A 53,844-nucleotide genomic window follows, 5' to 3' on the forward strand; every position below is an offset into this window, starting at 1 on the left:
ATGGCTTTCCCCAAAGAATCATGGGAACTGTAGTTCGTTAAGGGTGCCAAGAGTTGGGATACCCAGAGTTCCCTGGGAAAGAGGCATTGATTGTGAAAACAACTCTGGGAACAGACCAACAACTAGGGTGGCCTTAAAACAGGATTAGGCCAATTCACGGAGGAGGAGGAGGAGGCTACCAATGGCCATGACGACTATGTTCTGCCTCCAGGACCAGAGGCAGCAATGCTTCTGAATGCCAGCTGCTGGAAACCACTGGAGGGGAGAGAGGGCTCTTGTGCTTGGGTTTCCCATTGGGGCATCTGGTTGGCCAATGGGGTGCTAGACTAGATGGGCCATTGGCCTGATCCAGCACACTCTGTGTTCATATGACTTCCAACATTCATGGCTGACCCTTCCCCCTCCTTCAAAAAAACAAACTCAAAATTCCCATTGGTGAACGTTCTGTGACTCCAAAACAGGTCAGCCAATCTATGGCGTGGGGTCACGATTAAAAGATGGCAAACCACTTCATAATAAATCTTTAACAGTCTTTATGTATGCCACAACAGCAGCAAGAATCTTACTAGCTAAAAACTGGAAGACAGAGGAACTACCAACGACCGAAGAATGGCAGATGAAAATGGCGGACTATATGGAGCTTGCTGAACTGACCGGGAAACTCCGAGACCAGATGGATGAAACGGTGGAGAAAGACTGGAATAAATTTAAAGTATATTTAAAGAGTTGTGCTAAGATTTGTATTTATAACAAGCAGGAAGAAATAGATAGGCAGCAGATATGGAAGTTAGATAAGACGTAGTTATAGATGAAGTAATGTTAAGGCGCTAAAAATAAAGAGAAAGTTGTTTTTTATATTAACAATTAGAATATAAAAAGGTAAATAAATTACTAAAGATGATTTACAAGGAAAGCAGACGGAGAGGGCGTGAGGAAGTCAATATACAATGTTATTAAAGAGGGTTAGATAGATTTAATTAATTAATTGTTTCCATAAGTCTTTTTTGTTGTGTATTTTGTTGTAATGTTTCTTGTTGTTTGTTTGTGTTTTCTTAAAAATGAATAAAAAAAATTGGGGGGGAATAAAAGATGGCAAACTATTTTTGCTTTTTGATATTTACAAGGTGGATCAGTTGTCTTACTGTCCTCCTAGCAGAGCAAGAATTCTGGTGGGTTTTTAGGGTTTTTTTTTTTTTAACCTTTCTTTGGTGCAGAAGGCTTGATGAAGTACGGCAGGTTCTTCATAGCACCCCTCAGTTCTTGCTTCAGGGCCAACATGTATTCAACCTCCTCTCCCGTTTGCAGTGGAACAGGTTTATACTCCAAGGGCTGTACGGGAAGAGGCAAAGAGACACAGTAAGGTAACCCACCTCACAGGGTCGTTGCGGGGATTAAACGAGGTCTAGGATCTCAGAGGAACCCGAGTTCACATCTCCACTCAAGCCATGAAGTTCCTTGGGTGACCTCAGACCAGACACTGCCTATCGCAGCCTAACCTACCTCACAGGGTCGTTGCGGGGATGAAACGGGGAGGGGAGAGAACCATGTGCGCCACCTTGAGCTCCTTATAAATGCAATAAATAAATACAGATAAATTTATTGGATAAATTAATATGTCTGATTTTTCTAGCCTCACATTGGAAGGCAACACCCCCCACCCCCCAGGCAAGATCAAATTAAGAAAAATTGTAAAATGGATTACAGTACAGTACATATATAAATATCACCACCCGGCCACTCCATGAACGGTATTTCAGGATTACGTTTATTTAAAGCACAATGTATTCTACTGGTAGGATTAAAAATATTCTGTTTAGCATAATATTTGATTTACTATAATATTCAATACTACAGTTTCCTTTAGAGCATTCATTGTTTTCTATAACCTATTTTATTTATGCTTTAAATCAACATTGCTTTGGTAATACAGGTTTGATATGGAACGTAAATAAATACTGTATAACAAAGGGGGGGGGGAGAAATTAAGAAAAAGCAATCCACTCACAGGAAACAGTGGGGATGGCTGGAGGGTGGGTGGGGGCAGAGCCTCCCCCTTTCCGATGCCCACAGCTTCAACGTTGAAGGTCATGTGACCACCGCGGCCCCTCCCTCTGCCGCCTCTTCCAGCCATGATTGGTCCTCTGGGCAGAAATAGGTACTGATGGTCTTAGGACAGGTGTTGTCAGGAGGCAAAATCTGTCACACAATAAAGTGAGAGATATAAATTACTTTTTATATCTTGCTTTTTCGCCAGAGCAAGTCTCAGTTAAAACAACACAGATAAAATACCAGGGAGTAGGCCCCAGAATAATTTTTTTCTGAGGGGAAAAGCAAAGGATATAATTTTGGGGAAATGAGCACTTGTTGCAGAAATAGTCCTAAGTTTATCTCATTAATATGAGATATATGAGAATTTAATTTATTTAATTTATGCTGGATTAGACAGATCTTTGGCCTGCACGACAGTTATGAAGCTCAGTTGTGGTTACAGCATTGCCGTGTAACGTAGCACAACAGCATGTGGCCAGATACACACAGCCGAATGAGGAAGTAGAGTCATGGGGCAAAGGTGAAACAGAGAACAGGACCCTTGCACCTCCAGTACTTGTGTAAGGTGAAGAAGTAAAGTCAGTGGTGATAAAATGGGCACAAGATATAGGTCATAATATACAATTTGAAGATTGGAGAAAATTATGGAAAATAAAATTGAAATTTACGGATTGTATATTGCTGAGGGAGAATTACATGAAGATGATGTATAGATGGTATATATCACTGGTCAAACTAGCAAAAATGTATAAAAATGAACGGAAGAAGTGCTGGAGATGTGAAGCTGAAGGTACCTTTTATCACATGTGGTGGGACTGTAAGAAATGAAATACAATGAATTGAAAAAAAATGTTGAAAATAACGTTTGTTAAACAACCAGAAGCCTTCCTGTTAGGTATTTTAGGTCAAGACCTGCCAAAAGAGACGAGGACATTATTTATTTATGTATGCTACTACGGCGGCGAGAATTTTGGTAGCACAAAACTGGAAGACTGGAGAAATTCCAACAAAAGAACAATGGCAAGCGAAATTGATGAACTATGCAGATATGGCAAAATTGACAGACTACGAGAAAAGGACAACAGAGATTTTGAAAAAGAGTGGGAACATTTTATAATATATTTGCAGAAATAAAATAAGAACCTGGACTTGATGGCAGGACTTAAATAAACACACACACACACATATATATATATAACATTTAAAACCAAGAAGAAATGATATGGTAGATTGGCTGAAACAGCAGTTTGTTGATAAAAGGGAAACAAACCAGAAACAGGAGTTGGGGGAAGCCCGGGAAGGAAGGAGTAAATATGTGTTATTGATATGAGATGTTTGTCTAAAGAGAAAAAAAAGTCAATTAATTTTTTTAAAAATTAATACTTTTTTATTTTAAAAATAAATAAATTAATTTTTAATACTTGTGTAAGGGTGCAGAAGTCCTCACTTTTGCTTCTCTAGTCTCCCAACCTGAGGTGGTAAAGATGACCGTACCAACGAAGGTGGGAGATCTCTCTCTGCTGTGCCACCTTTCAACTTGTGTTGGAACCCTGCAAGTGGAAAGTTAGCAGATGGGGCAAAAGGGTTCACTTGGCTCCCTTGCTCCTTTTCTATTTGCAGGGAGCTTTTCCTATTTAAGCTGACTTAAAATGCACCCGAAAATCGAACCAGTTCCACATTAGATGTTTACACTCTGGCCTGTGGCATTCGGATAGAGCTGGCCCACCATGGGACACACGCACACAATGTCACCCACGCCACGCTGGGCGACTGCCCTTCGGGATGGCCGGCTGTCCTTCAGAAGCAAGCCGTAGCTGCAACTGCAAAAGGAAAAATGAGCCGTAGCTCAGCGGCGGAGAAGCTGCTTTGCACGCAGAAGGTCCCAAGTTCGATTCCTCAGTGGTAGGGCTGGAAGTGCCCTCTGCCTGAGATCCCGGAGAGCTACAACTGCCAGTCAGTGTAGACAATATTGAGCTAGAAGGGTCGGTGGTGGTCTGACTTGGTGCGAAGCAGCACCTTGGGGGGCTCCCCTTTTCTCCCTTATTACCCCATTAGCCCCCTCTCCTCCACCAAGAGAGGGGCTGGACTCCTTTCCAGGCCTCTCATTGAAGAATAGACCGGACCGGACCAGCTAGTCCATCGATCCAAGACCTCCCCCTCCCCGCCTTTACCTTAGTTTCCCCTTTGCAAGGCCCACGTGGGGGCGGAGAGGGGGTGGGGTAGCGGCTAGAGCTGCTGCCGGGTCCTTCGAAGCCGGATAAGCAACGTTCGAAAGGGGCGGAGCTCCTCGGCGCACGTCCAATAGAGAGGAGGGTAGGGAGGAGGAAGAGGCGTGGCTTAAAAACTTGTGAATGGGGAGGGCGTAAAGTAGGTTTTTGTCAGCTTGGAATCATAATATTTTTTAGAATTGGAAGGAACCCAAATGGTCATTTAGTCTAACCCCCTGCAATGGGGGAGTGGGTGGAGGCTGGTCTCCCTGTATAGATGCAATCAAATCACGCAGTATGTGTTTTGGTTGGAAGTAAGTAAAGAAGCTACCTTCTGTAACCTTACTCAGGAGTAAGATACGTTGGGGACTTACTCCCAGGTAAGCGGATCTAGGCTTGCAGGCTTACACAGAACAAGTCCTTCAAAAAGGTGCCGGCTGCAACCCGTGCCTATGTAACATAGGAGGGGAGGGGACTCCACTGAGCACAGGGGTGCTTACTTCCGAGTAAACGTGCAGGGGATCGGGCCGCACTAATTGTCTCTCCCCCCCCCCCGAAATGGTCAATCGAACTGCAGCCTTGCATCGTGAATTTACCTTGAAACCAGCGATTGGAATTTACTCCTGAGTAGACCTGTCAGCAGCACGCAGTTAATTTATGGGCTGATCCCTCTGTTTTGTCAGCCGTTCCTTTCGTTTTTGCACACATCAGGGATAAGAGTGGGTGCAGGTTTTTTTTTTCTTTTTAAGGAAAATGTTTCTTGGCATTTATCAAGCAATTTGTCTCCGCATTCCAAAGTGCTTCTCTCCTACACCTTTAAACCCTTTACATATTATTTCCCCCCTCTTTCTCATTTTCATTCAGATATAGGACATGATATATTAAATGAAGTGTTTGTGTATGGGTATACATATAAATGTCATTTAAATATATTAAAATTGAAATTTAGTGCAATTCTATACTGTTATTATTATTACCACACACTTCATCGCCCACCCCTCATCCTGAGGTCCTAGGGCAGGTTACAACAATTAAAAACAACAATAATTTTAAAGTTCAGTTTTACACAATATTTAAAACAGTTTTAAACAACTTAAAAATACAAAATAAGGTACATTCCAAAAATATACATCTTAAGAGTCAAAAGCCAGGGTGAAGAGATGTGTCTTCAGCATCTGCCAAAAGCTGCATAGTTAAGGTGCTCAAGGCACCTACATGGGGCAAGGAGTTAGACAATTATGGGGCCCTGTCCTAGGTCACCACCACCCCAAACTTCTGAGGGCGGAAGAACAACCAAGAGTGCCCCCTCTGCAGATCTCAGCACCTGAGAGGGTCTGTAGGGAAGGCGGTCATCTTTCAGGTGTTTGAGGCCTGTGTCATTAACCTCAAATAGTTCAGTCGGTTGGAGCATGATACTTTTAATCTCAGGGTCGTGGGTTTGAGCCCCACGTTGGGCAAAAGATTCCTGCATTGCAGGGGGTTGGACTAGATGACCCTTGTCCCTCTCAACTCTACAATTCTATGATTCCATCTGAGAACTCTGTAAGGTAGGCTGGCCCAAAGCCACCCAGTTTGTTTCATGGTTGAGTGGGGGTTTGAACCTTTAAGTACATGCCAACTCACCATCACCATCAAGTAAAGTTCCTCTGAGCATGCGCAAAGGTGCATTTCCCTCTCTACTGATTATTTGGTTTCAGATATAATGGTTTCAAGGTAGGTAATGGCTTAAGCTGATCTGGGCCTGGTCAGTGCCTGGATGGGTGGCCCACCCGGGACCCCGTGAATGCCACATTGGGTTCTCGGATGCACAAAATGTGGGGTGTGTATATGTAAGAAAATAAATGCCTACATTAATAAATAGGTACACACACATCTGCTAAGGTGAAGGGAGGCATGGAGCTATTTTAGGATTAGCCACAATCCCCGTGATCAAGCGCTGTTTCTGATCCCAGGCCCCTCTGATTTCCTAAGTCGTCCCCCCCCCCCCAAAAAATCTCTCCCTGGAGATGTTAAGGTGATTCATCCCCCTCCTCCCTCCCCTGCTCACAGAGCGGCCTTAAAATTGCACAGACATAAAAATAAACCGTTTTCTTGATTTGCGCATCATATTAATAGCAGAGCCACTAGCACGTGGGCTGATGCCATGGGGGGGGGGAGCAGGAGCCAGAGACATATTGATATTAGATTTTCTCCTCCTTCTTCTTTTCTCCATCCGCTAAGGCATCTCAGCAGCCCATCACCCTGGGATGCCTGTGTGTTGCCCAGCCGGTGGTTGCCATAGCAACAGAGCGTGGGGTGGGGGGAGATGCAGGAGAAGATGGAGGGGGAGAAAGAAGCAGAAATGGACATGGAGAGAGAAAAAGGGGGGCAGGGAGCAGCAATCTACATTTTAAAAATATGCATTTAATTATGATTCAGTTTGTGCAATCTCTTATTTCTAATACACAGGTGTCTTTTCTGAACCAGAGGTGGGGGACATGTGGTCCTCCAGATGTAGCTGGATTCTCCCATCATCCCTGACTGCTGGCCATGCTGGCTGGGATGACCCTTCATTCTAGCATGTGTGTGATGGGGGGATGATTCACTTTGCACATGCTCTGATGCACTCTTGTTGTGTTTTTTCCTGCACAGAGCTTCTACATCTTAGTATCCAGATAGACTGAGCTAGGAAGCAGGAAATCTACATTAAGACAGATAGGCATTCAGGGTTGTCTTCATTGTTAGTCGTCCTACTCAGAGCAGACCCACTGAAAATAACAGTGAGGACTAACTTAGGCCCATTAATTTCCTTGTGTTTACTCTGAGTGTGACTTAGCTGAAAAGCACCCAAGTACGCTTGCCTGCTTTTATCCTGACAATAAAGCAGTGGATTTGCGGTGGGGAGGGCTGCCTGCACATTTCCTCCGATGAACTTCATGGCAAGCAGAGAGTTACTACCTTGTGAGTAGACCCTATGGATTTCAATGAGTTACAATTTCACCAGCTAGATAATTGTCGCTCAGCTCTGCATCAGTAATAGAGGGAGAGTAATTTCATCCCAGAGTAGAGAGCCACTTAGGTGTTACAGAGATAATGTGTTTGAAATATCATTTGACACTGCAAAAATATGGCAAGTGCTGTTATGATTACCGCTACTTCACAGGTTTCCGGGCTAATGTTGACATTATATTCTGGTGCTGAGCCCTCCCGTTCAGATTATTCGCTCAGAGGTCAACGGACTCGCCCCTCTGCCACCTGCCAAACACACAAGTCCTCATTTCCCATGCCTAAGGTATGTCGTGGGACACGGGTGGTGCTGTGGTCTAAACTACAGAGCCTAGGGCTTGCCGATCAGAAGGTCAGCGGTTCGAATCCCTGCGACGGGGTGAGCTCCCGTTGCTCAGTCCCAGCTCCTGCCAACCTAGCAGTTCAAAAGGACGGCGTGCAAGTAAATAAATAGGTACTGCTCTGGCGGGAAGGTAAACGGCGTTTCCGTGTGCTGCTCTGCTTTTGCCAGAAGCAGCTTAGTCATGCTGGCCACATGACCCGGAAGCTGTACACTGGCTCCCTCGGCCAGTAAAGCGAGATGAGCACCGCAACCCCAGAGTCGTCCGCAAGTGGACCTAAAGGTCAGGGGTCCCTTTACCTTTAAGGTATGCCATAAGAACATTAAAACATAAGGTGGGCCTGCTGGATCAGGCCAAAGGAGGCCCATATATTCCGGGATCCTGTGCTCACAGTGGCCAACCAGATGCCCCAATGGGAAACCTGCAAGCAGGATTCGAACGCAAGAGCAACTCTCCCCTCCTGCGTTTTCAAGAAACTGGTATTCAAAAGCATGGCTGCTTCTGATTGTGGAGGCAGAGCATAGCCATCCTGGCTAGTAGCCATCAATAGCCCTCTCCTCCATGAATTTTGATAATGATGACGACGACAACAACAACAACAACAACAACAACAACAAATTTATACCCCACCCATTTGGCTGGGTTTCCAACAGAACATTAAAAATACAATAAAACATCAAACATTAAAAACTTCCCTAAACAGGGCTGCCTTCAAATGTCTTCTAAAAGTCGGATACCTGTTTATTTCCTTGATATCTGATGGGAGGGCGTTCCACAAGGCGGGCGCCACTAGCATTGTGAAGTTGGAAGGGATTCTCAAGGTAAGGTTACCAGATTTTTTTCAATGAATCCGGGGACACTTTTCAACTTCAATAGATTTTGTATGGGGACTGATTTGTAAATCTGGGGACTGTCCCCGGGAAACGGGGACGTCTGGTAACCTTATCTCAAGGGTCATCAACCCTCTCAACACACAGAAATTCTGATGCTGCAGAAACAGGTGTGTGGTCCAGAAAGGCTGGCATCCAAACAGAGCTTGATGCTGTGGGTTTACATTCCCCTGGTGGATGGGACTCTGCCACACCTGCTCTGCTCAGTAGTTTTAAGAAGAGAGGGAAAGATCCCCTCAATAATCGAAGCAGACATTGCCGGTGGAAGGGAAATTATATCTGCTGGGTATGCGGGGGAATGTAGCACTTATAAAGACTCGCCTTATTGCTGCAATTTTTATTTGCTTTTAGTACAGTATTATATAATATTGTGCTTCAAATATTGTGTGCTTTAATTCTTAAGGAAGGCAGCAGAGAATGTTTTGCCCAAGGTTTCTGGCAAAGGCACAATGGTTTTAGCGGGTGGCAGCCTGAGAAGGGGTCCAGGCCCAAATCTCAGCCATAAAGTCCTTAGGCTGACCGCCCTTTCTCAGCTGAGCTGTCCTCACAGGGTTGTTGTGAAAAAGAAAGAGAGGACCATATCCACTGCTCTCTCTCTCTCTCGCTCTCTTTAAAGGAAACTACAGCACCAGGAACTACAGTGCACGGAGAAGTAAAAACAAAAATTATTCATACCTAAACCTTGAACAGATAGAAGGCTGCAATTTCTTCAGGTCATGTAACACCAACCATTTGGCTTTCTGGGTTGGCTTGCTATCCTTTTCCCCCTGCCCCCCATTTTCCTTTTTTGTTGTGGCTTTTTAGAGGTTAGGACAGAGTCTGTGTTGTTTTCATTGTGAGGTCCTCTGGGAGCTTTTGCAAGGTTATAAATGTTTTCGATCAATAATAAATGTAAAGGGTGAGACTCTGGGAGGCAGCAGAGGGGACAGGAAAGAAAGGGAGATGCAAGGGATGAATCTGAGCAAATCCAGTTAAGTTTTACACTTTATTTATTAGGTTATATCTTGTTTTATCCCTTGGGTTCAAAGCAGCTTACAGTAGTTTTCCAGTTTGTTCTTTTGTGTTTGTCCCCACCCCCATGGACTTACAATCTAAGGGTAGATCCACACCAATGCATTTAAAGCATGTCCAATGCACATTTAAAGTTCATGGGTTTCCCCAAAGAATACTGGGAACTGTGATTTGTTCAGGGTGCTGGGAACTCCAACTCTGTTAGAGTGAAACTACATTTCCCAGGATTCTTGAGGGGGTATTGTGTGCTTTAAATGTGCATTGGATGCACTTTAAATGTAGGGCATGGTTTTGCCCTAAGTCTGTGCAGTTTTATTGTTATTTCAACCATCCCATACAATATTAAAGAACAGCATTAAAATATATATTTACATTAAAACATCACACACACACACACACGCTTAAAATAATTAAAAAGTTAAAAGAACCAATGCATTAAAATCATCCAATTTTTTTTATTTTTATTTTTTTGCAAATCACCATATTGACCTCAGTAAAATTTCTCCTTGGCTTTCAGGCAGCCACTGCAAATGTCACAACTTTGCCTGTCATGAATTTGTCAGAATCAAGTGTGATTTTCACTTGATTGTCGCCATCAGATATCTTACTTAACAAATTCAGAATAAACTTTACCCTCTGTTCAGAATACAAAAAGATCTTCCCTAAGTCAATAAAGAGGGGGTTTTTTTTGTGGGGGGAGACAGAAGGAGACAGAAGGAAAGAAATACATGGCATGTTGCAGTCATTAAAAAAAAATTATAGTGTACTTTCAGATTTGTGGGAAAAGAGACCTTATTTTTCTATTTTGCATTTTTAAATGTTCTTGCATTTATATCCCACCTCAAGGTGGTCCTCCTCCTCCTCCTCATTTAACCCTCATAACAACAACCCTGCAAGGCAGGCTTGGCTGAGAGGCAGCAACTGACCCACCCCAGGTCACACCCAGTGAACTTCATGGCTGACAATTCAAACCCCGGTCCCTCCCAGACCCTAGCAGTCCAACACTCTAACCACTACACCACACTGCCTCTGTGATTATTATAATTAATTTCCCAGTGCCAACATGAAAGACCCGACAGTCAAGACTACAAAGAAAGAAATGACCTGCTCTTTTATTGCAGAAATAATGCCACCTGGCCTAAACCTGTACTGTACTATGACTCACCAACAACGTGCAAAAAGATCTTGGGGAGAAAACGCCCCAAAATTACTGTAAGGGGTGGGGTGGAGGGACACTAACCCTGGCAAACAGAACAAAATTTGTAAGTGTTGGCTAGCAGCGAACGTTTAAGAGACGATCTTCTCCCCCCCCCCAAAAAAAGAGAAATGTGATGCAGCGTATATTTTAATTGGGGCGAGGGGTCTTCTCCCTTGCTTTTGATAGGTAAGGGGGCTAAAAATAGCAGAATCCGCCATCCAGCCTTGTTGGTAGGATAGATGGATGGAGAGATAGGCGCCTCCGCCGCGCGCCCCCCCCCCCTCCCCGCCTCCCCAAATCTTAAAGGAACTGGATGATCTTTGGAGATGGCTTGGTAACGATTGGCCCTTTCGCTCCATCCCTGAAGCAGCAGAGAGGGGGGTTAGCATCATTCCCAGGCACCAAAATAACACAGCGCCAGAGAGCAGCAGCAGCAGCAGCAGCAGCAGGACACGTGTTCGGCGTGCAGAGGAGACGGGCGAGATCGCCAGAGCCCCCCTGCTCCGTGGCTCCCCCCTCTTCCTCCTCTCGAGAGCGCAGCAAAAGCATGCAGCCCGGGTGAGGAGCCTCGTTTCGCCAGCCCCCGCCAGGGTGGTGGTGGTGGACCACAGAAGACCCCCCCCCCGGAGGATGCAGCCAGGTACCTTTTCCAGCAGAGCTGTTTGGGTTCCATGCAGGTGTGCAGCGCTGCCTGCCTGCGTTCCCCTGGGCTGTGGGATGCAAACTTTGATCCTCGTTTTTTTTTTTTAACCAAATGAAATAGGATTTTAATTTTAAATGCCTTTCTTCAACCAGGTGGCCATCTGTTGGGGAGGGGGAGGGTAGGGCAGGTAGGGAGTTTGGGGGTTCGTGAGCATTAAGAGAGTCGGGGTGGGGTGGGGGAAACTGCCCAGTGTTATTTTGCACCAGGGCTGAAAGTGTGAGAAAATCATGTAATTTTTGCATCCGGGTCGAAAGTGTGACAAAAGCATGTTGCTTTTCCATCAGGGTCGAAAGTGTGACAAAACCAGAATATCTTTTTTGGGGTGGGGTGGGGGCTTCCTTTAATTTAGGAGGTGTGGGGGGGACCTCAGACCCAGCAGGCTGCTGGATATTTGAAGGAACCAGGTCCCTGGTTTCCTTGAAGAAAATCCCTACCAAAATCAGGGGGGGTGATTCCCTCCTTTCCCCCACCCATCCCGGATCTCCGAATGCTAAAAACACGGGGGTCTAGAAGACACGGAAAGAAAAGGAGGGACCCTAGTAGCATCAGATTCTCCCACCTTCTTCCCTGCAGGTTTAACAGACTCTAAATTTGCCAGTGACATCCTGGAGCAAAATGCACCCTCGATTTGCATGTGGACTTAGCAAGGTTCAAAGCTACCTCCTGATTTCCCAGTTCAGAAGTGAGGATATTTCTAAAAGTATTCCAGTCCAGTCATGCCTTACGCCTCCTTTCATTTCACATCACCCCCACAACACCTGTTCAGGAAAACTGGGGGTGGGGTGGGAGATTATGGATATCTTGGCTATATGCAAAGGCACCCTTTTCTGCTGCCTTGCTTCTGAAAACCACAACGAATCCATTCTGCTCATTAAAGGCTGGCTTTGGGCTCACTTCCCCACTGACTGTTATGTAACCAAAGTGGAAGCAACCCCCCCCCCCCACAACTCACACTAATTTTGAGCAATCTCTTTTGTCTTCACATCCCCAAACACCCAGGCCTGAAATTCCAAACAGAAACAGCAACCTCCCCGCACCTGTCTCTACACAGAAGGGTTTATCTTGCTGAGGGACCCTGGGCAAAGGGGTAGATATTACCCCTCTATCAGTCTGCCAAATAAATGCCACCTCCTTGCCCTTTATATTTAACCCCCTCCTAAGAATCAAGAAGATGCAATGCTAAAAATAAAGTGTGTGTGTGTGTGTGTGTGTGTGTGTGTGAGAGAGAGAGAGAGAGAGAGAGAGAGAGAGAGAGATTATTTCTTCAGTTATTCCAGTTTTTGATCTTTTTAAAATAATAATATTAATTGCAAAAGATGAATCTGCCTCCCACCCACCCACTTGGCATTAATGAAATCTCTCTCTCTCAATAAAGTCAGTTTGCCCAGCAATGGGGATCAAACATTTGCTGTTTTGAGTGGGTCTGAGATTCAAGCAGAGAGCTCGTCTTGAGAGCTTCTCCCAGCTTTGATAAATATGTCCAGGTCTCCGGGGAGGAGGGGAGTCTGGGTGGAGGAAGGCAAGGCGAAGGGCTTTAGTACCAGATTTGTCATTCATTTGGAGCCAGGCTTGTTGAGGATAAATTATGCAGCTTGCTGGGAAACCCAAGATGGAACTGTATGCCTTATTACACCCCCAGCATGACATAAGGATTTTGCTAATATTTGATATATGGCTCTTGTAGATTTCATTCGAGTGCCCCTAGAGGGACTGGAGAAATGATATCGAGAGCAGTGAGCGTGGGGAGGGGGAGAGAGAACTGGGGAATCTGCAAGGACGAGGGTAGCCATTCGTCATTCTGGCAATTCCTGGGAAGTGCAGGTGGTCCCCGGTCACCTTAAATAGCTTGACCTGAGCTTTGCGTTGGGTTTCACCCAGATTGCAATGCAAGAGCTGAGCTTTGGGGTTTGTATATAGGGAAGTTTTATAATGTTTGATGTTTCATTGTGTTTTCATATTTTTGCTGGGGCAATCCCATCAGGTGGGCAGCATAGAAGTAACAAAATAATCATTAAATTCTTATTTAAGGCGCCCAAGGGTTGTATGTCCTGCAAAACAGCGAGGATTGCTTTTCTTTTCTGCGGAAAGCTTTTCCATTTCGTAAGTTCATTGTCAACGCCTCCGCAAGGGGTTGGACTAGATGACCTTCCGATTCTATGATTATATGATTCTGTGAGCAAATGTATGCTGGCCTCAGATACGCTATCAGGCAAGCTTGGCCATGTTGACATTTTTAGATTTGATTGCTAAATGCAAGCAAAACAAACAGGTCGAAATTAGATCACCCTCCAGGGTGACAGAAAAATTTCCAGTGTAAATTAGCTGCATTTGTGTGTATGACATTCAAATGCTTTCCAGAAACCCTCGCATGGCTGGCTGCAAGAGGAAATGTCTCTCTTAGTACCAACATGAACCACAGCTCTGGGGCACTGGCTGGGCAACCCTCTCTACTTTAAATACCGCCCTGAACCAGGTCCTGCTACAGGATCAGCAAGCAGTTAGTTCCCCACCCATCAGCCCAGGTGCCCTCCTTGTGGCTCCCTAAAATTATTCCATGACCTGGAGTTAGTGAACAATCTCGTGAGCAAAGGTCTTCCTAGGAAGTGAGGCGAGGGCCGGGTGGGCCTGTTGGGTCACACTTTAAAAGACAAAAGCAAAAGGTTGGGGTGCCTGAGAACAAAGGAATTTTGTGTGTCCCCTGACCTCAACCTTCAGGATGTGCTGTTGCCAACTTTTCAGCCCCCCATCCCACCCAGCTTGCTACTGTGGCCTTAGCTGTGGCTTGTGTCAAATGTCCTGACGCACTCATCACTGCAGAATATACTGCGGTTAAAGGCACAGAAACACTGGTCATTTGAACAGTTGGCAACTCTCCGTGGAGGTACTAATCCCCACTCTGCAGGATAATTATAATTGTTTTATTTATATCCTGCCTTTTCCCCCAGAACCAGGACTCACAAACACCGGAAAAACCCAGAAATCTAAAAGCATATGAAGTATAATACAGTACTTGAAAAGCAATTAAGGTATAGTAGAATTAAAATAGTAAAAAACAGCACAGCACTGCTGTAAGTTTTTTCCTTAAAAAAGAAGAAGAGTGGTCAGTTTCCGAAGGCTTGTCAGAATAAAATAGCCTTCGCCGGCCAGCGGCCGGCCTGGCCTCTCTAAGGAGGGAGTTGCAAATAGTATTAAGAAATTGGCCGGGCGCATTTTACGACTGGCACGGGTCCAGTTGTGACCAATGTGGAGATCTCTGGGGGACTCCTATGCTCGGGTCCCATTTGTGGGGTTTCCCTTCAGGGCCTCTAGTTAGCTGCTGTGCGAACAGGACTGATCCAGCCGGCTCTTCTTATGTTCTTATTTAATTATTTAATTATAGCGGCCTCCGGTAGCACAAGGGGGTCAGTGTGTCTAGCTGTTAACCAGAAGGTTGGTGGTTTGAGCCCACTGCCAGTTGCCAAGCTAGCATCCGGAGTCTGTGGAAACAGGAGTACAGCCACGGATAGTCTCCGTGAATTTGTCTGACTCTCTTTTAAAGCCATCTAGGGAGGTGAGCGAGTTCCATATTCACGGGAGTGAGTTCCGTGGTTTGACTCTGCACTGAATTTTCTCTGTCCTGAATCTTCCCATGTTCAGCTCCACTGGATAGCCAGGAGTTCTAGTGCTATGAGAGAGAGGGAGGAAAACTTTCCCCTATCTACTTTATCCATGCCTTGCAAAACTGGATATACTTCTACCATCCCGCTCACCTTTTCTAAAAAGTCCCAAACGCTGCAACCTTTCCTCATAGGAGAGTGTTTTGTTCTGTTTTTATTTTTATTTTTTAGGGAATGGGCCATTGCTTAGCTCTGGAGCCCCTGCTTTGCATTCCAAAGGTCTCGTGTTCGATCCCTGGCATCTCCAAGTAGGGCTGGTGTTTTCCTGAGACTGTGAACGATGCAGTATCTTAAGTTCCTAGTTCATCGGCCGGGCTCATTCCAAGCCTTCCTATTCAATCAGTCCTAACTAACTCTGGGGGTTAACTGGTGTCGCTGTGCATGGCCTTCCATGATTTGTGGGCAGGAGGCGATTTGCCTGCCACACTAAATTAGCCACGGCCGGTAGTCAGAAGTGGGATTTATGAGCCAGAGTGCGGATTTGCTCAGCCATCCAGAAGCCACTTGCTCCAATGCAAAGTCTCATGGAAGCGGCTTTTGTTTTTTTAAAGCAAGCGCAGAAGGATTCTAAATTAGTGAGCTGGCCTCAAAACAACCCGGCCACCTTGCCCCACCCTCCTTCCAAGAGACACGGGACATGGAGGGGTGGCAGTTCCATACTGCTGAGGACTTGCTGAGGCCTCCTCCTGGTTTCCCCTGCGCAAGAAGAAATTGCAGGCTAAAAAAGATAAATGGGGAAAGAGCCAAAATTCTGCCAAGTGACTCCCCTAAGTGGAAACGTTGCAGCTTTTGAGACTTTTTTTTTTAGCTGAGAGAAAAGGTAACATAATAGGAGATTCTAAAATTATTCATGGCAGGGAGAAAGTGGCTAGTGAGAAGTTTTTCTCCCCCTCTTGTAACACCAGAACTTGTGGACATTCCATGAAGCTGAAGGTTGGAAGATTCAGGACAGATAAAGTTCTTCATGTGGCACAGAGTTAAACTGTAGCACTCCCTCCCACAGGAACCAGTAATGGCCACCAACTGGGAAGGCTTTAAAACAGGGCTGGACAAATTCACAGAAGGTATATTATCTGTGAGGGCTATGTTCCGTCCCAAACAGCTGCAGGGGGCCATGTTTACAAAGGCTGGCTTAGAGAACATGACATATTGAGGGATGCATAGATTCATTACTCAATCATTAAATCAACAAAGCCGGCAGAAAACTAGAGGGTCGAGCATGGATCCGAGGGCAAAAGTTGCCTTCAGGAAGAACCTAATTAGCTCACACAAATAACCTGGTTTGCACAAGGGAAACAAGACACTGCCCAAGTGACGCTTCGCGCAGAGTCAACTAACCTTTGCAAAAGCTGCCCTGAGTTTCCTAGCGTTTAAAGGCATGGGCAGCAAATCTCAAGAATGAGAATTAATTACCCTTTTCCCTTCTGGCTCCTGCGGAAGGGTTTCTGAGTCACAGCAGGCTGTTTTGGATGCTGCGCCCAGAAGGACCGGCCAATTGTGCCCGTCTGTGTCTTTAACAGCATGTGGATTGATCGCTCCTCCTGCCAAACGCTGGCAGGGGCCTCGCCTCAGCGGGGGCTGCAAAATTGGCACAGCCTGCCTAAGATACAGGAGGTCCTTCCCCCATTTGGCTTACCACTGGCCGCCTCTAGAAAAGTCCCAGAGATGCTGGGAAGCATCCAAAAGAAGAATCGGCTGCTGAACCTACGGTACCTTGGACCTTAAGGCTTCAAGCTGTCTCCTTGCAAGGTTTGACACCTGAGCTACCTAAACGTGCATGGAATCGCCAGAGTTCCCCTGACAGAAACTTGCAAAGGAGCAGTAAGTGGTCTTCTTGCAAGGTTGTCAGAGGAGCTGAGACGCTTGCAAAGTGTTGAGGTTTGACCCAGCAAATTCAGACCCCAAGAAAGCTGCTATTAATTTCAACCGGCAGAAGCTTGCAAAGGAGCAGAGGGGACGCTAGCAAGGTTGTCGGAGGAGCTTGCAAAGCGCTGTGTTTTGATCCAGCAAATTCAGATTTTGATCCAGCAAATTCCTGGGAAAGCTGTCCTTAATTGTCAGGAACACGGTCCCCGCTCAGGCCTAACTTCTCTCCCACTCTCTCTTTCCGTTCCTGAACCACACTCCTCATTTCCTATCCCTACTCTTCCCTAGTGCTATTTCCCCCCCCCGACCCCACCTCTTCCTTTCCCTGGGTCTATTCATGCTCTTCCTCCTCCCCTGGTTTCTTTCTGTTGCAGACCCTCCAAGCGTCCCTATTTTTCAGGGGACAGTCCAGGATTTACAGCAGCCGTTCTGGTTTCTGTTTTGATCCCAGAATGTCCTGCTTTTCCTTAGGACGTTCCTATTTTCATTGGAGAAATGTTGGAGCATGTGAAGTCATGCAACCCCCGAGCCAAGGAGATAAGTAACGATACAACCTTTAGAAGACGTCTGAAGGCAGCTCTGTACTGTATAAGGACGTTTTTCAATGTTTCAGTATGTTTTTATATATGTTGGTGGCTGGGGCAACCCAGTCAGATGGGCAAGGTATAAATATTATTACAGTGGTACCTCAGTTGTCGAATGTAATCCATTCCGAAAGACCTCTCAACTTCTGAAACGTTCGACAACCGAGGCACAAAGGGCTGTCAGCAAAGTCAGTGGAGAAAATTGAAAAACATGCAGCGGAAGCCGTTCGACTTCTGAGGCACGTTTGAAAACGGAAGCATTTACTTCCGGGTTTTCGGCATTTGAAAACCGAAACGTTTGGCTTCCGAGATGTTCAAAAACCGAGGTACCACTGTATTATTATTATTATTGAATAGGAAGCCCCATATTTCATCAGAGAAAGGTTGGAGGGAATGCTTTTGGACAAACCTTCAGAAACCCATAATATTGCTCCACAATAGAGTAGGCCTCACACTCTGGTTTCCCTCCCTTTGTCTCTCGTTCCAGGTCACGGCATGCCCTGAGATGTCCTCCTCCACCTCGTGAACTCCTTGCCTCTGCCCAATGCCTGCGGAACCGCCTGCCACCACCATGGTCCACCCCGAGGGGAGTGCCCTGCTGAAGGCCGTCTGGCAGGGCAAGTTCCGCCTCACCCGCCTGCTGCTAGAGGGTGGGGCCTACATCAATGAGGGCAACACCCAGGGGGAGACCCCCCTCATTGCAGCCTGCGTGGCCCCCTACGAGGACCCTCAGAACAAGGCCCGCATGGTGAGGTACCTCCTGGAGAACGGTGCTGACCCCAACATCCCTGACAAGATGGGCAAGTCCGCCCTGATGCATGCCTGCGCCGACGGGGCTGGGGCTGAGGTGGCTTCCATTTTGTTGGCGCACGGGGCAGAGCCCAGCGCCAAGGATTACTCCGGGTCGTCGGCTTTGGTGTACGCCATCAACAAGGGGGACCGGGGGACCTTGCAGGTTCTCCTGGATGCTTGCAAGGCCCAAGGGAAGGAGGTCATCATCATCACCACAGACACGTCCCCCTCAGGGACCAAGAAAACCAAGCAGTACCTGAACTCGCCACCGTCGCCAGGTGTGGAGGACAGCCGTTCGCCCGCTCTGTGCATGTCCCCCTCGGACATCGAGGTGAGGACCTCCCAGTCCCCCGGCAGCAGCGAGAAGGAAGAGGAGCGCGACGTTTTCAACTTCACCATGGCCACCCGGCTCAGCTGCTCCCCACTCCCGCACGGCAAAGGGAAGGAGACTGAGGAGAAAGCCCCGGCGCTCCCGCCCAAAGGCCGGCCCAAGCAGCTGAAGAGGTTGAACTCGGAGCCGTGGGGCCTGGTGGCGCCCTCTGTCCTAGCTGCCTCCCACCAGGAAAAGGCCAGGACCCCAGAAGAGAGGATGACGGCTGAGATGAATGGCCTGAGCTTCTCCAAGAGGCCTCCGTTGTCCCGGAGACACAGCATGGAGGGCCAGGAGTCGTCCTGCCTCAAAATGGCGGCTCACCAGACCTCAGGGGAAGAGCTGCACAGCCTGGAAGCCGCATGGGCAGAGAAAGTCCATTTCAGCCACCTGCACCAGACTCTCGCCCGACGCAACACGGCGCCCGAAACCCAAGACGGAGGCCCGAGTCCTGGCTCCCGGGCTCTGGTCCACCCCAAGCTGAATTGCTTGGACCACTATGAGTTCGATTCCCTTTGCCCTGAGTCCATCCCCGGCTCCCCAGATTCGGGCCGCGTTTCTGTAGAGAGGAGGAAGTACAATGCCTCCCCGTTGACCCTGCCGGCCAGCTCGTCCCGAGAGAGTTTGGAAAGCATCCCCAACGCTGTCTCCCCCATCACGATACGACGCCGGGCCCCGGGTCTCCTCGAGAGGAGGGGCTCTGGGACGCTGCTGCTGGACCACATTGCCCACACCCGGCCGGGCTTCCTGCCCCCACTCCACCTCAACCCCCACCCTCCCCTCCGCGACATCCGGGGTAATGGCAAGCCCTCCTCCCCGGCCCACAAGGGCCTGATCCCGGTGGCCCCCACTTCTCCCAAGGGCAAGAGGCTACTCCGGAGGCACTCCATGCAGACGGAGCAGATGAAGCAGCTGGTCAGTTTTCAGAGCCTGATCGCCCAAGGGGACTCAGTGGCTAGTTAAAACATGGCGGAATGGGAACAGGGCAATCTATAGTCTTCTCGTCTTTGCCTCATGGGGACTCGGAGGGCTTCCACAATGCTGTTTTCCTGCTTTCCTCGCCGGCCTCTGAGCCCACCCTGTCTTCGTAGCTGGGTTTCTGCGTCTTCCTCCTTCCTCTCATTTTGGTGTTCCATGTCGTAGCCACCATCTTTATAAACTGGACATACAAAGCATGACGTCGGAGCCGACACCGCGAGGCCAGAGTGAAGGGGAGGGGTCTTTAGAGTGAAGTCACTGATGGCAAGTAGGCGACCCAGGAAGTTTTGCCCATCTGCTTGCGATGAAATTCTTTGGAGTGGGAAGGTTGAGTCGGGTGTGAGCTTCCTTGACTGACCCACCAAAATCTTCATCAGGCGTGCAGGAGACTGTTGGCATCCTTCGCCTCCTGCCCCTACAGACGAGGCCCGGGAACTGCAAAAAGGCAGAGCTATGGAGCCTGATGCTTGACATGGTGACTCCATGGGGTAAACCCCCCAACAACATCTCTGAGATGAAATCTAGAGGGTGAATTCACATTTGGAAAACATATGTTTTGTGGATTGATGTCTGCTTTGAGGGTCCCGTCCTCAGCAAGCAGAGACCCACCCCAGTAGGAAAGAGGACTTTAAGCCCCCAGATGCTCTTCCCTGGGTCACCTTCATCTACATTCCTTTGAATATTTTTTTCCTTTCTTTTGGGTGGGGGGAGATTTCAGTTCTCTTGTTGACACTTGATGTTGGTTGGGTGGGTTATGGGAAGTTGTGTGCCCAATTTCAGGGAGGCGAATCTACGCACATCTGGTTTTTAGACCTGGAAAGCTGAAAACCGAGAGGGCACATGTTCTCTTTGTCACCTCCTGGAGTGGGTGGCACGGGCAAGGGAGAGCTCTAGCTACGGGTTGCCAGGCTCTCTTCATATGGATCAGAGCCCACCTGGGTTCTTTTGGAGGTGGGGTGTGACTTTCCTCAATAGTTCAAATTAGTTTGCTGCAGCTGGGGTAAATGCCAAACCCAATCCAAGCCCCTTTAAACTGGCATCATCCCCCAGCCCCACAAAATGCTGAAGCACCCGAAAAATGCCAAGGCAGCCTTTGCCAACCTGGTTTCAACTAGGAAGTTGTAGTCTAGAGCATATGGGGGCCAAAAAAAATATGTGTTGGCAAAGGCTGCAGTGCAGTAGGGCAAAACTCCCCCAAAATATTTAATGCCCGAGACACAGGGTATCTCTCCCCCCTCCCCCCCAATTAAACTCAGAGAAACTCTTCGTTCTTCCTTACAAGGAGGTGTATCTATTTCCTCCATCAGCTCCCAGAACAATGGTATGTTACTGCTGGGAGTACCTAGTTGTTAACCACTTTTTGTGCACCTCTTCCTCTCCCGTTCCTTGCCAGGGCTCAGGGATGGCAACAGGATTTATCTGGCCAATAGGGGTAATTCTGGGACTCCCACTGCCGCTGCCCCATGCAGCCTGTCAGCTGTAACCCAGCCTGCATCAGGGAACCCAGACACATCTTTGACGCAATCTAAGCTCCCCAAGGGGACACGGGTGGTGCTGTGGGTTAAACCGCAGAGCCTAGGGCTTGTCGATCAGAAGGTTGGCGGTTTGAATCCCCGCGACGGGATGAGCTCCCGTTGCTCGGTCCCTGCTCCTGCCAACCTAGCAGTTCAAAAGCATGTCAAAGTGCAAGTAGATAAATAGGTACTGCTCCGGCAGGAAGGTAAACAGCGTTTCCGTGCGCTGCTCTGGTTTGCCAGAAGCGGCTTAGTCATTCTGGCCACATGACCCGGAAGCTGTACGCTGGCTCCCTCGGCCAATAAAGTGAGATGAGCGTCGCAACCCCAGAGTCGTCCACGACTGGACCTAGCGGTCAGGGGTCCCTTTACCTTTACCTTTAAGCTCCCCAAGGCCTGGCGAGCTCTATAGGGCCCAAGCCTTCAATGCAGTGGTTCAACCGTCTTGCCTCTTGGCACTCAGTTTGCATGCCCTCTGGGCCAAAAGAGAGCACTAGCAAGAAACATTGATTCCATGGCTGTTGGTCCAGTTTGAAATGGATTGTAATGTTCAGTGCAGACCAAGTGCAGGCCTTGACGCTGCACTCATTTGGGCAGTCGAGGAGAGCGAGAGGCTCTCCCGCCTCTCCCCTCTCCCAGCTTTCCACGTGCCTCAGTTTCCTGCCAAATGGGGCTCCCGATACCGACCCACGTCTGTAAAACGACTTCGATAACCGAGGGAGGGAGGCCGTGGCAAAGCCGCCAGGGTTGCCAGCAACAACGAATGTATTCTCTTGTTCCTTCCTGCGGTTTAGTAGTGTCGACAAAGCAATAGTACTTCGGAGTAACACTTGAACTCAGCCCCTTCCATCCTTAAGCGCTGTTCCGGGGCGGTGCTGAAATGACACCCCCCTCTCTCTCAGCAGACACAGGGGGGCTTCAGGAAGGTGGGACCCCCACCACTGCCGGGGTACAGGGAAACCTCAAGGCCTGAGGCCCAATCCAAGCACACTCTCAGCTCTCCTAAAGGAGCACCTGTGCAGCGTTCCCTCTTCCTCGCACTTTTGCTCCCGGCCGCATGGCACACCCTGTGCCCGCTGAGTTGTTGGTTGTTCAGGTGGCATTTGCCACCGCCCTGTGATTTTTTTTCAGCGACAAAAGTCAGTTCAGGTCGGGATATGCATTTCATGTCCCCACCACCAACACCACCACGCCCCCAATTGGACCCCAGCTTCCCCATTTCCCTTGCCTGCCTGCCTTTCTTCCCACGACTGTCCCAGCTCAAGACCAGCCAGCCAGAATAACCTCTTCCTTCTCTCACAGCAGTGAGCACTTAATTTTGCTGGGAGGGACTCTTTGAGAAGGACAGGCTGGGGCCCCACATTAACATTCCCTCGTAAAAACTGGGTTGTTTTTTGTTTTGTTTTTTGCAAACCCTGCTTCCACAATCCTCTTCCACCTTGGTAACTGGGGCAGAGCACAGGCTGGCCTCCTGCGCTGGAATGTTTATGAACATTCCATGACAGCAGAGAAGTTCAGCCAATAGCGACAAGTTTTTTGAATTTCAGTATTCTGAGCTGTGGAGAAGGGCGTCGGTATCCAGGGTACATTTCCTGCTGTGAATCTGCCCCCCCCCCGCCACCGCCACCGCCCCACATGCTTTCTTCTCCCAGTCCCAATAATGCCCTCTGTCTGATAGGCAGCCCTCCATGCTCTAAACCGACGTTGTTTCCTTAATAGCAAATCACAGGTCCCCCCCCCCCCGAATTTCGTTCAATTGCCTTTGCACTCGTCTTTCTCTTCCAATCGTGGTACAAGCACAATGTCGCCTCCTGTGGCCAAACGCACAACTTGTTGGGTGGTGAATGCCAACCGTTAAAGCTTTTCTGTGCTATAAAGTCCTGTATGGACCAATAGAGATAGATAGATAGATATAAAATAATGTACACATAAAACTGAACAAAAGTACTACTGCGTTTGTTTGCTTATTTGTGTGCCAACAATGTGCTCCATGCATCTTGCCTTAAATGCGGCTCAGAGCTTTTTGTGGCACTTCTCTTGTAGGGCCTGTTTTCACCTGGAGGAGAGACAGTGCTGGAGTCTAAGGGTTTATATGTTTGCTTTAGATTTGCGCAGCCTCAGTGTCAGTCCCAAGCAAATTCAGTATATGCTGTCTAGAGTTCCACAAGTTCATAACATATGCCACCCTCATTCTAGCATCTCAAACAACAAGGAATAAAAATACTGACTCAGGAGCTAGGATAGTCAAAAATATTCGATAGCCAGCTTGTACTTTTATCATTTCTTTCTTTCTAATATTAATATCAATATTATACTCATATTTATTTGTCACTTTTCCCCACTGAACAAGTCTTGAAGTGACTTGTACAGGACAAAAATAAAAGTAACAAGAAACGTTTTTAATAAGCAATAAAACAAGACCTGTAAGTTCAAAATACACACCCCTAAAGAACAGGTCCTGGCTGTCCCGCTTAAAGGGCGAGGTCACAAACACAAAACCTTAATTATCCTTCCAATGTAGGGTCAAAGGGTCAATAGAGATGGGAAGGACCCAAAGTGTTGCATCATCTTTCCTCTTAGTTGCTGTTCAGGTCAAGAGCATTTGGAGGCTGACTCCTACCCCACCTAGCTGTGATTCCTTTGTTCCTGCGTCCTGGCATTCCTGGGAGATTAATTTCACCACTTCTTAGTTCATAAAATGATAGATGCCGGAGCTCTTGAGTCAACAGCTGGCAATATCTCTCTGTCCCAAGAGCCCTTCCCAGAGCACACACAGGATTGTTGCAGTTTACGCAATGAGCAGAAAGCACTCTGAACATGCTCAGAGACACTGGTCATTCTAGGATTAAGACCCAAAGGCTTTTTCTCCAGTTAAGAAGCCTCTGGGCCAGGCATGGGCAAACTCCAGCCTTCCAGATGTTTGGGACTACAATTCCCATCATCCCTGACCACTGGTCCTGTTGGCTAAGGAAGATTGGAATTGTAGTCCCAAACACCTGGAGGGACAGAGTTTGCCTATGCCTGCTCTGGGGGATGAATCTGTAGTAATGTCCCTGGCTAGTTTTCTTAGTGGGTGAAACTGCCCACTTGATCTGGATCCATTCTGCAAAACTCCACCTGGCTCCCCTTGGTCCAGATCCACGGTTGCAAAGCTCAGGCAGACTGTGTCAATAAAGGCAGGAGGACAGACAGTGACATTTAAAACAGCTGTTCGGAACAAGCAGGGTTCTTGGGAGGGGAAATGCACACAGGAGTGTTGTGAAGCCAAGCTGGTCGATAGCTGATGGCACAGAAGGAGAAATGGCCGTGGGTGGAGAGCTGAGCAAGAAGCAGGCTGGCACAGTTAAGCGGGGAAGTTGAGAGCAAGGACGATCCCGTCTTCTGCTGCCTCAAAGGAAATGAGAAATCACACCAGCTTTCCGCCTAAGCTTGCCAAACAGTCACTTTCATACTTTTCTGAGCACACATGCCTCTGAGCACGTGCAGAGTGATGCACAGGCAAAGTTTCAAGAGCAAAGGACTTGTGAGCATGGGCAGAGAGTCCTCGTCCCCCCCTCCCCACCCCCCATGTGGAGGAATATGTTTGAAAAGTGATACTTTAAGACACAGTGACACTCTGGGTGGGAAGTGTCTTTTGAAAAAGGTTGAGGCAAGGCAAAAATTCCCTATGGATTCCTGTTTCCCAGCACAGGGCCAGGAGACTGAACTTCCAGCTGCATATTTAAAAATAAATAACAATATGCTGGGTTTTTTTTAACATAGAAGCAAATAAGATATAAACTATATAAAAAGGAAAACAACATTTTGTTACAGCAAGTCAAATTCAAGTTTATTATGGGGCAGGTCCATAATAAATACCGGTACCTCCGTTTAAGTGATATACTTAGGAAAGTACATCAAGTAAATATCTGAATCTATTTTTTTAAGCTTTCCCATTTTCCTGTTTCAGGGTATAAGGATAAGAGATTTAGGCGCACCATAAAGGAGGCATCAACACTGCTGGTGCATTTAATTAGAGTAGGTTAATTAGTGCTGGTCTGTTGGAGCACACCATTGGTATGCAGAAAACCCCAGTTTCCATCCATTCCAACTTCTTAAGTTTAAAAATATCTCAGAAATAAATGCATATGGGTGATAGAATTTCTCTCCTCCTCCTCCCCATTCCATTCCTTTGATGTGTTTTGCTCCTCTTGGATTCCGGTCTAACTAGAAGCATTTCTGGAATGAATTCTGGAATTGGGAAATGTACCGCTTCAGACCATAAGAACAGCCTGGTGGGTCAGGCCAATGGGTCATCTAATACAGTACAGCACCCTGTCCTCACAGAGGCCACCCATGGGACACTTACAAGTCAAGTACATGAGCGCCCTCTGCTCCTGTGGTTTCCAGAAGCTGGTATTTGGAAACATTGTGGAGGCAGAGCACAGCCCTTGTGGCTAATAGCCGCCCCTTTTTCATTTCTCTTCTGGAGAGCCAGTGTGGAGTAGGGGTTAGGGTGTCAGATTAGGACCTGGGAGACCAGGGTTCAAATCCACACTCCGCCATTAAGTTCACTGGGTGACCTTGAAGGCCAATCACTGCCTCTCAGCCTAACCTTCCTCACAGGGTTGTTGTAGGCAGGGCTGTCTTCAGCATATGCGGCGCTAGGGTGCAAAGATCTACCCAGCGCCCGTCCCCCCAAGGTTGCCCAGTCCCAGGCCTGCAGCAGAAGAGCCCACCGCGGTGCTCTGACCAACGGATGCGCTCTTCCCTGGACTCAATTCTTGGGCCCCGGACCCTGAGAGCCCAGCACCCAGGTGCTCCTCACCCCTGGCGCCTATGGGTAAGACGGCCCTGGTTGTAGGGATTGAATGAAGAGGGAGAGGGCCATGTACACCCCTTCCTTGAGCACCACGAAGAAAAAGGTGGGGTTTAAATGCAATCAAGAAAGCAGTAGAAGAATTTGCAGCATCTCCCCGCTTTGCGTTACTGAATGCAGGCGTCTACACTGAGGAGCAGCACACAATGTCAGCCTCTCCCCTTGCAGCAATCTTGATATGATGGTATCTTAGGCCATAGCAAGATGCTTTTTCAGCGTATCAGTAAAGTGTCACAGGAAAAGAATCTTGCTGTAACCATGGACACCTAGTACAATCACTTCAAACTTGCTTTCTCTGTGTGGACCAGCAACACCCCATGTACCCAGGCCCGGGCGCACGGATGCATTAAGAATCTCGGAGCATAATTTTGCCTGGATTGGTGTGCTGAGTTTTTGTTTTGTTTTTTTCCAGTGGAGGGGAGGAGGTATGAAAGGACCTGCATTTGCTCTGCAGAGAATTTGAGTGTGTGTGTGTGTGTGTGTGTGTGTGTAGATTTGCACAACTAGATTCCAGAGGTCTGGTGACTCAAATAATAAATCAACTTTATAATTGCTCCTCACTATATGCATAATGAAGATAGGTCACTCTGCTGCAAAGGATTCCTTTCGTTTTATAACTTGTGCCATTCTAAGTTTATCGGTGAGCTTCCCAGCAAGTGCCAGTTACCTTATTACTAACAATTCTTAGTTCCAGTCAGTCTTGCCGTGAACAGTAGATCCCAAATCATCACCTCAGAGAGCTCATATCAAGTTCTTTATTTGTATTATTTTGTGATATTGTTAACCAATGGGGAAAACAAACAAACTAGTCCTCATGGAAAGAAATGATCGGCCCAGGTGTGTGTGTGTATCCAAAATACAGCAGTGCCCCCTGGTGGCTAAATGTTCCTGCTGCTTTTTCTTGTATTCTGTAACAACTAGCTGCTGAATGATTAGGAGTGTGTGGCCTGGAGAGAGTCCTGGGGGCCAAATAGAGAGCACTGAGAGGCTAAATGTGGCCCTCGGGCCCCCACCGCTGCTTCTGACATCAGCCAAACAGACCCAACTCAGTTCCGCTTGGTCTATTGTTTTCCATCCTATGATGCCCAAGCATCCAACCAGGTGAGGTGGCGAAAGTTTCACCCATTTGTTTCTATGGCAACCTCGTTGGACTTGCAAATAGACATACTTAACTGCTTGGTTAAGGCCATTGCCTTAACAAAAGAACTTGTCTGACCTGTCTCTTCTTCTAGCGCAGCCTTTCTCAGCCTTGGGTCCCCAGATGTTTTTGGCCTACAACTCCCATCATCCCTAGGTAGCAGGACCAATGGTCAGGGATGATGGGAGTTGTAGGCCAAAAACAAGGTTGAGAAAGGCAGTTCTAGCGCCTAAACCTCACTGGATACAGGATTGCAGGCAGGGGTGCCAACTTGAATAAAATATGGGACGGAGGCAGGTAAGCTCTTCCCCACACAATCAATAATAAGATGCTGTACACATGCTATTGGAATGGCAATGCTCATTAACTGGTGGTGGTGGGGTTTCAAATATTTTATTGGGGCCTCCGAAGGGACCTCGGCCCCTAGAGGTTGGCTCCTGTGGTCGCAGGTTTGGAAGGGACCCCTAGGAACCATCTAGACTGACCCTCTGCAACTCTAATAACAAACAAACAAAGAAACAAAGAAACAAACAAACAGGGCAACCAGCCAGGCACATGCATGGTTACAGAGGCTCATTTCATCATTTTGACTTTCCAAAATACCTATTAACCTTTTCTACAACAAAATGGGGCTGGCTATTCCCAAACAAATGTGTTCCAAGTGCCAGGGCGACAAAAGCAAGTATGTTTTTTTTATCCCCGAGGGCCTGATGGTGCCGTGATTTAAAGACATATAAAATGCACACGTGGCTGGCAAACTATCCTTGTTGTTGTTGGCATCTGTTGGTGTCAAGAGATAATGGAGGGCACCACCTATGGAAGTCAAGCCAGTGTGTTAGCACTAAAGTAACCTCCCTGGCGCACAAGCCTGGGCAGTGTGCATGGAGGTCTTGGGCTGCCCAGATGGCAAGACCCCCACCCCTGTCTCAGCCTGGCTGATGTGTCCAAAGGAAAGCAGAGCAATATACGTTTTGGCACCAAGAGTTGCCAGAAGGAGGAATACAGGACACCATCCTTAGGGATTCTGCTCTGGATTTGTGTAGGCTTTACTCCTTAGCCTTTTCTACTCCCGAAGATTTCCTGCAAGGCAGCAGAAGTTCAGGCTGTGGCACCTCCATATTGTACAATGGAAGCAATACTCGTGGCTGCTCAAAGGGGGCGCCATGTGAGACCAGCAAGTTCAGGGTTGAAAATAAGGCGGCTGGCTCCAGCGTCTAAGGCGGCCTTTAATGAATTTGCCATGAGATGCAAGCTGTCACCCATCAGCCCTGACCCGTGGCTCACGACCTTTGCCCGCTGCGCTTCCTCGGTGTCGCTCAGCAGTTCCCAGGATGCCGAAGAAACTTAGAAACTGGCCATTGTCTGTAACAAATTCTCGCTTTTGAACAACATGCCAAAGAGGCCCTTTGCAAAGCAGAGAGTTTTCTCTGCACTGTGTCCTAAAGTGATCGGCTGGCATCTGGTACCCAGTGGGAACAGACTGAAGAGGCTGGGAGAAAAGCCCCCCCCCTTGGGTTCCTGGCCATCTGCGCTGTGTCTGGCTTTGCTGGAGAGGGACGGAGAAAAGAAAAGAAAGTGGCACCTTTAAATAGAAAAGGTGGAGATGGGAGGGAAGGGGGGAGGAGAGGGGGAGAGAGGAGGACACTGAAGGAAGCAGCACTGCTTCTGCAGTGACCTCCACCAAGGCTGTAACATTGGAAATCCACCACGACCACTTGCTATCCCACGAAGGCATCGGGCGCATGGCGCAGCCCCCAGAGCAAACCTCTGGCATCAGAGGCACTAAGGAGATAGAGAGGAACTCAGCAGCCCCCCTGCCTTGTTCTTGGAAGGGTTCCCTCCTCCTCCTCTTCTCCTCCCCCCTCCCCATTCCTCTGCAGCAACAGCAGCCCATGGAACTGCGGAAGGAGCAGAGCAAAGGGATGGTGAGTAAGGCCGAGTGTCCCATCTGGAAGAAGGCCACAGGGATGGCGAGGGCAGTGGCTGTGGTCACCCCACTAGGGAAAAGGGGGGGAATAGATTGGGGCGGGGGAGCATAACCTGAGCCGCTGCCGGCTTTCCAAGGAAAAAGCTCAAAGATGGGCAGGAGGGATGTTGCTGGGTCACGTGTGGGTCGCTTTTGGTTCAAAAACCTCGCACATGGAGGGCTCTGCATGGGTAATATGGTGTGCATGGCTTTTCTGGGCCTTGGGGCAATTCCCGAGCTCCCCAGCTGCCAGGAGGGTTCTGGGGTCCCACGGCCCATCTCCCCCATTTTTTTAAGTTCAGTGTCAGTGGTGCTCCAACCAGATGTACAAAGCACTGGTGAATTATTTATGACCTTCTAGGAGTTCCCTAACATAGTTTTGGTTGTTGTCACAAAGGAATGCCCGTTGCCTGCCACCTTTTGGGCACTCCTGGGTCAAAGACTCGTAGAGACGGAAGGGGCTCCAAGAGGCATCTAGTCTAACCCCCTGCAATGCAGGAATCACAGTCAAAGAATCCCTAACTGAGGGGTCCCCCGCCCCCAAGGTCTTCCATGTTCTTCACCCATAAATATCAGACTCTGGTCTGAGAATCGAGGGTGCAACTGCCTGCTCGGCTCAAAACTGCCCATTTTCCGCTCCACAGATCACAATGAGTCCTGACGTTGTGATGAAAAGATTCCAGAAAGCGGGTTCCCTGAATAGAGAACAAGTGTTCTGTACATGCTCAGAGGCATTTTGCCCTTAGGTCCTGTTTCTAGGTGAAAATACATTGTGCACTCTGCACATGCTTTGGTGATGGTCCGAGGCACCACAGTTTTGAAGGCTGGTGGCCTTTAGTGGGCATGGGAGCTTGGGCTGACTCAGCTTTTTCATTACCTAGAGGGGGTGAAAAAATGGACAGCCCTGTACCATGTACAGTACATTGGTGGACGCTTGTTGCAATTCATATCAAAACAACAGGAGCACAGCAGAACTAAGGGCAGCCAGATCTGTGGGTTTCAATTACTCTCAGCTTTTGTTGCACATTTCTCCTAATATCTTTGCAATAATAATAATAATAATAATAATAATAATAATAATAATAATAATAATGTTATTTTCACTACTATTACTGCCACCACTATTAAATTTATGACCTGCTCTTCACCATAAGTATCCATTGCTGAATATCCACATTTTTTGGCTGGAAAACCCACATTGCAGAATTCAGGAAGTGTGAAATGCTGAAAGGTAGCCGAGTTCTGGATTTGCACATTGTTCCGGAAAGTGCAAATCAGGCAGGCTCACACTAAAACGTGAAACCAACCCAATCCCCCACCATCCCTAAATATAACTAAGTGACCAAGTAATGCTCAGGCCTTTGAGCGCTGCTGCTGCTGCATTCTTCGTCAGGTTAGCTAATTAGACAAAAAGGGGGGGGCAGGTTGGGGAGTAAAAAAATCCGATGGTTTGGGTACAGAGGATGGATAATCTGCAGTCAATGGGAGCCTGAAAGTTGTTTCGGGAAGTTCAAGCTACTGTATTATCTTTTCATACCAGCACCACCCCTTTGGGGCAATTAGGAATATAGAAACCTGTTAGGTATCATTCGTCACAAAACAGGAAAAGGGTGTAGATAACTTGAAGGACATTTTCTGTGAGTTCTGGGTGTGGTTTTCCAGGCTAATTAGGCACAGCTGCGGATGTGTATAAAGAGAGAAGAAGTTGCAGTTTTCAACTGCCTGCAGAAAGAGAACACCCACATGCTTTGTGTTTGTATAGCCATAAAAAAAACTCTTGTTTGAGTATTTTACATCAGTCTTGTGGTTCTGTTGTCTGCCGCCAGGGAAAACTCGCCTCCAATAAAACCTGCCTTAGTCTGAGTCAGACTCTTGGTCCATCCACCTCAGTATGCCTGACACTGACTGGCAGCAGCTTCCAGAGTCTCAGACAGAGGTCCTTCCTACCTGGAAATGCGAGGGACAAATGCAAGGTTCTACACTTAGGAAGGGGATGTGGGTGGCGCTGTGGGTTAAGCCACAGAGCCTAGGGCTTGCCGATCAGAAGGTCGGCGGTTCAAATCCCCACGACGGGGTGAGCTCCCGTTGCTCGGTCCCTGCTCCTGCCAACCTAGCAGTTTGAAAGCATGTCAAAGTGCAAGTAGATAAATACGTACCGCTCTGGTGGGAAGGTAAACGGCGTTTCCATGTGCTGCTCTGGTTCGCCAGAAGCGGCTTAGTCATGCTGGCCACATGACCCGGAAGCTGTACGCTGGCTCGCTCGGCCAATAAAGCGAGATAAGCGCTGCAACCCCAGAGTCGTCCGCGACTGGACCTAACGGTCAAGGGTCCCTTTACCTTTACCTTTACACTTAGGAAGGAAGAACCAGATGCACAAATAGAGGATGGGGGACCCCTGGCTGGACAGCAGAACACATTAAAAGGTCTTAGTAGACCACAAGCTTAACATGCGACAACAGTGTGATGCAGCAGCAAAACATGCTAATCTAATGCCATTCTAGGCTGCATCAACAGAAAAACAGCATCCAAATCAAGGGAAGTCATAGCACTGCTCTGTTCTGCCTTGTGTCAAGCTGTGGGCACCACAGTTTAAGAAGGATATTGACAAGTTGGAGGGTGACCAGGATGATCAAGGGCCCAGAAACCAAGCTTTATGAGAAACAATGAATGTGATTGCAAGGCACTCACAAGTGCCCTGCAGGATGAGGCCCATCTAGTCCAGCATCCTGTTCTCGCAATGGCCATCCAGACCCCCAGGGGAAGCCTGCAAGCAGGACCTGAGCACTGGAGCACAGCTCTCCCTGCCTGTGGCTTCCAGGAACCAGTACTCAGAAGCGTTACTGCCTCCAACCGTGGCAGCAAAGTATAGCCATCATAGCTAGTAGCAATCGATAGCCTTGTCCTCCATGAATCTGTCCCCATCCTCTTTTAAAACAATCCAAGCTGGTGACCGTTACTGGCTCCTGTGGGAGGGAGTTCCACAGTTTAACGATGTGCCACATGAAGGACTTTCCTTTCGGCTGCATTGGATGTTCACCAGATCTAGTGTTATTGGGGGGCACACGACATCTCTCTTCGCTTTCTCCAGGCCATGTATCGTTGCTTGCCTTTCCTCTAAACTAAGGAGTCTCAGATAACTGCAACCTTTCTTCATTGAGGAGTCTCTCTATCCCCTTGATAATTTTGGTTGACTTTTCTGGAACTTTTCCATCTCTCAATCTCTTTTTTCCTTTGAGGTGAAGTGAGCAGAGCAACATGTTGTTGTTGTTGTTGTTGTTGTTGTTGTTGTTGTTGTTGAGTCATTTAGTCGTGTCCAACTCTTTGTGACCCCATGGACCCGAGCTGCCTGCATTTCCCCGCTTCTCTTTGTTGTAAGAAAAAACTGCTCCTTTTTCCTTATGGGGTATCCAAGAGCCCGTATAGAGTCCTTATGTAGGTTTTCTATCGGTAGGAGAAAATAACAGAGGCCAGCCAGAGAATATTGAGAAGCAAAGCAGCTAGTAAGCATGATCCTTATTAAACTGTTGCAACAGGGTTCCCCGTTCACCCCACGCAGGGAGGGAGGAGAGGAACCTCAATCATTGGTGTGCAAGCTCTCATATAGACTTTTGAAATTGCCTACCCTGTAGCTCAAGACAACCCCCCAAAACATCATACATACATCACAGAAAGAGGTGGTCCCCAGCAGAAATTTGAGTGTGTTGCTTCTCTCCTGTCTGCCAGGATACTGAATAATGCCTTATCAGATTGCCTTTTCTGGGTAGCCTGGCCATTCCTTTCAGATGATAAATACTTTAGTTCCTGAATCTCTTACACATATTGATACTTTGCTTGGCTTAGCAGATAACTTGCCAGACTGTACTTGCAGGGAGGTGTAAGTGGCTACAGTCGAAAGACAATTGGAAAGCTTTTCCTATTTCCTTCCCCCTTGCAGAGAAATATTTGAGGTCAATTTGGGAGAGTCAAAATGGCTTCAGGATTGTTCTCCTGTACTATTTCAGACACGTTGTTTATATACTTATGTGTTTTCCTTGTACATTTATGAAGATTCATTATATATATACATATAACCTTAAAGGTAAAGGTACCCCTGACCGTTAGGTCCAGTTGCGGGCGACTCTGGGGTTGCGAGCTCATCTCGCTCTATAGGCTGTGTTTGTCTGCAGACAGCTTCCGGGTCATGGGGCCAGCATGACTAAGCCGCTTCTGGCGAAACCAGAGCAGTGCACGGAAACGCCGTTTACCTTCCCGCCGGAATGGTACGTAGTTATCTACTTGCACTTTGGTGTGCTTTCAAACTGCTAGGTGGGCAGGATTCCTATAACACCTCATTTCAGCCCAGCATTTGATGAGGATTCCCAGCCACTGGAACTCTTCTCAGGAAACTTCCCTGGCAAAGGAGGAGACAGGTGGCCAGGAAAAGAAGTACTGTATCTCCCTTGCATGCTTGGCTACCCACTGGGAGCTGCTGGAAATAGCTCAGGGCCCCTCTCGTTCCTCTTATCTCAGGCTCCTCTCCATTGTTCCTCCGGCTGCACTCAATAAATCAGCGGCTGGCTAGCTAGAAACCACAGCAGCTAAGCTAAAAATAAGTGCCAGTGTGGGCAGGTAGGGTGAAGTGTCTGCGACAAAACCTCAAGGATGGGCGTTGCATTTTAATTGGGAGTCTGGGTAGTTTAGGAACTGGGGAGGACACAAAGAGGTTTCTGATTATTGAACGTAGGAAGGAAGCACCCTTCCAGGAAACCTAGCAACAGATCTCCAGGGCATCAGGCTTTCTTCCCCCTCAGGCTTTGCATGCACAGGGTCCCAGGTTCAATTCCCAATGCCATCTCCCCGACTGAAAACCAAGTGAGATGCTGCCAGTCAGAGTAGGGAGTGCTGAGGCAGACAGACCGACAGTCTGACGTGGCATAAAATCTGATAAATAAAATTGGTAAATAAGAAAATAATTGTTGCCTCCTGTGGCAGCGAGTTCCAAAGTTTAACTATTGCACTGCATATGAAGAAGTGTGTTCTGCTGCCTGTCACAAATCTTCCACCCTTCGGCTTCATGGGATGTGCACAAGTTCTAGTGTTATGAGAGACTGGGGGGGGGGACTTTCCTCTGTCCACTTCCGCCATCCCATGCCATGGCAGGTCCAGGCACTCTGGGAGGAAACCAATTTTCTACATCCGTTTCAGTTGGGGTTTATTAGGCCTCATTTTGGCACAGGAACTGCTTGTACGATGCCCTCTGTCGGAAGAGAGCCAGGGGAAATATGTCCCCGTTAATTTTCCTCGACCTCTCTGCAGCTTTCAATACCACTGACCATGGTATCCTTCTGAAGCGACTGATTTGGGGGTAAGGTGGCACTGCTTTGCGGTGATTCTGGTCCTCCTTGGATGGCCATTTCCTGAGGGTGATCCTTGGGGAGTGCTCTTCAGCCCAGTGGAGCCTTCAATGTGGGGCTCCTTAGGGTTCCATTTTATCCCCCATGCTGTTTAACATCTACCTTGAAACTGCTGAGTGGGGTCTTTTGGAATTCTGAAGCACGTTGTCAGCAATGCGGTGATGGCACACAGCTCTGCTTTTCCTTTACATCCGCAGGTGAGGCAGTGGAAGTGCTGGACTGGATGAGAGCCAACAAAACGAAGCTCAGTCCAGATAAGCCCGAGGCACTGTTAGTGGGCAGTTCCCATGACCAGATGGATGAGAGGTTGCTTGTTTTTGATGGGGTTACAAGCAGGTTCACAGCTTGAGGGTACCTCTGGATCCTTTGCTGTCGCTTGAGGTCAGTTGGTCTCAGTGGCATGGAGCGCCTTCCACCAGCTTCGGCTGGTGGCCCAGCTGTTCCCCTACCTGGAGGGGGCAGCCTAACTTCTGTCGTTTGAGCATATTACACCGATCCTGGCCCAATTGCATTAGCTGCTAATTAGTTTCCGGGCCCAATTCAAAGTGCTCTTTTGAACCTAATAAAGCCTAATAGAGCCAGTGTGGTGTAGTGGTTAAGAGCGGTAGACTCATAATCTGGTGAACCGGGTTCGCTTCCCCGCTCCTCCACATGCAGCTGCTGGGTGACCTTGGGCTAGTCACACTTCTCTGAAGTCTCCCAGCCCCACTCACCTCACAGAGTGTTTGTTGTGGGGGAGGAAGGGAAAAGGAGAATGTGAGCCGCTTTGAGACTCCTTTGGGTAGTGATAAAGCGGGATATCAAATCCAAACTCCTCCTCCTCCTCCTCCTCCTCCTCCTCCTCCTCCTCCTCCTCCTCTTCTTCTTCTTCTTCTTCTTCTTTGGCTCAGGACAGCAATACCTCAAGGACCACCTCTCCCCATATGAACCGACACAGACCCTGCATTCATCATCTGAAGCCCTTCTTCGATTGACTCATCCACATGAAGTCCAGACACAAAGACGGGCCTTTTCTGTGGTGGCTCCCTGCTTGTGGAATGTTCTTCCCTGGGAGGCTCGCCTGGTGCCTTTTGTTATATAACTTTAGGCACCAGGAGAATCATTCATGATTCCCTGCAGTGGAGGGTTTTGTTTGTTACTATGTTAATGTATTTTTGTGTTTTGCTATTGTACACCTCCCTGTGATCCTCCAGTGAAGGTTGGTAAAAAAATGTATGAAACAAATAAATTTATACACTTCCAGCGTGCCACCTCTTACTTGCCTTTTCTCTAAACAAAAAAAAAAAAACCCCAATTTGTTGAATACTGTCCCAAGAGATTATTATTATTATTATTATTATTATTATTATTAAAATGTGTCCCTCAAGACCTAAAGTTTTAAGTTAAAATCCCAGCATTTGCAAACGTAAAAGTTAAATTCACCAGATACTGATTTGCAAACGTAAAAGTTAAATTCACCAGATACTGATTTTTAGGCAACATGTTACAATACCCCTGGAAGGAGGGAGCAGGGTGGTAGTGGTGGAAATGGCAAAGAGAACTAAGCCGATCTGTATTCTGTCCCCACTGCAGGTTCTTGGGCTGTGCTCTCCTTCTTCGGTGCTTTAAGAGGCACTAAAACTGCCCTGAAGGAAAAATAATGTGTGGGCTGTGAACTGTTCCCCTGGAGGGAAGCTGGCCAGAAAAACCACAGAGAAATCCTTGAGAAGGCACCATCTTGGCCACTGAATGAACTGTGTGTTCCTAACATGGCCACAACATTAGAACTACATTAAGTAGACAAATCTCTTCTATTTAATAGAGTACTTGGGACTGGAAATACAAAGATCAAAGACAAGAGATTCAGGACCTCCCAAAGAGAGGTCTCACCTGGCAGCAAGGTGTAGCTGGTCAGCTGACCCAACAGAAAGGACACCTTGCCACCGTTCGATTTGGAGCAGAGTTGGGTAGCTCAAGCTCTGTCTGAGCAAGGGAACCATGCCCTATACCTGCCAGATCTGCCCCAGTCTTGGAAGAGAAGGGCTTCCCTGGGAACTGGTAGGGGCCCAGCCCGATTGGGAACCCCACATCCAACTAGGATCCGTGTATCTGTTTGGGGCAGGACACCATCTCCGTCTTGGGAAAGCTTGACACTGGCCCAATGAACATCACCACCACCCAGATGAAGCTCAGCAAGATGGTGGGTTCTGGGCTACCCATTGTGTCCAACCAAAGTCAATGGAAACCCAACGGCCTAGAGGAGCTCTTGTCCAATGGGGGGACCACCAACGGCAGTGTTCCAGGAGAGGAGGTCTTCCAACTTCCCACTTTCTCTACTGCAGCCAAAGTCCGTGTTGCCATAACGGTGGCCCTCTTCTTCTTTTCCGCCTGCTTCAACATTGCTGTGCTCTGGACTGTCGCCCAGAAGTACCAGCGTAGGCCTCACCTCCGTATTCTCCTCATGAACTTGGCAGCTGCCGATCTCCTGGTGACCTTTGTGGTGATGCCTTTGGACGCAGCATGGAACGTCACTGTCCAGTGGTATGCTGGCGACCTGGCTTGCCGGTTTCTCATGTTCCTCAAACTTGTGGCCATGTACGCCTCGGCCTTCGTTACCGTGGTGATCAGCCTGGACCGCAGGGCAGCCATCTTGCACCCGCTTAGTGTCAGTGAGGCCAAGAGGAAGAATAAGGTCATGTTGTGTGTAGCCTGGGCCTTGAGTTTAGTTCTGGCGTTACCTCAGGTAGGTGCTATTTATTTTATTGGCGCATATGCATTTATATCCCACCTTTTTCTCCATGGAGCTCAAGCTGGCAAATTCAGTTCTCCCCGCTTCTCGTTTAATCTCCACAACAACCCTGTGAGGAAGGTTAGGAAGGTCTTGGCGGTCGGGGATCTCATTGGCCACTGTGACAACAAGATGGTGGACTAGGTGGGCCCTTGGCCTGATCCAGCAGGTTTCATCTTATGCTCACTGGTGCAATGCTGGTTGTTGTCCAGTGCTATTTGAAATGACTTTCTCCGGATTTTAAAATAAAGAGGAAGTATACAGCTTTTCTCCAAGAGGGGATTGACATTGAATTATATATTAATTATTTGCGCCTAAAAACAACCCACAGATAATGTGACAATAAAGAATTATCATAAAGCCAAACTCGGGGTGCCTTCAGACGTGGGGAATATTGGCGCTAGTTTTCCCGATTGCTTCTGTCCCGTTTTCTAATGTTCCTTTCACACTGCAGTGTCTGCTGCATTATGGGAATGGGGCTTGTTGATGGGATATGCCGACATGATTGCTCTAAATTTCATTCACACCAGTGGGTGGGGTGTGACACTGGACGTCACTAGTCTCCTACCCTTTCCGCAATGCCTGCTTCTGTTCCCCCACAAAAGATCCGCATGCTGGTATCCTGCCCCAGATTCCGTCACTATGCTCCCACGATTTTCTAGGTGAAAGGGAGCTGTAAATGCATTTTTTTTTTTCTGCAACCAAATCCAACGGAAATGGGCACCAAGCATGTGCTATATATCCCATTAGTTTTTCAGATGTGGCTTTTACAGTTGTGTGAAAGCCAAATATAATGTGGGAATTAACAGTTAGGGGAATGGAATTAACTGCTGTGTGAATGCAGCCACTACGTTGAGATGCCTGTTGGATTTTTTTAGATTGAGCACGCTGAAGGATCTCTCTCTCTCTCTCTCTCTCTCTCTCTCTCTCTCTCTCTCTCTCTCTCTCTCTCCCCCCCCCCGGTTCTGTCTCCAGGTGTTTGTCTTCCACACTGTCAGCCGGTCTCAGCCCACCTACTTCATCCAATGTGCCACTGTCGGGAGCTTCCAGGCTCACTGGCAGGAGACCCTTTACAATATGTTCACTTTCTCCTGCCTCTTCCTCCTGCCGCTGCTAATCATGGTCCTTTGCTACGCCCGCATCTTCGTGGAGATCTCGAGAAAGATGAAGAAAGCTTGCGGTGAGGTTAACCTGCAGTGTGCCAACTATCCTCCTAGTACCTCCCCAGAAGGGGTGGGCGAAAGAGCGTTACTTTTGGCTTTGGTTTTTTTTTTTTTTTAAAAAAAAAGACTAATAAGTCTAATAAATAAGATGGTGCTGTCCCATCAGCCCCATTCAGTGTTGTCCTTGGTCAACCCTTGGTCAGGGTTGATGGGAGCTGAAGTCTAAGGATCTGTGGCTCCGGAGAGGTCCGGAGGATGGCAACTCAAGAACGGGCCTTCTCTGCAGTGGCTCCCCGCCTGTGGAATGCTCTCCCCAGGGAAGTTTGCCTGGCATCTTCATTATACACCTTTAGGCACCAGGCATGACCAAACTTGGCCCTCCAGCTGTTTTGGGACTACAATTCCCATCATCCCTGACCACTGGTCCTGTTAGCTAGGGATGATGGGAGTTCTAGTCCCAAAACAGCTGGAGGGCCAAGTTTGGCCATGCCTGCACCAGACAAGTGTTCTTTTTTTAACCAGGCCTTTGGTTGATTTGATTGACATCCTATGCTCTTTTAATACTGTATATTCGGGCGTATAAGACTACTTTTTAATCCAGGAAAATCTTCTCAAAAGTCGGGGGTCGTCTTGTACGCCGGGTGGAGAATCTGCGGTCGAGTATAGCTCAAACTCTATATTTTAACTGGAAAAGTTGGGGGTCGTCTTATACGCCCAGTTGTCTTATACGCCGAAAAATACGGTATGTTGGATTTTTGTGGGGGTGTTATTGGGTTGTTTTTATTTTCATTATGTATTTTGTAGTTTTATATTTTGATTTTGTTCTGAGACCTGGTATAGGGCAGTACACAAATTCAATTAATAATAATTGTTAATAAGAAGATAAGGAGAGTGTGCTGGGTCAGGCCAATGGCCCATCTAGTCCAGCATCCTGTTCCCACAGTGGGCAACCAGAAACCTGGGGGAACTAGGAAGCAGGACCTGGGCACCACAGCACCCTCCCCTCCTGCAACTGGTAGAGGTAGAATTGATAAGCCCTCTCCTCCCTGTTTATTTGTATGCCGTATTTCCATATTTAAAACCATGCTCAAGGCGGATTACAACACGGAAAGATTTACATACTTACAAAAACAGAACAGAAGCAGTCACAAGCAGGAAATAAAACTGTATCAAAGCATACACAAGAAAATCAAACAACCCCCCCCCATAAGTTCTAAAATAAAGGTGCAAATCTTAGTATAAATTAGGCATCTCCAATTGTGACCCCCAACAAAAAAAACCCGCAACAACTCTGGGCCCAAAGATGGAGAAAAGATAAAGTCCCTACCAGAGAAGAATGGCAGATCACGTTGATGGATTATGCCAAAATGACCGGAAGAATCAGAAATCAGGAAGAGCAAAATTTTAACAAGGAATGGGGAAAATTCATAACTTACCTTAAAAACCATTGTAAAGAGTTAAAATCGTTAGTAGGAATCGAATATCACTTGTAGTTTAATGGTGAATTTTGGACACAATGGAGAGGTAAAAGATTTTGGATTATTATAAAACAGGGGTGGCCAACTTCCAAGAGACTGCGATCTACTCGCAGAGTTAAAGACTGGCAGTGATCTACCCCCTTTTTGGGGGTTCAGATCAAAGTTGTTGAGCTTTTTTGAGGAAGGAGAAAGGCCCGTTTCTTTGGGGTTCAGGTCAAAGTTGCTGAGCTCTTTTTAGGGAGGAGGAAAGCCCCATTTTGGGGGGATGCAGGGAAAAAGTTTTGAACTTTTTTTAGGGGAGCCAAACTTGTTGGGCTTCTTTGGGGGGAGCCAGTGATCTACCATAGACGTCCAGTGATCTACCGGTAGATCACATCTACCTGTTGGACGTGCCTGTTATAAAAGATGCAGGAGGAAATGACTAACAATAGGACCCACAAAGGGGAGGAGGGGAGTCCAGGAGATTCCTTGGAATCTTGTTTTTATGTTGTAAGTTGGACACGTGACTGTTAAATTTTAATTTGAAAAACCAAATATTTTTTTTAAAAAAAGAAACCCTCAATAATACCCCATATAAAGAGCCCAGAGGCATCTAAGATGGTTTCTGGTTCTTGGGCAACTTCAACATTTGTAGCTGGAGTCAGGCAGGCAGGGAGCTGCTCTCCCAGCAAGGTGGAAGGAGGCCAACAAGGCAGGAGCCAGGACTCACAGCCAAGATGTTCCCCAACACCTCCCCTCCCCCAGACCCTTTACTTTTTGCCTCTCACCGTCTTACTCCTCCTCCTCCTCCTCCTCCAGCTTCACCAAAGTCCAGGGAGATCCACCTCCGCCGCTCCTACAACAACATTCCTCGGGTGCGCATGCGCACCCTCAAGATGTCTGCCGTCATCGTCCTGACTTTCGTCGTCTGCTGGACTCCTTACTACCTGCTCGGCCTGTGGTACTGGTTCTCCCCGGAGATGCTGACCAGGGAGCAGGTGCCCCCTTCCCTCAGCCACATTCTCTTCCTCTTTGGCCTCTTCAACGCGTGCCTTGACCCCCTGATCTACGGATTCTTCGCTATGCACTTCCGGACGGAGAGCGGGCGGGCCTGCTGCTGCTGCCCTCGGAGGGAAAAGGAGATGGAGGGAGCTTCCGTGCTCACCGGCTCCTTCCGAGCTTCCACCATCAGCGGGGGAGCTGCCAGGCAGCTGAGGGAGCCCAAGAAGCACAAGCCGGAATCGGCGCTGGCGAGGGTCAAAAAGCTGGGGTTGAAGAGGAGGAAGATGGCGGAGAGCTTCATTTGAACGTGTAGATAAAACGTGGTCCATTACCTCACTTGCTGGGATTTGCTTTCACTGCTGGGAGTTGGGTGGAAGGCCGGCACTACTGTTTGGCAAGGTGATGCAGCTGCCTCATGTGCCAGTTATTCAGAGGCGGAGGTGTTGGAGCTGCCAGTCCCACCCAGCCTGCTGCTGGGAGCTGTAGAGGGTGCTGTCTTGTCACAAGCACCGGGTTAAGAGTCAACTGTCAGCTCAGTCAACTTCTGCACAGGGAAGGTAGGCGACATCTTGTCCTTTGCTACAGGTGGCAAATTGTCTTGGTTGGTTGCAGCCTAATTCGAGCTCTGGAGGAGCTTCCATGGCAATAGTCAACGCTCCGAATCTCTGACAAACAAATACAGAATATTTTCTCAATGAGGGATCCTCTCTCTTGTCCCTTATTTCTCTTCTAGTGTTGCAGGTATGGAAAACAGCAGTTGCCCAGGAATAGTAATATGGTACAATCACTTTTTATCTGCATTTAACTTGCCTCCTGATTTATATTGTGCTCTAGGAGGCTTACCGGTAGTTTGGTCAGAAGCGAGTATGCACTTTCAGAATTAACACAAAATTCATTACATCTGGTAAATGAGCCACCATAACCGCTAGAGGGCTATGAAAATTTGTGTCCTGGGCTTTTGCCCATGTACTATCTAAAACCAAAGGGGTACATTGGTTGCCAGATCCCAGCTCTCCTACCTCGCTATAGCAGCCATCGATAGCCCTGTCCTCTGTGAATTTGTCCAAACTTCTTCCAAAGCCATCTAGGTTGGTGGCCATCACTGACACCAGTGCGAGTCACATAGCTTAACACTGAGCTGCATAGCTAACCTCCAGAAACGTCAGATTTAGGACGGTGAGCTAAGGGCAGGGGCAGAGCAAGGAGGGGGCGTTGGGGGCAGAGCACCCTGGGTTCCACCCTGGAGGGGGTGTGACACTTGGCGCCACCCCCCAGCAACTCCCAAGCTGCCGCCCGGCACCTCTTCCGTGTGGCGGTTGCCGCGCAAGCAGCCGCTGCAGGGAAGGGGTGCCGCTTGCGCCCGGACGGACTGCGCAAGTGTGGCATCCTGCGGAGTCTGTCTGGGCTGCCAGGTGCGAGCAGCTGCCACCTGGACGGGCTGCGGCAGCCCGTCTGTGCGGCTGCTCACGCCCGGCAGCCTTGCGAATTGCCATGTGAGCAGCCGTCGCACAGACGGGATGCCTCAGCTTGTCCGAGCGGCAGCTGCTCACGCCCAGCAGCCCGGACTGTGCATGTGTGGCAGCCCGGACGGATTGTGCTCCGTAGCGCACATGTATCATGATGTCACGACGCTATGGAGCAGCATCCCACCCCTGTGGGGTGCCCCCACGTTTGCTGCTCCAGGCAGCAAAGTGGCTCTGTACACCACTGGCTGAGGGGCCACAGAATGGAAGGTGAGAGGGCAGAGGGCATGAAAATACGAAATATGTAGGGGGAGGCACCAAATTTTGTCATCAATTTTGTAATATTACCAAAGTCTACTTGTGCCTCCAGCTTCTCCTGGGAATAAAATGCCTGGAGGCTTTTCCCTTTGCTGAGACTGTTGCCTCTCAACTTTACTCTCCTTCTCCTCCTCCCTGCTGTGCTGCCTCAGAACCTCCATGGGTTCTTGAATCCCCCACAGCATCCTAGCCTTTCCTGCCCTCTCTCCCTGCAGCCCCATCTGCTCTAAGGATTGCATCCCTTCCTCCCTTCAGGATCCTGGCGCCAGCCACCTGCAACTCACTCTCTGCTGCCTCTTGCCCTGCTAACACAGGCAGCTGCAGGAGCAGGTCAACCGACAATGGCGTAAGCTGCCTTGGGAAGTGGAAAGCTCTCTTTCATTGGCCGTTGTTAACACCTCTCACCGTCTGGAAGTTCCTGCTGCATGTGTCGTGAAATCTGCTTCCCAGGCTGATGTTTCTTCATTCTAACTGTTTTAGGAGATGCTGTCACTTCAATCAAGCACTGAACAGGAGACATGTCTAGATCCCCGCCTGCTAATGAGCATGGTTTCTGTCTAATAATGCCACATCCCCACCTAGTGGCCAAAGGCTACCTGTGACACCTCATTGAAGCAGCTGTTCATCAACAGCTTATCTATAAAATGGTAAGAAAGGGATCCCAGGAGTCATCTAGTCCAATCCCCTGCAATGCAGGAATCACAGCTAATAATTCTTGGAGGATAAGGCCAGTATCAGAGGGGATACACCCCTGAATACCATCTGCTGACTGTTAAGTCTAGCAGTATCAGGAGACCAATACCTTTGTTAGTGACTGAAATCACAAGAGAATGAGCTTTCAAGTTTGACACAAAAGAAAAGGCAGGGGCACAGAGTGATGGGAGAGAAAAGGAGGCAGGAATGCGTGTGATGAAAACGCTCCCCAGCTAAGAATTGTGCTGTTGTTCTAAAAAATGAAACAGAAAGGCCGTTGCTCAAGTCTCTGTTAAAAGCCATGATTGGTGGACTTACACTGCTCCAAAGGCTGTAAGAGGCAAGAGAAGCAAGGACTATTCTCCCTTGGAAAATCTATGCCCCAGAAGCGGAAAATCTATGCTCCAGGAGTGATGACTCTTCGACTGTAGAATCAAGGGTTTTCCCTTCATACCTAGTCCTTCTCTTCACTACTTGGCATCCAGCCTGAAGGTAAATCTGAGGGCTGTGGAAAATCACTCACTTCTTCAGTTTTTGTTTGACAATAATGAAAAGGCATTGCTTTATGGCTGCTTTCAGAGTTTTCTCCCAATGGACCAGCAGGCTCAAGAGACTGACAGAAAAAAAAGGAAGTGCTCCACAAATTAGACTGATGCATCTTTTCACTGACAGATTTTCTGCCTTGAATGAGATGACAAGAGGACCACTGTGGTGTTGTGCTTAGGGAATCAGACTAGGCCCTGGGAGACCAGAGTTCAAATCCTCACTCAATTATGAAGTTCACTAGGTGGCCTTGGGCCCAGCCACTCAGCCTAAACTACCTTACTAGGTTGTTGAGAGGATACAATGGGGAACAGAAGAACTAAACATGCCACCTTGTGCTCCTAAGAGGAAAGGTTAGATAAAAATGTAATAAAATATATAGAAATGAATGCACAAATGAGATGAGGGCAGCTGTGGACATTGTGCACACCCTTGTTTTGAACAAATATTGTCCTGCTTCTGGCAGCCAGGATGAAGTGTGGTGGGCAGACAGAATGCTATGGGGGTCTTGAAGTCTTACCCCCTTGGTTCCAGCCCTTTTCTTTCTGGCTCTGTAACCAAAAGCTTTTTTAAAAATGCACCAGGAAAGTGGGGGGAAAGAAATGAAAACCTGCTAGATCTACACAAATGTGCGTGGACATAAAATATGTGGAGCCCTAGTGCTTTTATTTTTCCCTGGGGCCTTTGATGCGCCACAAAGGACTTACGTAGACAAGTGTGAGCAGGCTAGTAACTTTTTCAGACTGATAAAAAAGGCTAGTTTGAGAATTTTTATGGATGCTCTTGACAATCCAACCACAAAAGAGGCTAACAGCCCAGCAAAGGGGAGGCGATAGACTACAGTCACTCTGAAGCCCCACCACCTTGGGACACATCCCCCAAGCAAAGGAAAAAAGGTTAAACACAAGGATTGTTTTATATAAAAAAAGTCCATAATCTTTTTATTCTGAACATTGCTTTCAGACAGTCCCTTCTCAAAGACTAAAAAGCACAATGACTTGTACCAAGATACAGGAGGACGTATGTCCAAGGACACCAATAACAGGAAATCTCATGTAAACTGAGACATCAGATTGATAGTAATTAAGAAATAATCAAACTGTGTAAATACAAAATGAACCGGGGGGGGGGGAGAGAAAGATATAAGCATATGGTCTTAGTGCAGATGGGCATTTCCTTCTGGTTCGCCAGGATTTAACATCATAAGCATCGCAAAAAGGAGAGCCTCCCTCCCCACCTTTAGCGCCTCCTCCTGTCAGGACTCCTGCTCCTTCTACGGCCACCCCTGAGAGGAAAAAGAAGAGACAAAGACGTCCATTAAATTATGACGAGTTTCTTTCCATAAGCAAAAGCTGAGAAAGTTAGCAAGACTGGATGAGGCTCATGAAGTATCTGCTGGAGAACTGCGCTCCATTTATCATGCCACAAATGGAGGACAACTCTAAACACAACTTAAAGAGTGTGGAAGTGGTAGCTGAAGAAGAGAGCTTGCTGCTGGCAAAAGACCAGAATTTGGCAAGCCCCAAAGCCAAAAAAGTTTGCAACTTATATCTTGTTTATGCAATTACACAGACACCCCACCCCCGGATCAGTGCCAGTGCCCTAACCCTGGGTTCAAGTCATGCTTGTGGCGCATAATCAGTCCACTGTGCAGCCTTGACTCAGTTCCCTTTCTGAAATTGGGAACAGTGGCAGTGAGTCTCAAAGATTGTGAAGAGAAGAAACAGAACACATACAAAACTATGGACAATCAGAAAAGGATAAGTAAAGCATGTCTTCCATTATGCACAAATTGTTTTGCAAAAACAGGTTAATGGGGCCCAGACAACAGCCAGATCTTTTGATTAAATTCATCTTAGCTTTCCTGCTTTAACATATACAGAAGACAGAAAAAGAGCTGTAGTATTATTAGTGTGCTGTAAGCACCACCTTTTAGCTCACTGTGAGAAAAAAAATGTGTAATTCCCTCCCACTTAGTGGGAAAATCTCACCTTCGCTTCCCTTTCGGAGGTCCCCTGACAAAACACCAATCCACGCTGATTGGCTGCCCCATAAGGTCTTGTCCATTCAGTCCCTCCATGGCTGCCTGGGCTTCTTTGTACGTTTCATATTCTACCAGGGTGTAGCCCTGTAAAATACGAGGACGTTCAGAGGAAGAAACATAATTCACTCAAATATTTATTGGAAGGGTTTCTAGACTTCTTCAGCCAAATCTAAAGGACCTAACACGGAAGGAAAAGACAGCAGGTAGGAGAAGGAAAAAGGCAAACTCAGGCACACATTCTTAGTCATAGTTATTTTAACAATTGGATAGAATGGGAAACAGTTCAAGAGCACTAGGTGCCAAAAGTTGCTGGTCTCTCAGTTGAGCTGATGGAGAGTCCTTGCTTTTCTTCCACTGCTGCAGTCTGAACAAACTTCCCCTGGTCAGACTAACGGATTGATCGCAGGACACCTTATTTGCAGCAGCATTCAACACTGGCAAGAAATAAGGCTGACAAAATGCAACAGCATATTGACAAAAGCAACTTCCTCTTCTTATGCTTTCCTTTCAGTGCATTTTGAGAAACCTGCAGATACCCCCCCCCCCAGCTTTTAGGACCTATCTGTGCTGCCCCCTGCTCCCACAGGGAGCAGACCTGAGGCTTTTGGTAGTTATAGCAATGCACACCTAAGGTGTGTTCCTTGACTATTTCCAGAAAGAACACAAAAGCAGCCACCTCTGTACCTTCAGGTAACCTGTCCGCCGGTCAAGATTCAGGTGGAGGTTCTTGATTTCCCCGAACTCTGCAAACTTGTCATGAATGTCCTCTTCAGTGGCCTCCTCATGGACACCCGTGACGAAGAGAATCCAGCCTTCCACCGCTGTATCAACGAAGAGCAGGACAAAAAAGTCATGAGCTGTGCTTGGAAGAACACATCTCAATGTGGGCTGCCCCATGCAAAGGAGAGGTTACCACTGGCCAATTAGGGTGGGCGGGACATGGGAGAGAGAACATGCTCTCTGGACATGTACTCACATCTCTGGGGACCCGGTTCATCCCCATCTTGCTCCACGCTGTCATAATCCTCACGGACTCGGGCTCTGGAACCCTCCTCTGATTGTATGCACCAACACACAAAGAAACAAAAAGCAAAGAATCCAGAATATGATTTAGAAAGCACTAACGGTGCTGTGGAACCCTCCCAACACCCCCCCTTATTTTAGGCTAATGGAATGTAATTACACATTAGCAGCAGGGACTGCTTTCCCCAGGCTTCACCCTCAGGGATACCACAACCAAGATCTCACATCCTCAGTACCAACTAGAAAGTATAACTCTTTCCATAGACATCCCCTCTGAAGCACCTGCAATGATGTTCCCTAATAAAACTCCTTCATGGAAGGGGCTCTGAGTGCCTCCAAAATGACAACCCTGTGTTTTCCTATGCTTACCCCAGAGGTCAAACACTCCACAGAGTAACTCCCCCAGAAAGCAGCCACCTCCCCTCACAGCCACAACTTGAGGGCCTGCTCATAAGGCTGTCCACCTTTTCTGGCTGTTGCAGCTGTCCAGGAGCAATGAATGTGATTCCTGCACTCTGGCAAGTGGGAAACTAAGCATGAGAGTGTTCAGCACACCCTTTCTGCTTCGAGGGCAATTATACAGGGCTATGGAGAAAACTCAGTGTGAGGTTGGAAACAACACCATGCCCTTTCCTCTAAGGGTGGTGGCAAGAACAAAATCTGGCTACCCAGCAAGACCAGCCATAACTGGCAGCCCACTGATCCCCCTGTGGCAACCAACAGCAGATCAAAGCAACTGGCAATACAGTGGTACCTCTGGTTACGAACTTGTTTGTAACCCGAAATTGTTCTTAAAATGAGGGGCGCTTTCGCTAATGGCAACTTCCGCTGCTGCCACGCCACCAGCGCACAACTCCTGCTCGCATCCTGGGGCAAAGTTCGCAACCGGGAGCATCTACTTCTGGGTTAGCAGAGCTCGTAACCTGAAGCATTCGTAAGGAGGACAGTATGTAACACGAGGTTCTACAGTACTGCCACTTTTATTTTTCAGACAAAGGAAAGGAAGAGAATCAAATAACGTAACCTCTGAGATAAACACACACATCTATGCAACATACATGAGGCAGCCACCTTACCTGAACCAAACCCTCTGCCTTTCCTCTTCTTCGCTTTTTCCTTCAGTTTGTGGATGCTTTCTGCAGAGAGATCAAACAGGCTGGGTCAAAGTGACTATCTAAATGGGTGGCATGTCTCTACCTGCATGCACTCTCAAGCCCTATGCAAGGCATTATGTACACATGTTTCCTGGGAGTGGAGGAAACCTTGAGCGAGATGCAGCTTATCCCAACCTTTGCCCACCTAGCTGGGAGTTGTAGTTGAAGGGCACCAGGTCAGCAAAGGCTGGCTTAAACCACTGAGATAGGAAACAACTAGTGAAATGGGATTGGGGAAGAAAACAACACCAGAATCAACCCATGGGAGGAAGTAGAGGAATGTGGTAGTATTGGGAAAGCATCGCAGAACTGTTTTAGTCTTTAGCACGGACCTGTTACCTACTGTATTGTAGCTAGCATGTTCCTAAGTTTTTAATCATGTGTTTTCTATATCGTAATTAGTCTATTACTTGTGAGCCGCCCTGCAAGGAAAGCTTTCCTAAAAGGTTCATGTGTGGCCTCGAGATGTTGCAGTTGCAGCTCAACAACATCTTGAGGGCACCACATTAGCTACTGCTGCAAACGAAGCTCACTAACTGGCCTTGGGTAAGACTATTCTTCCTCGTCCTCAGCTTTCCCCCTTTATAAAACAAGGATACAGGGCTGTGAGGAAGGTCTCCTAACAATACAGTGCAGCCTTGGGGGGGGGGACAGTCCACGACAGACCCTTTTGCAAAGTAGGGGTAATAATAGTAGACTACAGTGCGGGGCTGTACTAAGTGCTTCCTTTCTTCTCTCTCTCGGGCCTCAGCCATGTATTTTATTATTAATTCACTCGCCCTTCACCTCAAGGTCCCAGAGCGGATTACAGCAACAAAAACACAGTATTAAAAACAGTTATTGGAATTTCAGAAACAAGGAGGGTCCTAAAAATAGGTACATCAACCCTTCAACATCTTAAGGTGTTGTTTATTTTGATTAAGCGGTATATAAATCGTTCCATCTTTCTCATTTAAATGATAGCGCCACCGTCACCACCCTCTACTCAATATAGGGAATGGTCACACCTGCCTACCTTACAGGGCTGCTGTGACTAGTTAACCGTTAATACTAATAACAGTACTGGGGAGGAGCAAGGTCAGAGTTCATCAGCCCCCCCCCCCGCCTATCCCTACCGTCGCCATCCTCGTCCATGGCGAAGTCCTCGCCGCCCGCCTCATGAAGGTCCAGTACGTCCGCCATCTTGGTCACTAGAGCGTCTTCCTCGGCCGACGGAGCTAATCTCGCCGCCCGCCTGACGACGGAAGGAGCGCAGTGCAAGCCGGGAGAGCTCGGCGCCTGCGCAGATGGGTTGGCTGAAGGCATGTTTCTGGGAAGGCGGGGGAAAGAGGATGTGTGGAGCGCCATCTTGAGGAGGTCTTTGCAGCGCTATACGAGTGCGACGGCGGAAGGAAAGTTGCAAGGCCTCACGGGAAGAAGGGCCAAAAGAGGAATAGGGCGGGCAGAGGGCTCCCTCCAGCTTGTAAAATTAGGGTGAGGGGTGTGGCTAAGACTGAACGGGATCTTCTAACACGGAGAAGGGGATCCGTGGCTGTGCAGTGGTTATATTGCCTGACTAGATCCTGGGAGTCCAGGGTTGAAATCCACTCACTGTAACTGGGTACTTTTGGGCCAGTAGCCTACCCCAAAGGGTTGTTGTGAGGATAAAATGGGAAGAACTCTGCATGCCAACTAGAGCTCTTTAGAAGAAAGTTGGGAAGTAAACGCAATAAAATAATAATGTTCCTCTGAAGTGTGCAGGTGAGTTAGAGAAATTAGCATAACTAGCAAATAATTTGCATAATGCAAAGGAATTTTACAATCTGTTGATTTATAAGCAAGTCCCACTGGAGTCAGTGAGGCTTACCCTTAAACAAACATGCATTGGACTGATACCATCACATCTCTGCTTCTTGGTCTCCTGAAGCAACATAGGTTCCCCAATACTGAGAAAACGGGAGATTTTGAATTATGTATCTACAGCTATGAGTAAAAAACCACTTTACATTTTTGGATGAGGACCTAACAGTACTACACAGCTGGCTTGACCAAGGGAAGATGAGAGGTAGATGAGCTGTAAGTGTTATTTGTAAGGGGAAGATATTGCAAGATGAGTTAAATGACTTAGCCCCTGGGGGTGTTGGGGGGAGCACAGACTTCTAATGTGAAAGAACTAGACCTTTCATGTGCTCCTCTGATGCAGCTCAAAATCCAAGGAAAAGCAGTGAGCAATGTGCTGAGGAAGGGGTAATTCCCCCTTTTCCATCTCCAGGAGAAGCATGTTTTAAAGAACTGAAGGGCACCCAAAAGCATTCCCTCTTTCACTGCAAGAAAAAAGATCATGCATTTAAGAAGAGCGATGAAAGGACAGCCATTCCTGAATGTCAATGCCACTCTAGACTATCAATCCATGCACTAATTTTGCAGACAGGATGATGTCTGGAGCTCTTAAGCTCTTGCAGCCAAATGGCAAAGGCTTATCATTAAGAAGGTGGGGGAAGGAAGAGAGAAGAAACAGATTAGGATCTAACCTGTTGACAGAACAAGCTTTGGGGACAAATCTAATGGCAGAATTTCTAACTGGGGAAAAACCAAGAGGAGCAGAGATTCAAAAAAAATGCTATTTTATTGTATAAAATTAGGCATTACAAAATTAAGTACTGGACTTTATCGCTTATAGTAAAAGAAAAGGCAGACAGTATGTAGAACTATTTTAGGTAACCTCTGAACTACAAAAAAAAAACAGCATAGAAAACCTGGACAGTAGAAATATTGAATGAAGAGGAGGATGGCAGCTTATTCAGAAAACCAGCACCAAAAGGAGGGGATGTGGGGGATCAGGTTATAGGTGACAGCTGGGGCCTGCCCAGAGGCAAACGTCTGTAGGCAGGTCTCTCCGCAAGGAAAATTCAAGAGCCACATGTTTGGAAAGGAAAAACTCAAACCCTGTACAGTACATAGTTTGTTTCTAATAGAAAGTAGTAAGTGAGGCAAGTGAGACATTCATATACAAACTGTCAAAGGATTATTTATAAGCCAACTTTATAAATGCATTTCAACATTAATACTATTGTGTAAACAAACCTGTATATAAAAATATATATATAAAGGACAAGACATTTATTATTTCAGGTATACAAATGGACATAGTGTGGAGGCCAAAATAATGCCACTTCTTGAGCTCCCCATGGAACAACTACCATCTCCACATACCTTCTGCAGCCCTTTGTATATTCTCCCTTTCTAAGAGTGGTAGTCTGAGCTCCCACAGTTATGAAATATCTGTTTGGAGGTCTGACTGCAAAGCCTCACTGCTGCTTATACACACCTGCTTATACACCATCTGGCTAAGAGATTAATGGCCCTCAGCTTCAGTAAGGCGATTCCTAGGTGAAAAATAATCCTGTTTACATAGGGTTGTATCTAGACTAAGTTAGTATGTCTACCTGAAACCAACAGAACCAGGTTAGTCATGACTTAACTTGGATCCCTTTGTGTGTGTGTCTTGTCCTCAGCTTCTAATGCCCAATTCAGAGCGTTCTACCCACACTTTCTGAAGCACCAAGTTCTTATTCTTGTATACAACTGCATTCCTAAGGACACAGGAGTGTATTAACAGCTGACACCCCCCTTTCTCCTCACCCACATTTTGCAGGACTACCATTCTTTTAGGACCCAAATGCCAGTTGTGAGGAATGGTATGCATGTGAAAGTTACAAAAAACCTTGGGGAAGCAATCTGGTGTTTTACCTGCTGACGTGGGTTCAAATATTTTGTGGCTCTCAGGCCCCAGACAGCAATTTCACTTTGTACCAATATCCTATAAGATACAATTATAAGCAAGGGCCCGTCAGTTTTAATTATAAAAGGACTCAACAATACTATCACACACCATGTGTTGCTATATATAGCTGTCAGCACTGAGACTGTTTTTCCACTAAATGTCTTTTGCCTTTTGAGTGCTGAACAAGCCAAATTGATCAAGGCAGTATCAATTCAAGGGCATGTTCTAGTTAAAATATCATCCGAGTGCACAGGTCATCTAGCTCCATCATTCCTGGTGACAATACCCTGGAAGATTATCTTCTGAGATAGAAGAATTACCGGTACTATAAACACATTATAACACAAAAAATGACTTCCAGGATGGAATTACAGGAAGCCAGGCTATTTCCCTTTCCAGTAGAAATAATCAAAATGATCCAAGATCTTTGTTCACAGTAAGGGTAAGTTAATGCCTTGCAAAGAAGCGGGGAGAAAATATATGGGAGACACTGTTTTCTGCCTCTCCTCATTCCCTCCAGCCACAAACCATCTTCCACGCCCAATGTCAAGACCAGAAAGGCAACATCGATGTTCTGATTAAACTCTTATTCTACCCTGTAAATAGTGAAGTGTTTTTAAAGTGTAACCATGACAATTAATCCCAAGGCTACAGGAATGCTGTTGCACATGGGTTAAGGTGCAACAGGTCTGATGACAGGTCAGACCCTGAAAATCTGGGGTAGGAAACATTCAAAATGGCATTAATGTTAGCCCAATACTCCCCTTCCCCAATCACACAGTCCTACAGTTGTGCTTTTGGATAGCTCCCCACCTCCCGTAAGTAAACTACATAAAGCCAGGAGTCAGAATCACCACTATTGCTATTTTCCTTATGCAATTTTAAAAATAAAGTCAATGCCATGTACACAAATGATTCCACTGGATTTAGCATCAACCTGGAAGTAACTGTCACCCCCTAGTTCTGTGTTCACAATTAATAAAGTAGATTATAACCCCAATTTCACCTCAAATTACGCACTGAAAATTGGGAGTAGTACTGTTACTGTATCAACTTAATAAGTTATTTAAATGTTAGGTGGTAACAAAATTATCTCAAGCAAGCTCAATTAGACCTGCAATCCTGTACCCATTTAAAGGGGAACAAACCCCACTGAACTCAACAGGACTTCCTCAGATTGCACTGTTAATCAGGAATATTATTCAAAAGTGTCACAACACAGCACTTTTGAGAGGCCTAGTCCCCCTCTGTAACCTATTTTATTTCCCCCCTTTAATCCTTAAGCATCACATTTTGCTAGTTCATGATACTGTCTTAGTCCCAAATCTTAAGGGTGTGGTTTGGAAGGCAGTTCTTTTCCAAGCAGATGTGACAAAGTCAGACACAGAACACGCAATGCTCTACTCACAGTGCAGATGAGTGATCTTGGCTTCTGGGTGGCTGACATGATTCCCCCTTACATCTACATCAGCTTTCCCTCATATTACACGTGATCTGCAGAGCATTTCTGTCTCTGAAGCTTCAAGCAACTTTCTCTATATACACAGTCAGTATTGCTATTTAAGAGTCCTGCTCCTAGTTTCAGTCTCTCTCTTTTTATATAAAAAGTGCATACATATATAAAGTTTGTATTCTACAAATTTTTGTAACTTTCTAATGTTGCTCGAACAAAGAGGCATTTCTCCTTGCAGCTGCACAATCACAGTTCTCCACTTACAAACAAGTAGCTCTAGCTACTGTATGACAGGCTAACTCACAGACCACTCTGCCAATGCAGTCTCCCAAGACACAGGAAGCTGCTCGACTGGAAATGAACCAAAATAGCATGCTTTGTGGACTGCACACATCACAGTTCACAGAAGCAAATCATGGAAGTAGACTAAGGTTACCAGATGTCCCCGTTTCCTGGGGACAGTCCCTGGATTTACAAACCAGTCCACATACAAAATCCATTG

General features: G+C 47.4%; 4 protein-coding genes across 7 annotated transcripts in view; 2 read left to right on the plus strand and 2 right to left on the minus strand.

Moving 5' to 3' along the window:
- The window catches only part of POLR3GL (RNA polymerase III subunit G like), a 12,050-nt gene extending 7,760 nt beyond the window's left edge, over nt 1-4,290 (minus strand). Inside the window, exons 1-3 of one of the 3 annotated variants that reach the window (XM_033135967.1) lie at nt 4,221-4,290; nt 2,006-2,196; nt 1,200-1,329 (exon numbers count right to left, since the gene is read on the minus strand). In XM_033135967.1, coding sequence (XP_032991858.1) covers nt 1,200-1,329; nt 2,006-2,131 — 256 coding nt within the window. In that variant the 5' untranslated portion in view covers nt 2,132-2,196; nt 4,221-4,290. Of the gene's footprint in view, nt 1-1,199; nt 1,330-2,005; nt 2,197-3,470; nt 3,594-4,220 lie in introns of those variants that run through there. The other 2 variants (XM_033135969.1, XM_033135968.1) reach the window with 2 other exon arrangements.
- A 7,001-nt stretch (nt 4,291-11,291) lies between these two features.
- On the plus strand, nt 11,292-20,325 carry ANKRD34A (ankyrin repeat domain 34A). Of its 2 annotated transcripts, none has more exons than XM_033136057.1 (2): nt 11,292-11,321; nt 17,978-20,325. In XM_033136057.1, the coding sequence occupies exon 2, from the start codon at nt 18,035-18,037 to the stop codon at nt 19,613-19,615; it is 1,581 nt and encodes a 526-aa protein (XP_032991948.1). In that variant the 5' UTR covers nt 11,292-11,321; nt 17,978-18,034; the 3' UTR covers nt 19,616-20,325. The 2 variants fall into 2 exon arrangements, with proteins under 2 accessions (XP_032991948.1, XP_032991949.1); XM_033136058.1 differs by lacking the exon at nt 11,292-11,321 and adding an exon at nt 11,336-11,358.
- Nucleotides 20,326-36,061: 15,736 nt separating this feature from the next.
- Nucleotides 36,062-41,330, plus strand: LOC117038807 (gonadotropin-releasing hormone II receptor-like). The gene is made up of 3 exons (XM_033135746.1): nt 36,062-37,221; nt 38,242-38,446; nt 40,706-41,330. Exons 1-3 carry the CDS (start codon nt 36,640-36,642, stop codon nt 41,191-41,193), a joined length of 1,275 nt encoding a protein of 424 aa, XP_032991637.1. The 5' UTR covers nt 36,062-36,639; the 3' UTR covers nt 41,194-41,330.
- Nucleotides 41,331-44,815: 3,485 nt separating this feature from the next.
- RBM8A (RNA binding motif protein 8A) lies at nt 44,816-49,399 on the minus strand. The gene is made up of 6 exons (XM_033174971.1): nt 49,242-49,399; nt 48,049-48,108; nt 46,926-47,003; nt 46,634-46,770; nt 45,897-46,033; nt 44,816-45,190 (listed from the first exon to the last, which is right to left on the minus strand). Exons 1-6 carry the CDS (start codon nt 49,306-49,308, stop codon nt 45,145-45,147), a joined length of 525 nt encoding a protein of 174 aa, XP_033030862.1. The 5' UTR covers nt 49,309-49,399; the 3' UTR covers nt 44,816-45,144.
- Nucleotides 49,400-53,844: the final 4,445 nt, after the last annotated feature.

Source organism: Lacerta agilis, chromosome 17, assembly GCF_009819535.1.
Source record: "Lacerta agilis isolate rLacAgi1 chromosome 17, rLacAgi1.pri, whole genome shotgun sequence".
NCBI lineage: Eukaryota > Metazoa > Chordata > Lepidosauria > Squamata > Lacertidae > Lacerta > Lacerta agilis.

Bases quoted from the DNA above. Each gene is read 5' to 3' on its own strand.
- RBM8A (XM_033174971.1), bottom strand. From the start codon at position 49,308: ATGGCGGACGTACTGGACCTTCATGAGGCGGGCGGCGAGGACTTCGCC. The intron at 48,109-49,241 runs GTAGGGATAGGC...ATCTCTCTGCAG, and splicing joins CATGGACGAGGATGGCGACG to AAAGCATCCACAAACTGAAG. The intron at 45,191-45,896 runs GTGAGATTTTCC...TTTTCCTCTCAG, and splicing joins CCTCCGAAAGGGAAGCGAAG to GGGTGGCCGTAGAAGGAGCA.
- ANKRD34A (XM_033136057.1), top strand. From the start codon at position 18,035: ATGCCTGCGGAACCGCCTGCCACCACCATGGTCCACCCCGAGGGGAGT.
- LOC117038807 (XM_033135746.1), top strand. From the start codon at position 36,640: ATGAACATCACCACCACCCAGATGAAGCTCAGCAAGATGGTGGGTTCT. The intron at 37,222-38,241 runs GTAGGTGCTATT...TTCTGTCTCCAG, and splicing joins TAGTTCTGGCGTTACCTCAG to GTGTTTGTCTTCCACACTGT. The intron at 38,447-40,705 runs GTGAGGTTAACC...CTCCTCCTCCAG, and splicing joins AAAGATGAAGAAAGCTTGCG to CTTCACCAAAGTCCAGGGAG.